This window comes from Lynx rufus, unplaced genomic scaffold, assembly GCF_022079265.1.
Source record: "Lynx rufus isolate CCGP_SWC_20201006 ecotype Redwood Valley unplaced genomic scaffold, mLynRuf1.p SCAF_5, whole genome shotgun sequence".
NCBI lineage: Eukaryota > Metazoa > Chordata > Mammalia > Carnivora > Felidae > Lynx > Lynx rufus.
This window is the reverse complement of record NW_025814867.1, coordinates 47,572,528-47,644,616: the sequence shown is the minus strand read 5'-3', so window position 1 is coordinate 47,644,616 and position 72,089 is coordinate 47,572,528. Positions and strand designations below refer to the sequence as shown.

At 38.8% G+C, this 72,089-nt stretch overlaps 1 protein-coding gene across 3 annotated transcripts; it reads right to left on the bottom strand.

Annotated features, from left to right (window-relative positions):
- Positions 1-22,549: 22,549 nt before the first annotated feature.
- RAP2B (RAP2B, member of RAS oncogene family) lies at positions 22,550-47,649 on the bottom strand. Of its 3 annotated transcripts, none has more exons than XM_047098999.1 (2): positions 46,750-47,649; positions 22,550-23,080 (listed from the first exon to the last, which is right to left on the bottom strand). In XM_047098999.1, the coding sequence occupies exon 1, from the start codon at positions 47,534-47,536 to the stop codon at positions 46,985-46,987; it is 552 nt and encodes a 183-aa protein (XP_046954955.1). In that variant the 5' UTR covers positions 47,537-47,649; the 3' UTR covers positions 22,550-23,080; positions 46,750-46,984. The 3 variants fall into 3 exon arrangements, with proteins under 3 accessions (XP_046954955.1, XP_046954954.1, XP_046954956.1); XM_047098998.1 differs by lacking the exon at positions 22,550-23,080 and adding an exon at positions 40,042-46,455; XM_047099000.1 differs by lacking the exon at positions 22,550-23,080 and adding an exon at positions 40,042-41,076.
- Between the last annotated feature and the right edge of the window lie 24,440 nt (positions 47,650-72,089).

Here is a 72,089-nt window from a genome sequence, read left to right as displayed (position 1 = left end):
ATAGTTTCCATTCTGTGTAGAATCATAGGCCTTTCAAGGTGAAAAGGCTTTCAGCAATCCTAAAGTTCACCTTCCTCCTTTCACAGGTGAGGAAACGGAGGCCACACACAGTTAACTGACTTGATTAAGTCAAACAGCTCTTAAATGACAGAACTGGTCCAAAAATTAAGTGTCACGAGCTCTAGGGCAATGTTTTCCTACTACATAGATAGATACATGGCCTAATACAGTAATAATAAGTCCAGATAATAAATTTGATTCTTCAGGACTTTAGGAAAAACTTAGAACCCTGTAGTTTCATATGATCAGAGAATGTCCATGGTATAAATAAATGTGCCTTCCTATCTTATGAAGGTTTATTACATAACTTGAATACAGACCTTACTATATTATTACATAAGAGTTACTTGATTAATAATTTTATGTGCTAAGGTAGTATACTTTACTCACGTTTGATTTAAAATTTCTAATGGAGACTTTGATGTTTCTTAGTTCCTCTGTTTTTTAGAGTAATGGGCTAATAGTAAGCATTCTATAAAAAATGGGTTGGCTAAAAAAAAAAATAATAAAATAAAATTAAAAAAAAATAAAATAAAAAATAAAAAAAAAAAAGGGGGCGCCTGGGTGGCGCAGTCGGTTAAGCGTCCGACTTCAGCCAGGTCACGATCTCGCGGTCCGTGAGTTCGAGCCCCGCGTCAGGCTCTGGGCTGATGGCTCGGAGCCTGGAGCCTGTTTCCGATTCTGTGTCTCCCTCTCTCTCTGCCCCTCCCCCGTTCATGCTCTGTCTCTCTCTGTCCCAAAAATAAATAAATGTTGAAAAAAAAAAAATGGGTTGGCTTATTGTTTCTCTTCTGTTTTCCTTTTAAGTTTGTGTTTGAAATCATTTCAAACTTACAGGAAAGTTGCAAAAACACTACAAAAATACCTGATTACTCATTACTGAGATTTACCAACTTTTAACATTTTCTTTATCTCTTTCACCCATCTACATTACATATTAAACCTTTAAAAAATATACATATTTTTTCTGACTCTTGTGAGAGTAGGTCACATGTCTTGCCCCTTTATTCTCAATATCCTATATACTTTTTTACATAATCACAGTACAATTATTATATTTAAGACTCTTGATATCGAGACAACATTTTAAAGCCCACATTTCAATTTTATCAATTGTTTCAATCTCCCTTATACATATTTTTTCGATTGAGGATATTGTCTAGGATAACATACAGTGTTTAGTTGTCATGTCTCTTTATTCTCATATAATTTAGCAATATTCCTCAGCCTCTTTTTGTCTTTCATGTCATTGGCACTTCTGATGAATACAGCCCAGTTATTTCATTTAATATACTGATTAAGGATTTGGTTTTCTGATGATTGAATTCAGATTAGCCATTTTTGGTTGGATTGCTACACGAGTGATGTGTCTTTCTCATGGTTTCACATTTGGAAACACTGGATGTAACTTCGCCTCCTGTTGGTGATGTTAATGTCAATCCACTTGATTAAGATGGCATCCTGTTTCCCCACTATACACTGTTTTATTCCTTTATAATTATTAAGTAATTTGTGAAGAGATATTTTGAGACTATGTAAATATCTCGTTCTTCATCAAACTTCCTTCCCTTAGATTTAATCTATTGATTATCCTAGCTTGAATCAATTTTACTGGGAAGGTTGCAAAATGGCAAGTTTTTAACTCCGTTTTATTTATTAGTCTTCTCTGTTTACCAGGTAGTAAGGAATAGCATTGTATTTTTCCTTATGTATTTATTATCAGTTTGGACCTATGAATTCTTGTTTTATTCAATTTAATGCACCTCTGCCTTTCTTTTTCTTTTTTTTTTTTTAATGTTTAGTTATTTTTGAGAGACAGAGACGGAGAGAAAGAGATAGAGCGAGAGTGGGGGAGGGGCAGAGAGAGAAAGGGAGACCCAGAATCTGAAGCAGGCTCCAGGCTCTGGGCTGTCAGCACAGAGCCCATTGCGGGGTTCAAACTCATGAACTGGGAGATCATGACCCCTTGAGCTGAAATCCAATATCAGACACTTAACTGACTGAGCCACCCAAGCACCCCTCTTTTTTTTAATGCCCAAATTGTCCTCGATGGGGCCTGTGGGAACTCATTCAAACTGTCTTTTTGTACCTTTGACATATTTCATCATTTTTTGAGAATTTCCCTATTTCTGGCAAAAAAAAATCTCCCGTTCATCTTGTACCTTTACTGCTGCTGCTGTCAAGGAATCAGCGATTCTCAAAAAGCCCTCATTTCTTTTAATGGGGAATGGTATTTGGCCTGATTGATTTTTGAAGTTGACATCATGGAGGTCAATCATGTCCTTTAACAACTCATCTCCTGGTTTAAGTAAAAAAAGCTAGAACTTAAAAAGTATTAGGTTTCATCCAGAATGGAAATACTCTGGGCTTGATTTTTAATTTTTTTTTCTTAGGCTTAGGAAGTAAATGTGAGAAATGAATCCATAGCAACAAAATGTACTGAAGTGTGTATCAAAGAAACATTTTAATTACCACATAAAATACTACAAAACAAATCAATTTGATTAGAAACCTAGCATTTTAAGTGAGTTGGAAATCACTGATTCCATTGAATACTGCAAATAAAAATATAAGCTGTATTTTGGAATTCTTCAAGAAAGTAAAAATTGCTCAGCTTGAAAATAGTACATAAGCACAAACTCAAAATATGATTTTAAATACAAAATATGAAAGTCAATAAGAAAAAAAAACAATTATGAGATATGAAATTTAAAACTCTAGTATCTGGCATATTATAGCTGCCAACATTTTTATTGAATGAATTTAAGAGATTTAAGAAAAAGCCACTCATAAGAATCCAAATAAAACCATGCATATGAAAAGTATAAAACTGCATAAGTATTTGTAGTAGAATGCTACATATGTCCTCCTTACCTGAATACTGTGTGGTCAATTTCCAACGTAAATACCATTTCTTTTAGATTTTGAGGTGTGTGTGTGTGTGTGTGTGTGTGTGTGTGTGTGTGTGTGTGTTTTAACAGGCAGTGGAGAAAGCAAAAAATACAGATGATAGCAAACATGGTATTACAAAAGCAGGCTGGACTTCACATTGTCTTTGCTCAAGAAAAGGAGGCCAGCCTAAACCAGAGCATCTGGGCAGTGGCTTTTCTTTGTGAAACCAGCCTGTGGCAATACCTATTCTCCAGCCGTGAGGCAATTAAATATCTAAGAATGGACCATCCTTCAATTGCTTCGCAAGTGTGAAATCAGCGCTGAGCATGTTCTAACTCACCATATGTGGTAATTAAATGTAGGAACTCACACTTCTGTGTGGCCATAAAACCTCTATTTGGGGAGGGAGGCCGCAAGATCTGCAGTTAGCCAGCCTGAGATCAGATAGCGATATGGGAGACATACCTGGCTTCACGCACTTACAAACACGTCCTCATACACTCCCTCGGTTTATTTCAGAGTCCCCAGGCTTCTCAGCTACTGCATGTAATAGTGAGAAAGAAATTTAGATCAAAAGAGACCGCAGGGCAAGACAGGAGTCCAAGAGCATGACTGGACTGGAGTTTCCAGGTCCTGCTATTTCCTTTCAAGTAATGAAATAAGTGAACATAAAAGAAGAGACCAGGTTAAAAAACAGAAAGGAGGCTGGGCAAGAAGCAGCAATAAGACACCAGCTAGGAAGGATCAAGGTTAGCTCTGCCAGACCTGCTGAGTCTTGCTCATTTAGAGGGAGGCTTCCTCCTATCGGTAAAACTACAGAGCTTTAAAAAAAGTTTTTTTTTTTCTGGTGCTCAAGGAGACCGTAGCATACGACAGGAAAATATTTCAGGATCCAATTGTAACTGATGGAAATATCCCTCAGACAAATGGTCTCAGCTGGAGGAGCTATTTATTAACTGGACTCACTGTGAGCAGCACCTCTCATCAGGCATTCAGCAGGAAATGAAGCCTTCCAGGAGGACTCAACCCAGCAGGAAGCTGCAGCTTGTGAGAAGAAATACCTGATTTACCTGCCCCCCAAAAGTGGTAATTCTGGCAACACAGCGGATAAACCCTAACTACATTTTGAAACGGAATGGGGAGGAATTAACCCAGAGCAAAGCGGGGCCCAGAAGCTGCAAGGCTGGCTCTCCCCTCTATACTTGGGGATCTAGTTGAGGCCCCTGGGTGGCTCAGTCGGTTGGGTGTCTGACTTCGGCTCAGGTCATGATATCACGGTCCGTGGGTTCGAGCCCTGAGTCAGGCTCTGTGCTGACAGCTCAGAGCCTGGAGCCTTTTTCAGATTCTGTGTCTCCCTCTCTCTCTGACCCTCCCCCATTCATGCTCTGTCTCTCTCTGTCTCAAAAATAAATAAACATTAAAAAAAATTATACTTGGGGATCTAGAGAAGGGAAACCTTGCCACACTGGCTCATTGCCTGCCACGTTCCCAAGAGAATCAGCGGGCCTGAAGGGAAGCTGGGGATGACTCAAGATGACCTGACACCTGCACCATAGCCCTGCAAAGTGTCTATCTTTGCATAGTCTAGCCGGCACGAAATTCCAAGGGAGGCAGGGAATCCTTGTGGGGTGGAAGGAAGTGACAAGAGAGATCAAGTTAACCGTCAAGTCATGACCTGGTGAGTAAGCTTGAGAGTCTTCCACTTATTGTTCGACTCGAACTCCCTAGGAAAGCAGAGAACAAGTTGGCATTGTCTCATCACAGAGACCATATAACACGACTCACTGTCACGCTTTCTGTCCCTGCCTCTGATTACATTTATGGTGGATACTTGTGGAGGCTGGCTCCTGTCGCTATTTCTTTTATACTTGTAATACATTTACAAAATAAAATCTACATCCCACACACCCATCGCCCTCAGATCATCATCTCCCAATTCCTCACTCCCCTATGTCTTCCCCTATATATGAGACAAGTAAATGAGTGAGAGAAGCGTTCCATTTTTCAAACAACTTGCGGAGTATTAAAGGACGAAGGCTGTTTCAGTCCATTTCCTATATTTTTTATAGCTACAACATAATTATCCTTGATGTTCATAATGGAGGTCTGCACAACTGCAAATTCTACATCATGAAGGACTAAATTATATTCATTGTAGATGTATTGCTATTCATTTTATTGCATTCAAATTTTTGACAATCCATGTGTAACATATTCGGTGGTAGTGATAATAGAGTGGAAAACCCCATTCTTCAAGTAAGCTTCCTGAATCAATTACTGAAGAAACAGGGGAGAACAATGATGGTCTGGAGTTCCTTTGGGAGGGCTATTTTACACATAGGATGAATACAGAGCAGCTCTTCTTGAGGTCTTTGTGTGGATGAGCAAGGCCAGAATTCTCATTCTTTACTTGAATCTTTAACTTTAGAAGAAAAGTAAAGAACGATCATTTTGAAAATGCTGTTCCAAGGGTCAGTACTCTCTATAATTATAAACCTCAATTCTTGCTGCCATTATTAACTTTTGTATATATTCTCATGAGACAGGGACGGGATGAGAGTCAACCGTAGCATTTGAAAATAATTGAGTAAACTGAGGGATCACCAAATATGCTTTTTCAAAGTAAGGGAAGAGAAGGCTAAACTTGTCTGGCTTGATTGCCTGGCTTGGAAGGGGAAGTGAAAACTGGATTTAATTACAAAAATAGTCAATATTGGCATCAGAAAGTAATGAAAATTTAACGTTAAGCCTAGTGCATAGAATTACAGACCTGCGCTTTTCTTAAATAGCTACCAATTGTATGAAAACTTTTAAGAGAACCTCCAAGCAAATTTTAAATCACAGAATTAGTGCAATAAAGGCTAATTACACTTTTACCTCTTCTTTGAGTCTTGTGTATACATAGGCACTTAACACCAACAACCATGCAAGCTGTTCTAGGAGTCAATATGTGAAGAGGTGCAAGTTTTTAGTTGATTCAACCAAGCAGACCTTACCAGGGTGGAACCAAATTTAGAATGTTAAAGGTACATATGTGTTGTTGAAAAGTCAAAGGCAAGATTTTCCTTCTCATAATTTACTATTGTTAGAAAAACTATAGGTGATATTTAAATTTTGACAACAGGATTTAAAAGAATGTTTACAAATGCTAGTGGAGAGGGCTGGAGTCACAGCTCAACCTCTCCTTGCCCTGGGAAGTCTTCATAAACTTTCAAAGCAATGCTCTCAAATTCAACCTATTATTGGCCACAGAGTTCCTTAGGGCAAACTTTTCACACATCTCTGAGACAGTTGGTGAATCCCAGTCACCTTTGAAGTGAGATGCCCGAAGTCAATAACCAGGTTGACCTGGTGTGGTCCTGTCTGTCTTCACATTCACAAGCAGGTGAAAGGAAGAGTGACACCACTTGTGTAGACAGAGATTTTGTGCTAAAAGCTGGGAGCCGAGCAAGTGAAGCTTTGCTGTCCTGTCCGTTGCCTTCTGTTTCTTTTCTATGGCAGAGGGATTCTAGACTTCAATTCAAGGTTAGGAATGATTGAAAACTGAAACCAGTCCTCCAGATAAATAGGCTCAAAGTATTAGGCAACTTCATAGTTCATAAAAATAATAATAGTTTAGTAAGTAGTGTTAATATGGACTTGAAGAAATTATAAATAAGATACTGTTAAATGTTACTGTTTATTAAAAACAATAGTCAATCCTTTGAAAACTTTGGGTTCTCAAGAATTCTCTTTGCTTAAAACTGCCCAAATTTCCATTTTGAATTTTCTGCTAAACTTCATTTTGTCTCACTAATGCTAAAACGTGAATTTCAAAATGTGGATTTAATGTAGCCAGCTCTCATATATTTGTCCCTAAAAGTAGTCATGTAGGGATATGATGTTAAACTTCAGGTCCTGATTTTGCTTAAAAATCATGTCTATGTTAAAGTAGTTACAACACTGAGAACTGTGACTGTAGATTATTTTTAAACTCTTATTTGTTCTTCCTTGTGTTTTATCATCATACATTTATAATTTGTATAGTCACATAAAAATATGTTAATAAAAAATGTCCAGTGCTGAGCCAAACCCTGAAAAGAGGCTTTACCCTGCCCATGAGCACATTTAGAGGTTCCCCGTGCAAAGAACAGCAGACATGGAATATACACATTATTTAGCAAGTATTTCCTAAGAGCCCTGTTGTATGTCAGATGCTGCGTGAAGTCCTAGGTAGTTATGGAGGCACCTTAACTACATCTCCTCTTTCGAAAACACTCTCTTTCCACAGCTTTTCCCCCTCAGAAGAGGAACAACATCAGTAATTATTACCTAGACCCAAACTTCAAATCTATGAAAGCCTCTACCAAAATATAAAATAAGATCTCCAAAGGAATTGAACGCTAGATCAAAACTAGGGCAAAGCAAAGTAAAAATAATCTAAAATAAGTATGTATCCAGAAGTGTTGTGTTTATTAGTGTTACTTTTTTAAGGAAGAACTAAAAAAAGGAGAACAGTTTTTATTAAGTATCAACTTTCTGCCAGGCATTAAGCATTGCAATTTATAAGTTGAAAATAATTTAATCCTCACGATAGTTGTGTAATATACATCATTACGTATTTTTCTAATGAAAAAACAGAGTCCCAGAAAGCTTAAGAAACTTGCCCACATCACCGAGCTGATGAAAACAGAGCTAGGATTATAATCTACTTGTTCTGATTTCAAAAGCAAACTGAATTGGTCAGTTTCTTATAACTAATAAAATGAGGAGTAAGAGGGGCATGATCTAAAGTACTAAATACTAGATAAGTAGAAACGATAATCATTAGGGAAAAGTTTCTGGTTTAAAATTTTTTCCTCAATCACTTCTTTTACCAAGGCAACCAAAGAAACAGAAACTAAGTGAGTAGTTTTGGCCTTTCTCTGTCCTTTGGTAAATAATGTCTTAGGGATCTTGAACCCACAATACTAGAGCAGAAAAGAGGCTGGAGTTTAAGCTCCCAGCTAACTAGCTAACTCACACACACACACACACACACACACAAAGATAGATTAAGAGTGTTGCATGATAAAATTGCACAAAATATTAACACCTCTTGCTTTAATTAATAATCCCTTCTGATAGTCACTTCAACTTAAAAAGCTGGGCTTTATAAGACACTGAAACTAAAAAACAACAGCAACAAAACTTGAGCTTCACTCATATAAGTTCTCAATTATTAAAAAGTATTATGTGACTCAAATGTTAAAATGCAGATAAGTTCCAAATATCTGGTCCAGCCATACTCTTTTAAACTCCAGTTGTTTGTTTTTATTGGGAGTCCATTTCATTTGGCCACTAAGTATGTGATTCCCTTTTTGGAATCTATTCCAAAGTCTATTCCCTTTCTGGAATATAAATTTCCTATTTTAAAACAATGTGGATTGTTTTAAGATAAATAAATAAGTAAATAAATAAATAAAATTCAATGAATCTGAAAACAGTAAACCTATCTCTTTTATTCTGATTTTCTATGTCAGTGTATGGAAAAAAAAATAAGAGTTTCATTTGTTCCATAACTTTGTTCATACTGCATTCTGTTGCATGATAAAGAAACATAAGTACAATATCTTTTGGAACATTTAATTCAGTTATATTATCACATATTTGAAAATGGACTTTATCATCTTGATATACTACCCAGAACTTGGGGTAGTGAAAGGCCTCAAGGAAGGCCTGGTGTTCTCACAAATGCCATCAATCTCGCCTCCTTCCATTCTCAACTCTTCTACCATCAAGGACAGAGAGCGAGCTCAGGCTCATCCATTTAGCACATATCCCTCTAGCAATATGTTGTCATTTCCCTTCTCCTTTGACACAACACTTACTGTTCCTTAAAATGTATCCCACCTGGAGGAGTAAGGCATTTGCCATTTGACTATAGAAAGCTACAGTGTTTCTCTCAAAGATGGTATCATCGTTATTGGCATTTGGGACTTATTTAAGCAGGACTCACTGGCTGGGAAGTTATTTAGCAACCCTGACCCTGGGGTACTGAATGCCAGCGATCCCCCTTCCCAACTGCAACAACAAATTCAGTAGAATAAAATGCCACAATATATATATTTGCACAACCCCTCAGGAGACAGTATTTCCCTAACTGCCAATCACTAATTTAAGCCAACTGCCTCACTAAGCCACAGATAAATGAGCAACTTGCTCAAGATCATAGAGATAATGAATATTTTTTAAAAATGTACTCTTCTTCAGGGGCACCTGGGTGGCGCAGTCAGTTAAGCGTCCGACTTCAGCCAGGTCACGATCTCGCGGTCCGTGAGTTCGAGCCCCGCGTCAGGCTCTGGGCTGATGGCTCAGAGCCTGGGGCCTGTTTCCGATTCTGTGTCTCCCTCTCTCTCTGCCCCTCCCCCGTTCATGCTCTGTCTCTCTCTGTCCCAAAAATAAATAAAAACGTTGAAAAAAAATTAAAAAAAAAATGTACTCTTCTTCATATCAAGAAAAGATTTTCAGTGCATAACTGGACAGTTATTGAAGTACTTCTTCCAGTTATGCATATGGTTTTGAAAGTAAATATTAACTTTTATGACAGTAAGTGAAAGGCAGAAAAGTAGGCACTGTTGTAACGTTTACTTAAAGGAATTAATATCAAATATCTGTGATGTGTATGATATAAACAATATTCCCTTAGAGCAATGATTCTCAAAGTGAGATCTTCAAAGCCTTCAGGTCTCTGAGACCCTTTCAGGGCCTCAATGAAGCCAAACTATTTTTATAATAATACTAAAACATTACTTGCCTTTTTACTATGTCAATATTTAAACCGAAGGTGCCAAAAATAAAAAAAAATAGTTGGGGAAAAATTTTGTGCTAGTGTCTTAACACAAATCAAGGCAATGACACCAAATTGGGCTTACTAGTAGTCATTGTATTTCATACTACCAGAGAGAAAGAAAGAGAGACAGAGGAAATTTGATAACATCTGTGTGATTCTTCAACAAAGTAAGAACCATGCTAGGAGAAATTTTCAAAGGCTTTTGTAAGATTTACTACCGTTGAGTCAATAAAAATAACTAAAATTAATTTTCATCTTGACTTTTAAAAAGACACAGTCATTGACAAATTTCTAAGGTTTTCACATTTTATGGGAAAATTTAGTCAAAACTTCACTACTTCCTGGCATCTCCTTCAAAGTTCATGGATTGGGGTCCTAGAAAAACGCTTCAGCTACCTCAACAGCTCTTTTACCACTCTGTGATATCACTGTAGGTGAACACTTTAACTCTTACAAAGGAGAGAGAAATTCTACTCTTCAGGTTACATAAGGCTTCGTGAGAGGTCATACAGTGTTGCACCCATAGCCAGAATGCCTTTACTTAAGACCTATGTGTTTGTCAACTTAACTTCCCTTGACTCAGCTTACTTATTTGTAAAATAGCGCCAACATCCAGGTAAATTGTTTGGAAGAATAGTGGCATATAGAAATACTCAGTAAGTACTAGCTCTTATTTTAAGAATAAATTAAGGAAAACACAACTTGCAAGAATGAATCCATATTTGAATTATAGAAATGTAGAGATCATCTATAAATATTATGTCCACTATGGGACATTTGCAAGGACAGATTGTGTAGAAGGGCCCAATGATTTGAAGATCTAGAAATTAATATGTAATGAGAAGTTTGTATCTAATCAATAGTTGCAAAAGCATTTTTACAAATTCTAAGTGTGAAGAATGTCTTCATTCTTAGGTAAATGAATACCAATATTATTTTTAGAGATTTTAGTCTCTGGACTACCTTTAATATATAATGAATTAAAGGTAAACTTTATGAGTTAAACTTAAAAGCCAAATTACTATGAACATCAATTTTTAAGAATATCAATCTATACATTTGATTGTGTATTTATCTGTAGCAGATATATTTTATCAGGTAATTTCAGCCTACATAAAAAATTAATATGATTCGTCATCTCAAAGTATTATACAGTGTCATATTATAAGTGTTTTCTACCTTGCTATGTTTCCACTCTTTGTCTTACCAAATGACTTCAATTTGTCAACACTAAAGAAAAACATAACAAAAACCTTTCCTAGGCAATATTCTTGTTAATATAGCACATTAAAATGCACGTTCTGTATCATAGGAACATGGCATGCTGCTATTACAGATCACATTAATTTTAATAGGTGAAAACAAAAAGAAGCACATATAAAACTTGGTATACAATATTTTTTACGTAACCAAATGTTTCAGTATCACTATAGATAAAATTTGATATAATCTTGACCTTATCACATTTTAGATTATAACATATATGCACTGCTCTCAGCAATGAACATAAATTCCATCTTTCTGCTCTGTACCTTGTATACACCATATAAATGATAAGCTGGTTCTGGGGGGGGGGGATTGTTATATTGCTTTCTCATCCTTCCTTCGGATGAGCATATTTTAGGCCTGAGTGTTACACCCTGTCACCTTGAATAAATGATTAATAATTTTCAGCGTTACTGAAACAACTTCCGTTATTGATGACCGCTCGTTTGGTTTGCAAACTTTAAAATTACGGTGGTGAACTGTTTAAAGTTATGGCTTATCTTTGCCAAAAACCGCTAACAAATTAAAAAGCAACATTCTTGGGAGCTGCTGAATATTCCCCCTTCCTAAAATTCAACAGAGACATGACTAGTGGAAGCACAAGATGTTCCAAAGAACTATCACATGGAACAGTAGGAGTCTCCATTTCAACTTTCACAAATAAGCATTTGAGCCAAAGCCTGACCTGCAGATATCAAAGGAGTATCTATATATTCCTTAAAAAATAAAGGCCTGATTCTTAAAATCATTTCTTTTTCTTTTTATAAATACTCTATTACTCTAGTACTTTAGTTACATAAATGAATTTTCAAAAAGAATGACATACATATTGCTATATCAACACCCTAGGGGCGCCTGGATGGCGCAGTCGGTTAAGCGTCCGACTTCAGCCAGGTCACGATCTCGCGGTCCGTGAGTTCGAGCCCCGCGTCAGGCTCTGGGCTGATGGCTCAGAGCCTGGAGCCTGTTTCCGATTCTGTGTCTCCCTCTCTCTCTGCCCCTCCCCCACTTCATGCTCTGTCTCTCTCTGTCCCAAAAATAAATAAACGTTGAAAAAAAAATTAAAAAAAAAAACACCCTAAACATGGTGTGAAAACAATGCAAGAACATTGACCTGAATGATGTTTAGAGAAAAGTTAAATATCATATTAAATCTATGTTGCAGACATGTTTTTTATAGCCTGGCATGTCTCCAGAGCTCCTCTCCCCTGCCATTCTGAATCTTTGTCCTTCTGGAGTGGTAACCTCAAACCTGAATCCAAAAGAGGCATGTGAGAATTCCAAATTCTAGTAGCAAAAGCCAGAATGATGCATTTAGCCAGAGCCAATCAGAATGAATCCCAATCACTGGCTGGGATTATGAAAAAATCTACAGTAGCAGGATAAATGACCCTGCCCAAGAATAAAGCCAATCAAGAAGCATGCAATGATGACCTCTGGAGAATGAGAAATTGAATCCTGAACCATTATTTGAGGACCTAGATTTATCACTGCTCAAATTCAAATCACCTCTGAACTTCTTTAGTCACATAAGAAAATAATTCTCTTTTGTGTTTTAAGGGACTTTAAGTTGGTTTCTACTGTTTGCAAGGCAAAGCACCCTCATTAACATGATCTATTACTCTAGCTATTTAAAGAAGAAAAAAAAGGGGCACCTGGGTGGCTCAGTCGGTTAAGCGGCCGACTTCGTCTCAGGTCATGATCTCGCGGTCCGTGAGTTCGAGCCCCACGTCGGGCTCTGGGCTGATGGCTCAGAGCCTGGAGCCTGTTTCAGATTCTGTGTCTCCCTCTCTCTGACCCTCCCCTGTTCATGCTCTGTTTCTCCCTGTCTCAAAAACAAATAAAACGTTAAAAAAGATTTTTATAAAAAAAAAATAAAGAAGAAAAAAAAAATCTCAGGGCACCTGAGTGGCTCAGTTGTTTAAGTGTCAGACTTTGGCTCAGGTCATGATCTTGTGGTTTGTGAGTTTGAGCCCCATGTGCCTTGTGCTGACAGCTAAGAGCCTGGAGTCTGCTCTGGATTCTGTGTCTCCCTCTCTCTCTGCCCCCTCCCCACATGTGCTCTCTCTCTCTCTCTCTCTCTCTCTCAAAAATAAATAAACATGAAAAAAAATTTTTTAAATAAAATATAAATAAATAAACATTAAAAAAATTAAAAAAAAATCTTTATACTCTATATAGATGAGTTTGTGATGAACCTGATTCCCCAAATACTCCAGGGGATTGTAAATCATTTTAAAGTTTTGGAAAGCAATATGAATATAATGACCTATATACATATTATGTTCTGGTATTTTGCTTAAGAATACAATATGGCAGGTGAATAATTATTAAATGCAGTGTAATATGCCTCAAAATATTAAATGCAACAATCTAAATCTTAACTATAGCACAATAAATAAACATATGATAGTATATTAATACCATATTATGCAAATCTTAAGTTATAAAGATTATGCAAAAAAAAGAAATATTTGTGATATAATATTAAGTAAAAAGGATAAAAAACATTGTACTTATTATAATAATTACAGCTATATAAAATGATATATGGATGGAGACAGTGATTCTCAACTGTGGTTCCATATTAGAACCTCCTGGGGAGTGTTGTTAAAAATGTAAAAAGTGTTGACGTCTTAGAAATTCTGATTTAATTGATTTGGGATGGTCATTGGTATTTTTCTAAAGCTCTCTAGGTGATTCTTATGTGCAACAATTAATAAAATTTTAGAATAAGAAAAAAAATGAATAGTAAGCCCCTCCCAGTAAGTCAAGACATGTTTCATTTTTATACATTCACTTATTCACAACTTGTCATATTCACATACTCATAAATTCTTCTTTGTGTTGGCATTTCTTATCCATGGTAAACCTGAAAACGGTTCAGGTTTTGATAGTTTCTCTAGTAGCTGAGGAAAAAAATGGCAGCTTAATTATGTCCTAGAGTAGAACAGGGGAAAAAAGGATGGTTGGAGAGCCTATTTTCAGGTATAAATTAATTGCTGGATACACCAAAACCTGACATATCCCAGTCTCTTGTGTTAATAATTTTAATGGTTTTCCTATGGTATTTGCTACTTGGACTTTTTTTTTATTTAAAAAAAATTTTTTTTTTCAACGTTTATTTATTTTTGGGACAGAGAGAGACAGAGCATGAACGGGGGAGGGGCAGAGAGAGAGGGAGACACAGAATCGGAAACAGGCTCCAGGCTCCGAGCCATCAGCCCAGAGCCTGACGCGGGGCTCGAACTCACGGACCGCGAGATCGTGACCTGGCTGAAGTTGGTCGCTTAACCGACTGCGCCACCCAGGCGCCCCGGACTTTTTTTTTAAAGCAGGTGACCTGCTGTGTGATTTGCATATGTGTACATGGATTTCCTCTTATCTCCTAGTGTCTCTGTCCTAAGTCTCTTTTGTTGGACCACTCTCCACTCAAGGTTAGAGAAACCCAAAGTTCAGGCCTCAGCTCTTCACACCCTCACCCAGCCTGGGTGGATGCACATATGACTCTCAACTATCTATCTCCAGGCCTGACCTCTTCCCTGAACTCCATACAGCCAGCTGCCTCCTCAGCATCTCCATTTGAATGTCTAATAAGCATCTTGACCTAAAGCAGAGCCAAACTCCTAGTTTCCCCCCCCCAGACTTAATTGTCCCTGAGTGTTCCCCATGTCACCATTCACCTATTTGAACCAACCGTCAGTCTCATCCTTGATTCTCGGTCTCAACACTTGTCCAGTTCAGCAGCAAATCCCTTTGGTTCTACCTTAAAAGTACATCTTGGGTTCAATTCACTTCCCATCAATTTCAATTTATTCCAAGCCATCAGGATCTAATAGCCAGCCTGCTTTTACTCCTGTCCCCCATTGTGTAAATTAGGTCAGATCATTTTTTTTTTTTCTAGCTCATAGCCCTCCAGTGGTTTTCTATCACAATCAAAATAAAATCAATATCTTCACCCTGCTGGCCAGGCTCTGCATGATCTGGACTTCGTCTCCCATGCTCTCCCATGACTCACAGAACTGCAGGCTTCATAAGCCTTCCATGCTGTTCCTCACAGACACCAAGCCTTTCCTAGCCTCAGGGTATTTTCTCTCCTGCCTAAATTTCTCTGTCCTCAGATTTCTGTGTGCCTCAGCATCTCATACTTCTCCCCAGTGTCTATCAAAGTTCACCTTCTCAGAGAGGCCTTCCCTGAACACCTATCGAAAAGATATCCAAAAGAGAAGATCCTTGAAAATCATCCAAAAGATTCCTTACCACCCACATCCCTTTCCATCCCTTTAAGACGCTTAATTTTTCTTGATGGTACTTACTGCTATCAGTGTCACATATGTATCTGCTATTGTCTGACTTCCTCATAATCTCCATGAAAATGGGGATTTGATGAGTTTTATTTGCTGCTTTATCCTCCAGTTTTAGAACAGTACCTGGCACATAGTAGGCAGTCAATAAATATTTGTGGAACTAATGAATCAATACAAAAACAATGAATCAGTGAGATACATATATATATATATATATATATATATGTATATATATGTATATGTATATATATACACACACACACACATATAAGTATATATATTTTTTAGGACAGTATAATTTTTTAGGACAGTTTTAGATTTACAGCAAAATTGATCATGTTTTTGAGTTACAGAGAGTTCCCATATATCCCCTGCCCTATATATCCCCACATATGCAGTCTCCCCCACTACGTACATTTGGTACCTAAGTGGTACTTTTTTTATTTTTGAAAACTTCCCAGCAGTTTTTTCTTTTAATTTTATTTTTTTAAATTTACACCCAAATTAGCATATAGTGCAACAATGATTTCAGGAGTAGATTACTTAATGCCCCTTACCCATTTAGCCCATCCCCCCTCCCACAACCCCTCCAGTAACCCTGTTTGTTCTCCACATTTAATCTCTTAGGTTTTGTCCCTCTCACTGTTTTTATATTATTTGTGTTTCCCTTCCCTTATGTTCATCTATTTTGTCCCTTAAAGTCCTCATATGAGCGAAGTCATGATATTTGGCTTTCTCTGAATGACTAATTTTGCTTAGCATAATGCCCTCCAGTTCGATCCACACAGTTGCAAATGGCAAGATTTCATTCTTTGTGTATATATATATACTACATCTTCTTTATCCATTCATCCATCAATGGACATTTGGGCTCTTTCCATACTTTGGCTATTGTTGATAGTGCTGCTATAAACATGGGGGTGCTTGTGTCCCTTCGAAACAGCACACCTGTATCCCTTGGATAAATGCCTAGTAGTGCAATTGCTGGGGCTAGGGTAGTTCTATTTTTAGCTTTTTGAGGAATTTCCATATTGTTTTCCAGAGTGGCTGCACCAGCTTGCATTCCCACCAGCAGTGCAAAAGAGATCCTCCTTCTCCTTATCCTCACCAACATCTGTTGTTGCCTGAGTTGTTAGGTTAGCCATTCTGACAGGGGTAAGTAAGGTGGTATCTCATTGTGGTTTTGATTTATATTTCCCTGATGATGAGTGATGTGGAGCATTTTTTCATGTGTCAGTTGGCCATCTGGAAGTCTTCTTTGGAGCAGTGTCTATTCATGTCTTTTGCCCATTTGTTCACTGGATTATTTCTTTTTTGGGTGTTGAGTTTGATAAGTTCTTTATAGATGTTGGATACTAACCCTTTATCTGATATGTCGTTTGCAAATATATTCCCCATTCTGTTGGTTGCCTTTTGTTTTTGCTGATTGTTTCCTTTGCTGTGCAGAAGATTTTATTTTGATGAGGTCCCAGTAGTTCATTTTTGCTTTTGTTTCCCTTGCCTCCAGAGATGTGTTGAGTAAGAAGTTGCTCCGGCCAAGATCAAAGAGGTTTTTGCCTGCTTTCTCCTCGAGGATTTTGATGGCTTCATGTCTTACATTTGGGTCTTTCATCCATTTTGAGTTTATTTTTGTGTATGGTGTAAGAAAGTGGTCCAAGTTCTACTTCTGCATGTTGCTGTCCAGTTTTCCCAGCACCACTTGCTGAAGGGACTGTCTTTATTCCATTGGATATTCTTTCCTGCTTTGTCAAAGATCAGTTGGCCATATGTTTGTGGGTCTATTTCTGGGATCTCTATTCTGTTCCGTTGATCTGAGTGTCTGTTCTTGTGCCAGTCCCATACTGTCTTGATGATTACAGCTTTGTAGTATAGCTTGAAGTCTGGGATTGTGATGTCTCCTGCTTTGGTTTTCTTTTTCAAGATTACTTTGGCTATTTGGGGTCTTTTCTGGTTGCATACAAATTTTAGAATTGTTTGTTCTAGCTCTGTGAAGAATGCTGGTATTATGTTGATAGGGATTGCATTAAATATGTAGATTGCTTTGAGTACTATCGACATTTTAACAACATTCATTCTTCCTATCCAGGAATATGGAATCTTTCCTTTTTTTGTGTGTCTTCTTCAATTTCTTTCATAAGCTTTCTACAGTTTTCAGTGTATAGATTTTTCACCCCTTTGGTTAGGTTTATTCCTAGGTATTTTATGGTTTTTGGTGCAATTGTAAATGGGATTGATTCCTTGATTTCTCTTTCTGTTGCTTCATTGTTGGTGAATAGGAATGTGACCGATTTCTGTGCATTGATTTTATATCCTGCAACTTTGCTGAATTCATTAATCAGTTCTAGCAGTTTTTTGGTGGAGTCTTTTGGGTTTTTCATATAGAGTATCACGTCATCTGCAGAGTGAAAGTTTGACCTCCTCTTGGCCCATTTGGATGCCTTTTATTTCATTGTGTTGTCTGATTGCAGAGGCTAAGACTTCCAATACTATGTTGAATAACAGTGGTGAGAGTGGACATCCCTGTCTTGTTCCTGACCTTAGGGGGAAAGCTCTCAGTTTTTCCCCATTGAGGATGATATTAGCACTGGGTCATTCATACATGGCTTTTATTATCTGGAGGTGTGATCCTTTGATTCCTACTTTCTTGAGGGTTTTTATCAAGAAAGGATGCTGTATTTTGTCAAATGCTTTCTCTGCATCTATTGAGAGGATCATATATGGTTCTTGTCCTTTCTTTTATTGATGTGATGAATCACATTAATTGTTTTGCAGATATTGAACCGACCCTGCATCCCAGGTATAAATCCCACTTGGTCATGGTGAATAATTTTTTTAATGTATTCTTGGATCCGGTTGGCTAATATCTTGTTGAGGATTTTTGCATCCATGTTCATCAGGGAAATTGGTCTATAGTTCTCCTTTTTAGTGGGGTCTCTGTCTGGTTTTGGAATTAAGGTAATGCTGGCCTCATAGAAAGAGTTTGTAAGTTTTCCTTCCATTTCTATTTTTAGGAACACCTTCAAGAGAATAGGTGTTACCTCTTCCTTAAATGTTTGGTAGAATTCCCCTGGAAAGCCATCTGGCCCTGGACTCTTGTTTTTTGATTACAATTTGATTTCTTTGCTGGTATGGGTCTGGTCAACTTTTCTATTTCTTCCTGTTTCAGTTTTGGTAGTGTATATGTTTCTAGGAATTTGTCCATTTCTTCCAGATTGCCCATTTTATTGGCATATAATTGCTCATAATATTCTCTTATTGTTGTTTTTATTTCTGCTATGTTGGTTGTGATCCCTTCTCTTTCATTCTTGATTTTATTTATTTGGGTCCTTTCCTTTTTATTTTTGATCAAACTGGCTAGTGGTTTATCAATTTTGTTAATTCTTTCAAAGAACCAGCTTTGGGTTTCATTGGTCTGTTCTACTGTTTTTTTGTTTTTTTTTTTTTTTATTTCTATAGCATTAATTTCTGCTCTAAACTTTATCATTTCCTGTCTTCTGCTGGTTTTGGGTTTTATTTGCCGTTCTTCTTCCAGCTCTTTAAGGCATAAGGTTAGGTTGTGTATTTGAGATCTTTCTTACTTCTTTAGGAAGGCCTGAATTGCTGTATGCTTTCCTCTTATGACCGCCTTTGCTGCTTCCCAGAGGTTTTGGGTTGTGGTGTTATCATTTTCATTGGCTTCCATATACTTTTTAATTTCCTCTTTAACTTCTTGGTTGGCCTGTTGATTCTATAGAAGGAAGTTTTTTAGTCTCCAAGTATTTGTTACCTTTCCAAATTTCTTCTTGTGGTTGATTTCGAGTTTCATAGTGTTGTGTTCTGAAAATATGCATGATATGATCTCAGTCTTTTTGTATTTGCTGAGGGCTGATTTGTGTCCCAGTATGTGGTCTATTCTGGAGAATGTTCCATGTGCACTGGAGAAGAATGTATATTTTGCTGCTTTAGGATGAAATGTTCTGAATATATCTGTTAAGTCCATCTGGTCCAATGTGTCATTCAAAGCCATTGTTTCCTTGTTGAGTTTTTGATAGATGATCTGTCCATTGCTGTGAGTGTGGTGTTGAAGTCTCCTACTATTATGGTATTACTATCAATGGGTGCTCTCATATTTGGTGCATCAATGTTTACAATTGTTAGGTCTTCTTGGTGGATAGACACCTTGATTATGATATAATGCCCTTCTGCATCTCATGATACAGTCTTTATTTTAAAGTCTAGATTGTCTGATATAAGTATGGCTACTCTGGCTTTCTTTTGTTGACCATTAGCATGATAGATGGTTCTCCATCCCTTTATTTTCAATCTGAAGGTGTGTTTAGGTCTAAAGTGGGTCTCTTGTAAACAGCATATAGATGGGTCTTGTTTTCTTTTTTTTAAAAATTTTTTTTTTTCAACGTTTATTTATTTTTGGGACAGAGAGAGACAGAGCATGAACGGGGGAGGGGCAGAGAGAGAGGGAGACACAGAATCGGAAACAGGCTCCAGGCTCTGAGCCATCAGCCCAGAGCCTGACGCGGGGCTCGAACTCACGGACCGCGAGATCGTGACCTGGCTGAAGTCGGACGCTTAACCGACTGCGCCACCCAGGCGCCCCAGATGGGTCTTGTTTTCTTATCCATTCTGTTACCCTATGTCTTTTGATTGGAGCATTGAGTCCATTGATGTTTACAGTGAGTATTGAAAGATATGAATTTATTGCCATTATGTTGCTTGTAGAGTTGGAGTTTCTGGTAGTGTTTTCTGGTCCTTCCTAATCTTTGTTGCTTTCGGTATTTATTTATTTATTTATTTACTTACTTATTTATTTATTTTTTCATCTTTTCTCCCCTCAGAGAATCCCCCTTAAAATTTCTTGCAGGGCTGGGGTGCCTGGGTGGCTCAGTTGGTTAAGTGTCTGACTTCAGCTCAGGACATGATCTCACGGCTTGTGATTTCAAGCCCCATGTCAGGCTCTGTGCTGACAGCTCAGAACCTGGAGCCTGCTTCAGATTCTGTGTCTCCCTCTCTCTCTGTCCCTCCCCCTCTTGTGCTCTATCTCTCTCAAAAATAAATAAACATTAAAAAAATTTTAAGAAAATTCTTGCAGGGGTGGTTTAGTGGTCACAAACTCCTTTAGTTTGTCTGGGAAACTTTTTATCTCTCCTTCTATTTTGAATGACAGGCTTGTAGGATAAAGAATTCTTGGCTGCATATTTTTCTGATTCAGCACATTGAATATATCCTGCCACTCCTTTCTGGCCTGCCAAGTTTCTGTGGATAGGTCTGCTGCAAACCTTATCTGTCTTCCCTTGTAGGTTAAGGACTTTTTTCTCTTGCAGATTTCATGATTCTCTCCTTGCCTGAGTATTTTGTGAATTTGAGTATGATAGGCTTTGTTGATGGTCGATTTTTGTTGAATCTAATGGGGGTCCTCTGTGCTTCCTGGATTTTGATGTCTGTGTCTTTCCCCACGTGAAGAAAGTTTTCCGCTATGATTTGCTCACATAACCCTTCTACCCATTTCCTCTCTTCCTCTTCTGGGACCCCAATGATTCTGATGTTGTTCCTTTTTAATGAGTCACTGATTTCTCTAATTCTTAAATTGTGCTCTTTTGCCTTAATCTCTCCCCTTTTTTCTGTTTCATTATTCTCCAAAAGTTTGTCCTCTATATTACTGATTCTCTGTTCTGCCTCATGCATCCTTGCCGCCATGGCATCCAATCTATATTGCAGCTCAGTTATAGCATTTTTTATTTCTTTTATCTAGCTTTTATTTCTTTTATCTCTGCAGAAAGGGATTCTAATCTATTTTTGACCCCAGCTAGTATTCTTATCGTGATTCTAAATTCTGGTTCAGACATCTTGCTTGAATCTGTGTTGCTTAACTACCTAGCTGTCATTTCTTCCCACTCTTTCTTTTGTAGTGAATTCCTTTGTTTCATCATTTTGAAGGGAGAAAAAGAATTAGGAGGTAGAAAAATTAAAATTGAAAAAAATTAAAAAGAAAAATGTATTAAAATTAAAAAATTAAAAACAAACACACACACACAAAAACATCAAATAAATGATGTTAGATCCTAGGTGTGTTTGGTCTAGGTGTTGAAAGTGGCTTCATAGATTAGTGAAAAAAAGGGAGAAAAAAAAAAAGGAAATTATTTGAAAACTTGAAAAAATACACTGAAGTAGACTAAAATGAAATGATAGAAGTAAAATAGAATTGAAAAGAAATTACACAAAAGTAAAAAATATAGTAGAAAAAAATTAAAGAAGAATATTTTTAATAAAAAATTGAAAATAAAAATGAATATTTTCTCTTCCTGCTGAAATCTGTGGTTCAGGTTGTGCAGATTGCTGTGTTAATCCTCAGATCAGTTTTCTAGGTGTGCAGGATGGTTTAGTGTTGGTCTGGCTGTATTTCATGGACGTGAGACACACAAAAAACTTCCATGCTGTTCTGCCATCTTGGCTCCTCCTGCCCAGTGGTCCATTTTTTATAATCTATGAATGTACATTGACCCCTCATTATCATCCAGAGTCCATAATTTACATTAGGGTTCGCTCTTGATTCTGTACATTTCATGGTGGGGCTGGGAAGGATTAAATCACTGCTTTTCTCTGGCCAGCTTGAAAGCCATCTTCAGCAACTCTCAGCATCACTGCTTCTAGTTTTGGTGACTCAGTCACTAGTTCAGGCCACATGTAACAATTTGTGATTCACCTCCCTACCTTAGTGTGACCTTCTCAAACTTAGCCACACTGAGAAATAAGTAGGACTGTATTATCCTTAAATGAAACCTTTCCCAAGGACCCCGGTAGCACAGGACACTGTTACTTGCCCCACCCCTCACTTACACCATTCCTTGGGGGATGCAGGCTCGCTAGTCTTCTCTGACAGAAGGGCATATACAGCTACAGTTCAGGTGTCCTCCTCTGCAGTTGCTTTGTCTCTGTCATGGCACTTCATCACAGCTTGCAGAGACTACTACAAGAGGAACCAACAGAAACACAAGACACTGAACGGAGCATTGATCCTGGAACTAGATTATTTGGGTTCAAATCCTTTTGCCCTTTAGTACTTGTATGGCCTTGGTGAGTCACTTACCCTTTTTGGGCTTCAGTTTCCTCATCTGTAAAATGAAGATAACTGTAATATGTAGGTCTCATAGACTTGTGATGGTTACAAGACCTGATACATGTGAACTATTCAGAAAAGTACATGGCACATGGCAACACATGATGATACACATTAGTGATTATTTTATTATCACTACATCAGTCTCTGATTTCAACTTCTATGTGTGTTTTGACTGGGTTACACTGTACATTTTCAGCAAGTTCGTATTCTTCCTCAATGCTTCTTACACAAATCTGGGTTTCAAATTATTTGACTCTCACATTGGATGGTTATGCAGGTAACAGCAACAAACAAGGAAATGATGTTGTTTAAACTTTGTAATCCCAGTTCTCATTGTGACTCATCTTTTATTTTTTGTTCTTAAAGATGGTCTTAAAATTTTGTATTAATTCGCTCAGTCTCCCACAACAAAGTACCATGGGTTAGGTGACTTAAGCAACAGAAATTTCTCTTCTCATAGTTCCAGACGCTAGAAGTCTCAGATCAAGGGGTCTGCAACATTGGTTTCTTCTGAGACCTCTCTTCTTGGCTTGTCAAGGTTCATCTCTCGGTGTCTTCACATCTCTGTGTCCTAATTTCCTCTTTTCATAAGGACACCAGTCAAATTATGTTAAGGCCCATCCTAATGACCTAATTTAAAAAAAAAAAATTAACATTTATTTATTTTTGAGAGAGAGAGAGCACAAGCAGGGGAGGGGCAGAAAGAGAGGGAGACACAGAATCTGAAGCAGGCTTCAGGCTCCGAGCTGTCAGCACAGAGCCCGAAGCGGGGCTCGAACTCACAAGCTGTGAGATCATGACCTGAGCTGAAGTCGGACGCTCAACTGACTGAGCCACCCAGGCGCCCCAAATTTTTAACTTAATTTCCTTTCTAAAGACTTTATCTCCAAATACAGTCACATTCTGAGGTACTGGGAGTTAGGACTTCAATATAACGAATTTTGGAGGGTACAATTCAACTCAGAACAATGCCACATCACTTATTTCAAGCCACTTTTCTGCAGAGCTGACATAAATTATTGATACTTAAATATATGAACTCTATCATAAGTCACAGTCCAATGAATTAAAAATTTTGGAAAAACACAGTTATTAATACTTAAATCCATGTGAAAAAAGGTATTTTTAAAATTAAATATAATAGAATGCCAAGTCACAGCTTAAATGTTAAGGGAAAAAAATAGTATAGATAAATGAGTCATCCATAATTGCTTCTTTATTCAATATTGATAAAATTATATATTTTAAAAAAGAGAGGTCATTTGCAAACTGTCAGCAATGCTATGGTCAAGGCCAAACAAATAAACCAACAAAATTATGAGGTTAAATTATTTTCTCAAGGCTACTTTAAAAAGCAGTGACCTAAAAATTAATAAAACTTGAAAACGCAATACGTAAACTTGATGGCACCACAGACACTAATTTAATTTTAAAAATTATGTTAGCTTAATAAATATTTCAGTTTTTTTAAATTAACATCATGACTTTATAAGCCCTAAATCAACTTTTTTTTTCTTGCTGCTATCATCTGCCAATTTGCAGATGGGTTGGTCCCTGAATCTGTGTCTATGTCAATGCAGACCTGGGAAATAATACAAGTAATTAATAAAATGTTAAGGGTTATATATCTCAGTCCTAGATTCCAACCAGATTTATTCTTGTATTATTTAAAATTTTGAAAAGGAATATTTGGAGGAAAAAAAGTGAATCAAAGTAGGTATTATAAACTTTAGGGTAGGGTTTATCTGGTGTTAAATAAATTTGCTTAGGAGCTCTGCTCAAATAAGTTATTAGGTAGGAAATCATTTTAAAACAAAGACAGACTGTAGTACCACCTGCGCTCCTAATACATCATTTGTTTTGTAACATTGAAGGACAAAGATCATGTTATGTGTTTTCTTGCTTTTAGTGACGAATACAAGATATGGATAATAAATCAGGTTTCTAAACCCTTTACCCTCTGCCACCACAAAAATAAAACATATTGATAAAATTCCGTAATTTGTAAAGTACAAATGACTTTGCTATGAAGTGAACCTTCAAGAATTTTTGAATGAAAATTTTAAATGCTGTAGGAGTTATTGGTGTAGGGTTTAATATATTTGCAACTAACCTTCAAGAATTTTTGAATGAAAATTTTAAATGCTGTAGGAGTTATTGGTGTAGGGTTTAATATATTTGCAACTAATAGCCAAAGAGATGAATTCTGAAGTGCCAGGCCTGAGGTATTCACCATAAAATGCCTTGTTTAATGTTTCCTTAATGAAATCAAATCGTTAAGATAATGAAAATAAAGAGAAAGGTCAAGTCACTGCGGATAAGCCACTTAACCTTATATCTTATTGCACATAACAGCACCGAGTAAGAAACCAATCTTCATAAATTGAATTTATTTCATATTCCTAATGCTTATGAATAAATCATCTTCTGTAATTAAATAATGTGTGCTTCTTTTCTGAAAACCCTGCTACCAGCTGTTAGGATAGGTTTGGGTTTTCCTGATTTGAAATACGTCTGCTGGGGCCCTTCCTATGGAGTCAAAGTGAGGGCTATACCCTTCTGCACCTACTGAATCTGAGTATTTCAGAAACGATAGAAGGAGAAGCTTATTAATAAAGATTCCAGCAGTAAAACAGCTCAAGATAATGCTCTAAATTCCCTAAGTTAGCCTGGAATTACATGTCATTTCTCATAAAAGAAAGCAACAGGTCATGTCACTGTACTGTTATAACGGCCTCCTACACATTCCATTTTTTCCAGAAATCTAATTCAGATGCTGTAGTTGTGGGTTCATGGACACATACCCTCATAAGCACACAATAAAAAGCCCCATTCCTTTGTCTTTCACTCCAGATAATTTTTCCTATGTCTGTAATACAATTCTCCCCCAATTTTTAAATTCTAAAATATATTCAAAAGTAAAGAATTCAGAGCTAAGGATAATATTTCTTGTTATCTTTAGCAGCATGCGTAAGGCACATCTAAAAATCCTCTTCATCCTTCTGAAATTTTGTTGATTTTCACCCAAAGTATATAAAAATTTGAGGCGTTTCTTTTATTCAAGGCCCATTCTTTATTCTGAGCCAAATGGGGATGGTTCAAGCCTATTTTTGGTAATTAAATCAAAAGGAAAGGTAAGCATTTATTTTTACCATGTAAAATTTATCCCACTTCCCATTGTTTTCTGCACAATAGGACATTTTGATTTAAAAAGCAACTTTTTGGGGCGCCTGGGTGGCTCAAGTCGGTTAAGTGTCTGACTTCAGCTCAGGTCATGATCTCACAGTTGGTGGGTTCGAGCCCCACATCGACAGCTCAGAGCCTGGAGCCTGCTTCGGATTCTGTGTGTGTCTCTCTCTGTTTCTCCCCCACTCACATTCTGTCTCTCTCTCTCTCAAAAATAAATAAAGCTTAAAAAGCAACTTTCACTGTGACCATAGTTCTCTGCCGAAACTCTGAGGAGTAATGATGCTCCCACAGCAGATACACTCCTAAGTTAAGTTCCTGGAATGCTCATTCTAACTCTATTCCTATTTTTTCCTCTCAAGAGAGTCCATCAGAATGCAAATGAGTGAGAATAAGAATTGCCAGCCTTGAATATCACCCCCCCCAACACCCCCATCCTCGCTTTGTAGCTTTGTAAGGAAAACAAAGTAACCATTCCTCAAACTGTTATAATTGCAACCACTAATGGTAAATAATTAGGTAGGATACACTGATGTATTACAACCCTTCAGGGGAGAATCATATTTTAGATTTTGTAAAATAAGATTTTCCTGTGAATATTCAATTCCAAAAGCTAGACCCCACTCTTCCTGTTAAATATACCTGCATTTCAGACTTCTATTTTAAAGCTATTAGAAACAATTTCTCCATGCAGACTAAGAAAATGCATTTGGTTGTACTTCCTAGTATTTGGAACTGCAGTATTCATCTTACTGTGTTATTTCAGGTTATGTCTGCCATTTGCACAGCAATCTTTCAGAATTATCTGACTTTGACAGCAATTATTTAAAAATCGGAAATGCTTGAATGGGTTGAGTTCTTAAAATTAATATTTTATAAGCTACTTCCTGTTACTCTTTTAAACCTAAAGTATAACTGATGCTATGCTCTAATTAAAATATACACATTACAGTTTGATTCGACAGAAGAATAAATGAAAAGCTTCCTGTAATAAAATTAAAAATCCCAATCACATTTACAAATCTCTACCAATGTATTTATTAAAAAATTGGACTTCTATCTTTTAACTCTGGCCAAGGAAGCACTTTTGTTAAAGATGGTTAGGCACCCACAAGTTCATTTTTATTTTTGAGAGACAGAGCATGACTAGGGAAGGGGTGGGGGGGGGGTGGACAGAATCCGAAGCAGGCTCCAGGCTCTGAGCTGTCAGCACAGAGCCCCACGCGGAGCTCGAACGCACAAACCGCGAGATCATGACCTGGGTCGAAGTTGGACGTCCAACCGACTGAGCCACCCAGATGACCCCCTCAATTTCATTTTTAGAAAGGGTTTGTGCTTGAAGCATTAACAGTTGGACACTTCTGTTGCATTGAAATAATTATTGGAAACTAACAGTGACTCCATTGATGATATAGGTCAGAAAATTCTAGGGGCACCTGGGTGGTTCAGTCGGTTAAGCATCTGACTTCAGCTCAGGTCATGATCTCACGGTTTGTGGGTTCGAGCCCCGCGTCGGGCTCTGTGCTAAGAGCCTGGAACCTGCTTCAGATTCTGTGTCTCCCTCTCTTTCTGTCCCTTCCCTGCTCACACTCTCTCTCTCTCTCTCTCTCTCAAATAAACATTAAAACAATTTAAAAAAATAAAAGTTAAAAAAGTAAAAAGCCCCACTAATAAATGCAAAAGAAATCCCTAAGCAGTGAAGTAAATTTAAACTAAGAGCCAGAATTGGGGCATCTTGCCTAAGTGAACGTAGGACAAACATTATTTTCCTTCAATCAGGATGATGACACCAATTGTCTAACAAACTAATGGGGGAATAAAGAATAAAAGCATATCAGATTAATGTGTTTGATAGTCAGTAAACAAAGTAATTTGCTGAACAATGTTTACTAGATTGCATTCCCCTTTTTCTCCTTCACAGCCATATGATGCTAGGTGATTGTTTTACTTCTGCAAAGCAGACATAACGCCTGGGTAAATATTCTAGCTATGCTTTAAGCCACGATTACTTGAATAAGAGTTGTAGAAGTATGTGGAAAACTTCCTTAGGAAAAAAAAAATTATAGAGATGCCTTTCTGGACAAGTGATTTGTTTGCTTCAAAAAAATCTATGTTGGGGCGCCTGGGTGGCTCAGTCGGTTAAGCGGCCGACTTCGGCTCAGGTCATGATCTCGCGGTCCGTGAGTTCGAGCCCCGCGTCGGGCTCTGTGCTGACAGCTCAGAGCCTGGACCCTGTTTCGGATCCTGTGTCTCCCTCTCTCTGACCCTTCCTCATTCATGCTCTGTCTCTCTCTGTCTCAAAAATAAATAAACGTTAAAAAAAAAATTTAAAAAAAAAACAAAAAAATCTATGTTAGAGTAGAAACTCATTTATTTAGAAATTAATTCATAGGTAAATTAATTCATTCACCATTTCTCAACTGTTACCCAAACATGGTGGCAGGGTTTTACAAAAGGCCTTGTTCACTGGAGTATATTGTGTAACAAGTTAGAGTTAGATTTTAAATGGAGATGAACAGAGTGGAGGAATCAACAGGAAAATAGAAGCAGCTTCATCAGCTATAATCTGTATTCTTTCTCCTTGCCACTCTGTGCTCACCCTTGGTTATATAAATAAACAAGATAAAAAAAACTCTATCCTTAGAAAGTATTGAAGAGGAGGGGTGTCCGAGTAGCTCAGTTGGTTAGGTGTTGTATTCTAGATTTCAGCTAGGGTCATGATATCAGGATCGGGGAGTTTGAGCCCCACATCAGGCTGGTAGCTCAAAGCCTGCTTGCAAATCTCTCTCTCTCTCTCTCTCTCTCTCCCTCTCACTGCCTCTCTCCCACTCATGCTATGTCTCTCTCTCTTTCTCTCTCAAAATAAATAAACTTAAAAAAAAAAGAAAGTATTGAAGAGGAAACTGCAGAAACAATTATAAAAAAGTTAGTTGTAACATAGTGGTTTCATTTGAGAAATTATACTTCAAATGAACCTATTTACTTATAAATTAATGTTGGAATTATTTTTATAATGAACATTCTTTGCTCTTACAATAAAAAAAACTAAAAAATAAAATCATGAAGAAATGCTAGTAACTATATCCAAGGCAGAGACTCAGAGGCAGTATTCATGTTGCCTCTAATGAACTACCACCATTGGATTAGAATTTTTAAAACAATTATTATGAGGATTGCATAATGATAAAAAAAATAAAAATAAGTATCTTTCATTAACAGAATAAAACAATAGAATGGGAAAATCAAAACTACACAACATACCAATGATCTGATATTAGAATGTAATATAACTTTTTTTTTCCTGCAATAGTAGTGACACGAATCACATTTGTATTCTTTGTAGGTAAATATTTAAAATTAGTTGGCATTTCAGGAGCATCAGTATGGGAGGCACCTGAGAGTAAGAACATAATCTTGGAAGACAGAGAACAGATATATTAGAAAACCAACTAAGTGTCTTTTTATCTGGACAGCCTCATAAATTACTTAACTTCTCTGGGTTTGAAAAAGAAGAATGTTACCTACAAGTAGAATTATTCTGATACTTACAGGAGATTATATATGTCAACTATTTGGCACGTAGTGGGTGCTAAATAAACCATTGCAACTGATCGTTGCAGTTGATAAATAAATATGTCTGTAAATCAGCCAGAAATCCAATAGAAGACCACTTAAATGTTAGCAAAGGCAGCACAGGAGCCACCCAAAGTTTAAATGACATACAAAATAACTTCTCATTCAATAAAAAGCTGAGACATGTATATAGGGAGAAATGAATATTTTCATAACTCATTGAAAATATAAATATATATCTATATTAAGAGAGATTTAATTCAGTCATGAATATTCAAATAGGCCCCAAATAAAACAATTAAAATCTTTTAAAATGTGTCTTTCAATTGTATGCAAAACCTATGTTATGCAGCAATGAGATTTTTTTTAGTTTTCTATTACAATGTAAACATCTTTCAATGAGAATATAAGGAGCAGTGTATCACTTATGTATTACCATGCGAGACTGAACTATTATGGAAACTAGTTATTTTTAAATTTAACTTCCTTAATTACAAAGCATTTTAAATTTAGATTCAAAACTTAAAGTTTATGTAAATTATTAATGAAAAATAACCATAGCTCTACTGGCTTAAATTGTGTTATATCAGTAATGCTCAAAATTCTATCTGTAATTCTAAAAGAACTGTAAAATTTCATTGATGCTTATTACCTTTACGTAAATCACCGTGTAGATATGAACAGCATAACCTAAATGACTTACTCTCATCTGTAAGGTTTTGGCCAACAATTTTATTATAAATTAGATGCTAAATATGCCATTCCTTCACTGGTGTGCCAAATCTCCTGAGCGCCTAATATTTCTTCAAATTGATTTAAAAAAATTTTTTTAAACATTAAAAAAAATGTAATGTTTATTTTTAAGAGAGAGTGTGTGAGCAGGGGAGGCACAGTGAGAGAGGGAGACAGAATCTGAAGCAGGCTCCAGGCTCTGAGCTGTCAGCACAGAGCCCGATGTGGGGCTTGAACTCAGGAACCATGAGATCATGACCTGAGCCCAAGTCAGACACTCAGCCGACTGAGCCACCCAGGTGCCTCTCAAGTGGATGTTTTATTAAGAGGAAAAAAAAAAGAATATTATAACAATTAAGCTGGCATTGAATTGTGGCATATTTGGTTGATATCCCGACACTTAAAACATAACATTCTAAAATTCAATTTAGTCTGAAAATCACTCACTAATATTCATAAAATGGAACCTGCTTTTGAGTGACACTAAATTTCTAAGTACTGACATTTATTTCTCAATGAGAACTGAAGAATTCAGGATAGTCAAAATGAATCATTAGGAATTAGACACATTTTCAAACTTCTTAATTTAAGAGATGCCAGGCTTTTAGTATCTTGCTCGCATTATTGAAAAGAATTGTATCACCTAAGTCCAAATTTTTTACTGGGAAAAACAATTCTCTTTCAAGCTTTTTCTCATAATCCTTTTTACTACAATGCAACCTGTGAACTCCAGAGACATTATTTTATCTTGAGAAATTGTGTGCATGTAAATCAAAACAGATAGGAAAAAGAGCAAGATGCCTAGTTATAAAAGTCACTCGTGTGTTGCTCTGTACATACTCTGAGATGCTCAGTGGGATCCATGGCCAGAGCATTAGCATCATCATAGAACTTGTCCGACTCACAGAATCTCAGACCTACTCACTCTGAACCTGCTTGTTTGTAAGATCCGAGGGTGGTAAGAGTGATTTATGTGCATAGTAAAGATTGAGCCATGACAGTAAAACAACTTGGTACACTGATATTAGAAACATCTGATTCTTAGGATTATCAATAATGAAATTAAGTTTGTCCAGTGATGAAGTTACTCTATCTACTTAAGTGCTAGGAAATCGAGCTTGAAAAGCACTTTAAAACTGTAATTTCCCCTAAACCTCCACCCTTAGAAGAAATAGGAAGAAGAAAATAAATCCTATTAGAGATCTGTTACAGCTTTAGTTTAAACTATCTCTTCTCTCCACTCTACCTTCTCTTTTCTCTTCTTCTCTTTTTTTCTTTTTCTTTTGTTTTGTTTTGTTTTGTTTTGTTTTGGAGCCCAAGAAGCCAATTTCAGGAAACTGAGTCAACTGCACTAGAAAACAGCTAGCTTTCTACCAAGTAGGCTTACTGAAGGCATTAACACTTTATTTCAAGAAAGAGATACCACAATTATTTAGCTTTATTCCACAGAGGGAGAAACAACTTTGTGCTATTTCTGAGCACATGGTATCTACACTGAACCAACTCTTCCAGGTAAATCTAAGAATGCAGTATTTAGGGACAAAAGAAACCAGTTGTTCTCCTCAGCATGAAAGCAGTAAATGGTCATCCAAATTACTCAAGAAAGTAATACTGAGTTTTTGTCTTCTTTTAAAGAGTGGATGATTACTCGAAGTTTTAGAGAATCAGAAATAGTTCAAACGGAACTCCACAGGAAGTAGGAAATAAGGCTCATCATGTCCTACCCATGAGAGTCAGAACAGCTGTTCTTTAATTTGGGGGACTGGATGATGACTGTGACAAGTGAAAGTGCCTAAGATTTAACTGCATTGGAGTCTGAATATTTTCTATACCCGACTTGACAAAATGGGAGAAAGGAGATATTAACTACAGGGAAGAAGAGACTTGGAGACAGAGATATTTCCTCTGTCCTTTGTGTGTAACATTGATTCAGTAGTAGGAAATTAGTGTGTGTGTGTATGTATATGTGAAACAAGTGTCTAAAACATGCTCTCATCTGTTGATAGGCCATTAATCACAATGGGATTAAGCAAATCATCCCTCTAATATCCACAAGGATTCATCCACTGAGGCTGCCCTACCATCTGGCTGCCCTTCCTCTTCCTCATTTCTAGTCCTTCCTCAGTGCTAACCTTCAGGTAATCAAAAGAGTTTTCCTACAAGACTTCATTTAAAGTGAATACAATTAAAAATAGATTTTGAAGTTTTCAGAGGAAGCCGTATTACAATTCAAAATAGATTATCTTCATCCAGGCTCAATTTTTCCACATTATCACTTAAAATGCAATTACATGATTTGTGCTGAGGGGTCTGAGTTTTTCTTGTAATCATTCAAGAATGCACAGTAGATTAATTAAATTTGGGGGAGACCTATCCTTATCACCACTCAAAAGGAGATTAATATATTTTCTCTAATTTACAGAATTAGAGAACTTAATCGTGGATTTATGGATAAAGCACTCATGCTTCTGAAATAGAAGTGAATTATCGGCAGTCCAAGAACTCACAGCCGGTGATCTCCATTAATTGTCTCCCAGTACATATTTTAATCCTTTACTCTTAGCCAACATGGTAAGTTTTGTTAGCTCCATAATTGGTCATCTATTAAAGAGGTACTATTTACAGAGTAAAGTGCTATTGTAATAGAAGACCTTTGTTCTGGGGAACCTCCTATTATCAGGAAGATAATATTAGTAAGTTTTAGAATTGCCTTTTAAAAATGATACTGTGTCTGAAATGTTGATTTTATATACAGATCAAATCTTTATACACAAAGTAGAATGCTTGGTGGTTCAAAATTGGGATTGTAGGTGTAAATAACATGGCTGATTTTGGATAAGGAGTCAAAATATAGTATAAACAAGAGCTGGATGAAATATCACCAAATTATCAGTTCTCTACTCCTGTAGTTTTTCTTAAAATCACTGCAAGGTCATGCAGGCATCCTCTTTCAGGGCGTTGGTAGAGACAGTCTGCATTGGAGGTTATGATGAATTGAGACTTGATAACCTGGTTTTATTTCCGTTTTAGCCATTGGCTAACTTTGCTGGTCAAATGATACTTCAGGGCATTAGTATTACCATCTTTAACTTGAAGGGATCGATTCCATCAGTTATTTGCAAGTTGAGAACCTGGACAAACAGCAACAGAATGTCCTGGGAATTTGTTAGAAATGCTATTTCCAAGGCCTTCTATCCTGACTATATTAGAAAGTCTGGATGTGGGCTTTAGCAATATGCCCGCCAAATGATTCTGATGTACTCAAATTGGAGAGTGTTGGATTCTGTGATTTCAAAAGTTTTTCTAGCTGTGAATTAGTAAGTAGAATAACCTATTAAGTCAAAGACTTAATGAGTTAGGTCGAAGACTTTGTCTTTCTTAGCCCCAGAATCTAGAATGCTTCAATGAGTGGATGAATGATTGGGGATATCCTCTCCATAATAAAGTAATCTGTTTTCCCCGGAAATCCCAATTACACCTATGACTATTTTATGGCAAAAGTCATCCTTTTATTATTGCTGCCTTGTTATTACTTTCACTTGTGTATATGTCTTTTCTAAAAAATTTTTTTAATGTTTATTCATTTTTGAGAGAGAGAGAGAGAGAGAGACAGAGCACTAGCGGGGGAGGGGCAGAGAGAGAGGGAGACACAGAATCTGAAGCAGGCTCCAGGCTCTGAGTGTCAGCACAAAGCCCAACGTGGGGCTTGAACCCATGAACTGTGAGATCATGACCTGAACTGAAATCGAACACTTAACTGACTGAGCCACCCAAGCACCCTAATGTCTTATCTTTTCTATAAAGCAGGCACAATTCATAGCAGATTTTCCTTCCCATAGAGCAGTGGTTCTGGAATTTCACCAGGAATAAAAACATATGGAGGGTACACTAAAACACAGATTGTTGAGTCCCAACCTTAGAGTTTGTGACGGAGTAGGCCTGAGGTCGGACCTGCATTTTTAGGAAGGGAATGCTGAAGCTGCTGGTCTGGGGATCTCACTTTGAGAATCAGTGGCACAGAGCAAAGCCTACCGGGCACATGGATGACCTCTTGTGGAGCTAACAGAAAGCTGATAGTATTTGCTGGGAGTAAGGAATTAAATCAGTTAAGTTATATGATATTTTTAAAATTTAACAAGAAGCCTAAAACAAGTATAAAGTAGATATACCTGTATGTTTATAATATTTACAATATTTAGATGTAACCTATTTTCCTAAATGAGAACACTTACTACTAACAGTCTTTGGTAGACACAACATAGCATATCCTTCTTATTACTCTTTTTCTAAATGGCATATTTTTCCCACAGAGAAATATTTTTGGGTGGGAGGGGAATCAAACCATTTTACTGAGGGGCTTCAGGGGGGGCAAATGGCTGGTAGAACAATGAGATTTGAAGTCCTCAACCTGGCTCGGATCTCCCCAGCTTCACAGACACACACAAAGAAACAAAGAAACATCTTAAAAATCTTAAAGGGTAATAAATAAAATTATTTTTAGCATGTTATAGTATGAAAATTCAATTTGCTTCTATTAGTTTGCATATTTCTAGATTCTCTCTCAAATGAATTACTCTTGAAAAGTTTTGAAACTATTGCTTAGAAAGCAATTCCACTCAGTATCGGTATTCAAAAATAAGTCCAAATAGACCTGATTTTCAGCAAACTTCTTAGCCTTAGGAAGACACAGAGATGATTAGAGAAAATCCAGGCAAACATGACTGGGGTGAACTCTACTAAGTTTAGTAATAAGAGTCTGCCATTCTGAAAAATAAAATTCCAGGTATTCAAATAAAAAGATAAAGTAATTTAAGAAACAAATGTCTAACATAAGAAAAATCCAGTATGTGATAATAGAAATTCAAATTTTTAGGGCGCCTGGGTGGCACAGTCGGTTAAGCGTCCGACTTCAGCCAGGTCACGATCTCGCGGTCCGTGAGTTCGAGCCCCGCGTCGGGCTCTGGGCTGATGGCTCAGAGCCTGGAGCCTGTTTCCGATTCTGTGTCTCCCTCTCTCTCTGCCCCTCCCCCATTCATGCTCTGTCTCTCTCTGTCCCAAAAATAAATAAACGTTGGAAAAAAAAAAAAAGAAATTCAAATTTTTAGCTAGTGGTTATCTGTATTCTAGAATAATTTATCTGTTTTCAAATGATTCAGAGGTGGGTCCACTAAAAAGTAAGTTTCTTAATTTTACCTTAAATATGATTAAATTTATATATAGTTCGTTGATAATCATATCCACTGCACAAACCAAGGCATACCTGCATTTGGAAACGAATGCAAAGCAGGGCACAGGTTTATAACAAAATAAACTAATTTCCCAAAAGTTCTGTCTGGAACTCTTTTGACTTTGCTCCTGACAACTTTACAGACAATTTGAGTCCCATTAACACTATAATAGCATTCTTATTCCAAGCTATAAGTTTTCAGGGTTAATGAATAAAAGAACAGGCCACACGTTTTCATTCTATAATATATGTCCACAGTTGATGCAGAATTTTTAAGTATTCTACCTTTTCTGGTAATTGTAACCTATTTTTAGCGTTCTAGTCAAACTTACTTCCTTTCCCCTTGTGACTAATTCTTCCTTTCTTCCTTCCTTCCTCCTAACTTCCTTCCTCCCTTCCTCCCTCCCTCCCTCCCTCCCTTCCTCCCTTCCTTCCTCCCTCCCTCCCTCCCTCCCTTCCTTCCTTCCTTCAACTAATACTGAGTGTTGAATGCCAGCATCTCTTCTAGGCAGTGGCGATAAAAGAATGAGTCTTTGCCTTTATAGACTTAACTTCTAGTGAAGGAAATCAATGAAATTTAGTATATAAACATATTACATGTATTGAAGGCATAGATGGAATCTTATTCTTGGAACAGTGCTTATTTGGTGCTCCATATGTAATTGACTACATGAATGCATTCTTCATGGTTTACAGGTAGCGAAAATAAAATAACTACTTAAATATATATTTCACTTCATCATCTTATATAATACAGTATTATAACTATGTTTTCTGATAATTATTTTTTGAGACGCTACATTCAAGATCTATAATATCAGTTAAGAAACTTCATTCATGCGCACTACACATCATGAATTTAAATGTGCATTTTAATATAATTTCTTTTCACGATTCAAAATGTAAAATATTATGGTTGAAATCCTAAGTAAATCCTCCTTCTATTACTTAGCAATCTTCCTGTTCTCAATCTGCAGATTCTACAAACACAGCATCAATCTCCACCTTCCTCCACCTTCTATTTCTGGAAACCACACACTTAATCTAAAGAAAGATGAAAGTTAATTAGAGTTATATTGCATATATTAACCATGGCATGAATCAGGGAGTTATATAAGAGAGTAAATTATGGTTGCTATAGGAACTATGATTTAGTATTTTGGGCAAAAGCTTTAGCTCTAATCAGGTCAACTATATTTTAAAGAATAATACCAAGAGAAAAATACTCTGAAAGATCAATTTTTAAAATAGCAAGCTTACAGATAGTTTATTTTTGTTCTAAAATGCATATAAAGAATAGCCAAGAAAATACCTGTTTCACAAATTGAATAAGGAAATGAAATTTCAGTGGCACTGGTATGGACAATAATCATAAAATTCGCTCACTTTCTCTACTATATTCCTTATTTGATTATTTTGATAGAATGTCCTACTGCTTAGTGAAGCCAGACTCTATACAAAGTTTGTATGCTGATAGTAGAAATGTAAAAATCAGGTTCCGGGTATGTAATACTTTAAATGACATTTTGAATTAATTGCAGACAACAAAATCTGTTCAGATTCTCTGGCAAATGAAAGACTGTGTGTTTAATAGTCAAAATGAGCCACACTTGGGAAGTAAGGGGAAAAAAAGAATTTGGATGGTCGGAAAATTTTTGTAACGTAAAAACTGGCAATTCTCACTGTTTGGCACTATGATATCATGCTGAAAAATTTTCATCATAGAGTTTTTAAATTGCATTTTAAAATGACTAAACAGAAATACTTTCTAGGAAGCCAACATTTTGTTTATTTATTTCTAGTGTGCTATTACTCTATACAGCATCCAAAATTGTTAACAGCAAAATGGCACTATAGTCCCACTGTGCATGCATTTTTTGATGCTTCCCTATAGGCTAGTACAAATCAGTTATGTTACTTGTAATTAAGAGGGCAAATATTTTGCCAAAATCACCACCGCCATGATAAATCCAAACAACTACTGTATGACTTTTGGGTAATTCCATTCATGCTTTTTTTTTCCTCTTCATAAATGATACTTCTTTGAGGAAAAGGTTAAAAAGAAAAGTTGTTAGTAATTTGCTACAAAATGTAAACTAGAGAGCCTTCATGATAGTACTTTAATAATTACTACTTTTTTTTTCAAACAGTAGTCAAATGGTAATTAATCAAAGAAAAGGGAGAATTTCCTTTCCATGGAAAGCATCGCATTGGAAAATCATTCTAAGCGATAAAAGGTAAACACAAATAATGACATTGCAAAAAGATCCTATACAATTAATTTATGTGTTTAAATTTATGAACACATATATTTTCTTGGCTACTGGCTATAATGATTCATAACTGAATATTTCTATCATTATAAACTTTTTAATTAGACAGAAAACATAACACTCCGCAAAGCCAATAAAAGCTGGAGATAAGAAAAAAAAATGTTGCAGAACAGCACAGATGATTATAAAAGAGGAAAACCAAGTATAAGAAAAACAGGAAATTTAGATAAACCAAATCTGTTCTATCTAAATTGTGATCACATTGCCAATTAAATCTGATGTTTCCGTTTTCGACTTAATACAAAGATACTACAGAGAATGAAGGATTTCTGTTAACACCATTCGTTCTGATACAAGATTATTCCTAAATTTGGGAAGCAAGTTTGTAAAGCATCCAAATCACTCATCCACTCTCACCAAACAGTACTTTATTGTACAGAATTATTTCATTTACTGCCTACCTTTCTTACAGAGCCCCTTCTGGCTGCTTGGAGCCTTTTGATGGGCTTGGAGATTGTTCTCTCTCAGTGACAAAACTGTTATGTCTCCTACTTACTAGGAATGTTAGGTTTCCAAGTGTGCCCGCTATGAAATGGAGAATCACAGTTGTCCCACCAGGTAGGGTGTCTAATTGGCTGGCTGCTTAAAGTTTTTAGGGGTATATTGCACAGGTTTGAAAATACCTATTTCACTTAAAACTTAAGAACAAAAACAACCATGTCTGGTTCAGAGTTAATCAAATATCCGTGGTCACTGAGTTAATTCCACATTAATGAACTTGCTGACAGGATACTTAACGCTGTGTTTCAGGGTTTGGCAGCCAAAGCACATGTGCTGGCTTGAGACTCCAGATTCCAGAGGCACTTCATTACAAAGCAATCACCACTGCCTTTGCTGTCTCCTTCCTGACAGCCCGGCTAAGGGGTTTGGACACAAGTAGGTGTGTGCAGTTAACCACCAGGAGTCCACCCCGGACACACGGTCATTTATTCTGAAGGTAGCTAAGAAAAAGGAAGGAAGGAAAGGGAGGGGGGGGGGGAGGGAAGGAGGGAGGGAGGAATAGTAAGGCAAAATAAAGAGGGACAGGATGCATAAAACACATCCTTTCTCCCCCAAAGTGAGGAGTCCAGATGTTGAATAGGGGCCTGGATAAACAGGGAAGAGATTGTGAGGTGAAGTGGAGGAAGCTGAGTAAGGCTGAAAACCTCCCAGATGTCTCCCGATGGAGGTTTAAGGGACCCCAAACAAAACTAAAACACTGTTGTCCTTGATCTCCCTTTCAGGATTCCTCCTATACATCCAGGTTCCTCTACTTAGTTGTCAGCATGCCCTGAGGTGCTCTCTGACCATCCAAGTTTATCACCCCATCCAGAGCAAACCTTTCTTCCAGGTAAGTAAAATGCCCGATAAATCTTAATCCCCGAATACTGTGTTTGTCTCTTTCACATGGATTTAATGAGCTGATCAAAGTGATTATTCCCTCCCGCCTTTTTTTTAATCTTGGATTTCACAATAGTTTCTTGGAGAAAGGAAAGTCTTCTAAGTTTACTATAGGTCCAACCTTTCTCTCCTCTGATTTATGCCTGCCTCCTCCATTTTTACGTGGACAAATTCAGAGCAATGGTTCTCAACCAGGGGCTTTTATGCCCCTGGCCCCAACGAATGATTTGGCGATGTTTGCAGATTATTTTTGATTGTCACAGCTGGGTTGCGGGGGTTATACTGGCATCTAGTGGGTAGAGGCCGGGATGCTGCTAAACATTCTAACATGCACAGGACAGCAGCCCTCCACAGAAAGAGTTATCGAGCCCAAAGCGTTAATAGTCCTGAGGTTGAGAAACCCTGAGTTAGAGTCAAATTTATTACAGTAGCATTACCACGCCATCCCATAGACTTCTTCACCCTTGGCTAGTAGCAGAACTAAGCCTCAGTAAATCCTGAGTCACAATGAATCACAAATTTGAACAGGAGGAAATGCTCTGCACTGGAGGCAGGCAGGAGTGCGGGTGTGATGTGGAACACTTCCATATCAGCCTGCCCTGCGGTTGATTCCCCTCTCAGCTCCATCACACTCTCCTGCCTTAACGTCAAGGGTACCAAACCACCTGCTGAAGGCTACCAAAATGACTGAGGAAAATATTTTATCACCCTTCCCACTATTTATGCTTCCTCAATAATAAAATAAGTGCTGGTTTATACAAAAATGTAGGAAAAAGTCTTGTTCTTTGGGTTAGGTTTTTGTTTATTGTTGTCCCTGCCTTTCAAGGTAAAAGATTCCCTTTAAATAAGAGAATGCATTTGGGTTCTCATCTTTTGACCTCTGCCCAACAGTGACGAAGAAGAGATAGTCTGGAAATTTTTTAGGCAGTCCCAAGTACCTTAAAATGAACATTCCCATGACTGAGTGCATTTTTTAAAAAACTTCCTTCATTAGTTTTTAAAACGAAACACAGGCTCTATACCCAAACCTGAAGGTAATGTCTGTTTAGTGGGCAGTTTTTTCTAACTTGTTGGATCTGTTTCAGTCTGGACTACACAGTGTGAAAAAGACTTCTCTCTTTACACTATTACACAGAAAACACATTTATATAGTCATTAGGTAATCAGTTCTTAGATTTTTTATATCAATTGATACAGATTACATTTGTGACAGAGAAAACCATTTGCACGAATCACACGTGGATGAATGGAATGGTATACACAAAGAAAAACAGCAAGTACTATGATGAAGTAAAGCTAAGATAGCCAAATTCAGAGTGAAGAACTCCAAACTCAAGCCTTTTTCTACTAGAGGATAGACGATGTTGAAATCAAACTTAGAAATATACTTCTGCAGTTCCCTTACCCGCTTACAATGGATGTAGAATGAAAAACTGTCTAAAATATATTTTAAAACATATTTTGTTGACATGTATGTTCATATAGAATTATGCTAGTACAGATTTCCTTGGAGGCTCTTTTCTTGAATGAGATATAATTCAATATAAGGTTAGTCTTTGAAGAGAATGTTTAAAAATATTATATTAAAATGTATAATATTAAGGAACATTAAAATATTCTGAGTTCATGACTAAAACCAAATTTTGAAACTTTTTACAAATGGTCAGATGTAAAATATTAAGACCTTTGCTTTAGCTATAAAACTATAAGTAATAAATTTGCATCTCGTAAGTGGTCCTATAATCAGATTAAAAAAATACGCAGTGAAGTACCTTCAGATGAACTATTCTGCTCTCTGTAATTCTCTAAATTTCCACATTTGAAAAAGTATCTTGTTAATTCAGGAGATAGTCTACATAAAACAGTCACTAGAAATCATCTTGCAAACTGCAGGAGGTTAATAGTTACAACTCCCTTCAATTTATATGATTTTACAATAATTGCTATTATTGTCACCTCTTACAGCTTGTTGCCCAACACTTCCTTCTCAGAGTTGATTGCCTTCTTCCAATAAGTACCAAAGACGTGAGAACAAGAGCTTTTGTAGAAAATCACTATACGCTTAGCAAACTTAAAGCATCAGCTTAATTCTTTGGCACACATTTTTAGATTATCTCCTACAAAAGAGATACCCTACCCTGAATCTTCTTCTCATGAAGAACACCAAAAGACTGTGTGCCAACAATTTCTTCTTTCTGTAAAGAAAATAATTTCAATTGTATTTTCTGTTTTTGTGTGCTCATTTCATTTTTTTTTTTGACAAACAGTAACAACGAACCTCATGTCTTTTGTTCCATTTTTCTTTCTTCCCTTTGACATGAAAATATGGAAGCAAACTGATCTCCTATTTCTAAATGTTCAAATTTAGCTAACCTCAAAACGGAAGTTGGAAACGATGCACAAAATTACAGAGTTCCACATGCAACAAAACAACTATTAGTTACTCAAACCTCATGGGATTCATTTTTATTTGCAATATCCATATATCCTTTAAAGGAAAGTTCCAATTCTCAACAAATTTGCCTATTCTCTTGCCTGCCAGACAGACTCACAGTATTATAATTGATGGCATGTGGAGCTGAACTTCTGCATATACTCCTATTGTTTAATATATGCTATTTTCACAGCTGGCCGTGATAAAAGGACTATGTTGCTCTTTTGCCTGGCTCCCTCCTATTTAAGCATTAGTCCTTACACCACAGCTAATGGTATGTGCTCAATAAATACTTGTTGAATAATGAATAAATCAGTTGCAGCTATGTTTACAAACTTCCACTGCAAAGATATTTTTAACAATCAAGAAATAATGTCAGGCCTTTTTTGGTCACTGGTATTCTGAAGGCATCACTAATCTTTCTCTTTTCTGTTAAAAAAAGCAATGTTTTTGTTACATTTGCGCCATTGCCACAAATAAACCAACTAAACATATTCAAACCCCTGATAAACATAGCCACATATAATTTTGTCAGATGATTTACTTCAAAAATGTTGAGTTTAGTCAGTGGGACGAAAAAGCACATACTTTCTAATCTCCTATTCTGAGAAAATATTTCCTCAAAGGTGTCTGTTTAAAACCAAAGGAAGTCTACAAATAACGCCCCCCCTCCAATTTACAAACCAGATTAACAGGTCACGGTTCCAAAAGATTAGGATGCATAAGAAAACAAGATGCATGGCAGTTTATGGTATATGCTGTCCCAGAATGAGTAACTGCAACTATAGGACAATGAACCAACAGATTCCTGGAAAGTCCATCTAAGAAACTGAGTGCACGTATTTACGTACAAGCATACAGACACATGCATGTGCTCACCACGACACGAAGACTTAAATTCTCTAGTATTTCTTTCACTTTTTCTTTTTAGAATCCTTGCTAGGATATGTGGAAAGTTAAAAGCCTTGGTTTTTAATCTTGAAACAAAGAGACAACAAATACTAAGACATTCTTTTCAGTATTTTCGAGGGGAAGAAAAGTTGATCCTGATTACTGAGGCCATGCCCCTATTCTTATTACCTTCTTGTTTTAGGCGTTAGGCAACTTCTGAGGTCAGCACTGAAAACCACAGCCAAACTGTTTACGTAATAACATGAAAATGGTCACACACTCTATCTGCATTGTGGTTATACCATTCCACACTCCACAGTTTAACAGTCTGACTGTAAATGGTCTATGCCCTCTTCAGCTATAAGTTGCAGTCAAGATTGTTCTGTGACTTTATGGTAGGCAGCACTCTAAAATGTATGACCTGGGTCTCTGTCCCTAAATGTCTACATGGCTCTTGATGTAGCACTCATTTGGAATTTGGACTAGTTTGTTGGTTTTCAAAGTGTGGTCCCTGGAACAGCAATATTAGCATCACCTAGAAACTTGTTAGAAATGAAAATTATGAGATTATATTGAAACATACTAAATAAGAAACTAGAAGAAAGACCCAACAATACCTGTTTTAACCTCCGGGTGATTCTGATATGCAGTCAAGTTTAAAAACCTCTGGACTGGATGGATAGTCCTGAAGCCTTCTCAAACCATCATAATCCATTGTTATTAAATATATTTTCTGGAACTAGTACCATGTTCAATCAAATGCACTCAATTATTCCTAGCAGTCTGAGTAAAATAGTGTAATAAAAAATACCACATTCTACTAGTAGTATTTAAAATTTTGCTACATTTTCACAAGGACATTTGTATTAGCAAGTTTTTCCCAATTAACTGACAGTGGTGATCTCTAAATTAAGTCTTTGTTTATTTTATAAGTACATGGTTCATTCCAGCTATTGTAAAAATGAATACACACTTTGTGATAGTGGAGGTCCAGGCATTTTGCAACTATTTCTCAAGACCAGCTGCTACAAGCAGTGTTCTCTCACTTTCCCATCCTACTGGGAGGAATACTGAACTATAACTCAAAAGGCACACTAATATGTTGGTGAAAACACTTTTGAAACTACCAGAAAAGGCCAAAAAAATGAAGCATTTTAGGGTCCCCTCCTACAGAAAGGTTAAAAGTGCACAGTCTCACAGATTTAAAGAATTCTAACCCCAAAGTGATCTGATCCTAAAACGTTGATTCAATGAAGTCTATTTCTACAGTTAACAACATGGAAAATTGTTTTACTTAGGAACCGTAACTCCCAAACATGACAATGTTAGACTTCTGATGATACCTTCAACTTTTCTAAGACTATTACCAAGGAAGGACAGAAATAATACTTTGAAATGACATAAAGCTTGGATGACAGGGACCAAAAGGAAAAGCTGTTAAAAAGCAGCAGGGGTCAAGTTTAAAAAGTTAACTTTTGCTCTCCAAGATAAAGGTTCCTTTCTCACCCAGTTTCTCTTGGGCAGGTGATGGCCTCACAGCAAGCTCCCTCATTTCCTTGAACACTCTCAAGGCTGCCCAACTTTTCCATGGAAACAAATGCTCTTATCTTTTCACACCATACTACTACAAGGGGTTCTTGGTAGCCAAATAAACCGACATATTCTTTAAAACAATGCCCCCAATGTCTCCCGATTTTGTCAAGAAAATAATGGAAGAAGCTACAAAACTCAGAACTACTACTTTTCTGCTCCAGGCACACACAAAATTGCTTTCATTGAGAATCCAAAAAGCATTTATTTTACAGTACTCAGTAAAAGCATATTAAAATCTTCTGCCCTGGCATCTTAGACCTATAAAGAATTTAGTCATGCAAGTGACTAAATCCTGTGTGAAGATGATTAATGCACCCAGCAAGCTAATTCATTCCCCAACTTCCATGTTCAAATATTCCCTTTCAGGACTATATACATGTCTTAAGTTAGTTAGATAGTTGGCAGCACTTTATGTCAAAAGGCTTCTAAAAAACAAAACAAAACAAAACAAAACAAAAAGAAACAGTCACCAAATGCCTTTAAAAAATTCCTTCACATAGTGTTTGGTATATGTCTTCAGAAATCTCAACACTTTAGACCTATCGAAGAACTAAATTTACTCAAATGCAAGACTTAGTATTTGCAATACATAAATTTGAGTTGTTTCCCTTTTCTATTTACAGTATACATACTGCCTTCCAACTGAGTCTGATTCTAAACTTATGGGAGATCATAAGAATGAAAAAAAAAATGGCCATAGGACCATCACAGGCAAACTCTCTATTCCTCTTCCACTCTGGAAGAGTGAGTGAGAGGTCACCTGGTCAAGGGCACATTTTAAGGCAAGATGTTAGTACAGCTTTATAAATGCCTGTGGCTTCCCCAACAGTATAAATCTGTCAAAAGACCCTTCAGAAGACTTCAGCTACACTTCACACAGCAAAGATGTATAATGTGCTCTTGATATATAGTTCTATATCTTTCATTCTTTAGAAGTTATATTAGTAAAGCGGCCTTTAAGTAAAACAAAACTCGAGTCAGAAACTCACACTGCCTCCTACTGTTAGAAAATGTCACCAGGTCAAAATGGTACACAAATTGCAGTTTAATGAGTAAGGGGTTTGTCTTAGTTTTTCTTTCTCTTCTTTTTTAATCTAATGATCTATTTTCAAATCAAAACCTTAAGTGTTGAGATACCGTCTACAACCCATACAAATGTACTGCAGAAAACACTACTGGGTGCGACTTCAGAATGGGAAGTCCTCTTCCTCAAACGTGTTTTTGACTTGGTATGTGATGTAATCAAACAAAACATTAAAGAAGAAGAGAAGAAAAGGAGAAAAAGGAAAGAAAAGTTAAAAGCGCTAAAGAAGAAAAGGAGAAGAAAGAAAAGTTAAAGGTGCTACCCTGCCTGGTCAGGTGGATGGTGACTTCACCAAATCTAAGGCAGTATTAGCAGCCGGTTTCTCCCCTTCCCTACTATAGTGAGGTAAACTGCACCATGTCAGCAGAACAGACGCAATATCCTGCTTATATTATAGTAAATGGTAATGGCCATACCCCCAGGGCTTCCTAGACCTTTATGATTTTTCCCATATTTAAGGAGTTGGGAATAATGTCACCCAACTTGTCACTGAGATACTTCCATGGGGTGGGGGTGGGGGACATCATGCACCTGCCCCTATCCACCTCGGCCACGATCCTCTATTAAATCACTGAATGTGAAACACAGAAACACAAACAATAGTTTTGGGTTTGTTTCTTTAGAAATGACATTTGTATTAAAAGTCTTAAAACGAAGAGACAATGATTAAACGCCGTGTCTGGAATTAAAAATTACAATTACTTGGAATTCTCTTGGTACATCACAACAGTAAATTTTGCTCTTTGCTTCTGGAGGAACACTCTAGAACAGATAACCAAAATTTTTTTTAAAAAAATAATATAAAAGGGGAGCTAAATACCTGAACATTTGAACAAAATGAAGCAAAATTAAAACAAAAAAAAAAAAAGGAAAAAAAAAAACATTGCAAGACATGGAAATTACATTTTAAAGGCTGGAAATACTAAAATTCACCAAACAACAGGCCCTATTGTCCTGGCTCCTTCAGGAAGATTACAGAAAGGAAACTGGGAAGTGGTTTGGGGAATAGCAGATTCTGGGACATGGTGGGGAGTTCACAGGTTGGCACCGGCTGGAACAGCTGAGTTTTGAAGGCACTCTGCAGACACAGGGGTGCTGGGGGCCCTGAATCACATTTTTGAAGTCTTTGTACTGTATTTTAAAGAGCTAGTCATCAAAACCTGTCACTGCCAACCAAAAAGAACAAAAGGCTAAACTTAAACACACACACACACACACACACACACACAGACACACACACACAATAGTACACACAAAAAATGTGCAGATCTGTAACATTTTTTTCACAGCTGATTAAAAAAAAAATACTACCGTTCTCCCCCAGACTCCCCTTTGATACAGTAGGTAAACAAAATAGATTTTTTTTTCCACAAATATCAGCAGACACTTTCTGGCACCCCACACTGTATTGGCATCAGTGTTTACAGTCCCAGTTCAGATGTGCATACTTCAGATTGGATACACTGTAACAAGAATCCAACTTTGCATAGACATCCTTAGAATCACAATCAGTCACAGGGTTGCCCTTCCAAGCTGGCAGAAAAGGAACCCGATCTTAATTTCCAGCTACTCCTGGAAAACAAGGAAAAAAAACAAAAGTTTCTTCCCTTCCTCCTGCTCCTTCATTTGGTTCTCCCGGACTTCCTTCCATGTATTTAAAACTTGGAACTAGAAAAGGGCTGTTGGAAGAAAAAAAAAAAAAATCCCCCCTCCCTTTCCACCTTCTCCCCGTCCTCTTCCTCCCCACCCCATTTTTTTCCAGGCTGAAACTTTCGCTTGCCGGTGTCAAGCTGCCAATAATACAGAGCCCTAACGGCTATTTAAACGGGGGAAATATGCGTCAACCAAAATCAATGAGAAACGTACATGCTGCCAAGAGCCACATTTCCACCGGGTCTCGGATGGTGAGGACGGGACACCCCTTCGGACACAGGGCGGAGGCAGGGGACGCCGGCCGTAGAGGCCAGCCGGGCTCCCGGGACACCCCGGCCAATGCAAAGTCGTCTCCAATCTCAAAGCAAGAAGAGGAATCACATTTAGAGTCGGGTGCGTTTGGCTTTTGTGCGCAGAGCGCGGCCGGCGCGCGGCAGCCGCGGGCGCCTCAGAGGATCACGCAGGCCGAGCAGCAGCCCTCGTCGCCGTTGGGCTGCGCCGCGTAATTCATCTGCCGCACGATCTCGGCGAACAGCTCGTCCACAGAGGCTTTGTTTTTGGCCGACGTCTCCATGAAGGGGCAGCTCCACTCCTCGGCCAGGGCCTTGCCCTCGCCGTACGAGACCTCTCGCTCGCCCTCCAGGTCCACCTTGTTGCCCACTAGGATCATGGGCACACGCTCGTACCGCTTCACGCGGATGATCTGGTCCCGCATGGGCTTGATGTCCTGGAAGCTCTGCTGGTTGACGAGGCTGTAGACGAGGATGAAGCCCTGGCCGTTCTTGATGTACAGGTCCCGCATGGACGCGAACTGCTCCGTGCCCGCCGTGTCCAGGATCTCCAGCACCGACGGCGACGAGTCCACCTCAATCTCCTTGCGGTAGAAGTCCTCGATGGTGGGGTCGTACTTCTCGATGAAGGAGCCCGTCACGAACTGCACGGTGAGCGCGGACTTGCCCACGCCGCCCGAGCCCAGCACCACCACTTTGTACTCTCTCATGGCTCCGTCGGCGCTCTCGCCGCGCCTGCCGCGGCCCCGTCGGGGCTGCGCGCGGGGGAAAGCCTGGGCTCGGCTGCTGGACTTCTCCTCTTCCTCGGCTCTGCAGGAAAAAGCTACGAGAGCGTGGCTTGGGAGCGCCAGGCTCAGAATTCACCAAACGGGGGGCCGGGAGCCGGCCGGCGAAGGCGGCGGCGCGTCCCTGGGGCGCGGGTCCGGGGCCCCGCAGCAGCCCGCGGCGGCGGCGGCAGCCTTGGCGGCGGACCGGGAGGACAATGCCGACAGCCCGTGCGAGGCGATGGTTGCAGTTCCTCGCCGCGGCCGCCCGGGAGGGCCAAGAAGCGGTGGCGGCGGGCTGCGGAGGTGGCTGCTAATTGCGCGCCGGACCGGGACGCGCGTGGCATGAGTCCCCGTAGAGCGTGCGCCCACCGCCGCGGCCCATCGCGCTCTCTCCCGCAGCCTCCGCGGGGCGAGGGCTTCCTACTCGCCGCGCGCAGCCCGGCCCTCCCCGCCCCGGCGAGCATGCCCAGTGCGCCTGCGGCCGCGCCAGCCGGATCCGCCTCTCCGGGTTTTCCTGCGGGCCCGGCGGGGGCGGAGTTGTGGGTGGGGCTAGCGATTTGAGTCTGTCGGAGCGGACGGCGAGGCTCCGGTCCAGGAGCTGGCTGAGAGATGTGTGGGAGTGTGTAGGTGTTGCGGGGTGAGGTGCTGGGAAGGCTCAGGTGAGAAGACGAAAGTGTGGGAGGATAGGTGCGTGCATAAGGGCGGCGCGAGAGGCGTGTGGGCGCGGTGGGCCGCCTCGGGAATGGGGTGCGCTGTGCTCTTGCCCACTCCCGTTCTCAAAAGCTCATGGACTGCGCTCTCCGAGGCCTCAGAGGCTGTGCGTCTCAGGGCCGGAAAGCCAAAGGGCATTTGGGTAGGAGAGTGAAGGGCGGAGCATTTTCCTCCACCCAAGGCACAGCTTGTCCTAAACCCTTCGCCTCTGAAGCACTACTCGGCCTTCCTCTGGCCACTCCTCTTTGCGCTTCATCTCCCGGACAAAGAAGACGGGAACTCTAGGCTGGAAATGCTGTCCCAACAGGGAAAGGATACGCCTCTCGCGACCGGAGCCCTAGCGGGCTGGGACTTGGCGGGTCCCACCCACGTTCCCACTCGGCTGGGGCGGAAACCCGGAGGTCGGACCGAAACCCGATCCCAAAAGTGGCGGCGCCCGAAGCTAGTCAGGGCATGCTCAGTGGGCAGAACAGGTTTTCGGGCTTAGAAATAGGAAGCTTTTGCACCACACACCCACACTCCAGCTCAAATTACCTCTCCGAGACTCGGGACCCATTGGTTCCGGGGCGCAAATCTCACACCCCTAGCTGTTCCTCCATTGGCTGCCGCCAAGGTTTTACCAGTTTGGGTTGCTTCATTGGCTAAAAAGTAGTCTAGGCTGGTGATTGGTTATTTATAGAGATTGAGTTGAGAGGCGGAGGCACAGCTGTTCTTTCTCTGCTGCTCCTCCGCCCTCTTCCTCCCACTTCCCCAACCTAGTCGTTTTGAAGCTCTGAGTGAAAAAATAAGAGGAATTTAGGCGGAGAGCTCAGAGCTAAATATAGTTCTTTGTTGGTGTTTTCGAGAGAGTCTGACTTCTCGATGTCCAGTCACGACCGTCCCTTAAGGGAGGAGAAAGGTCTGGTCACAGTTCTTGGTCCACAAGCAAAGGCAAAGTTTGCAAGTGTTTTGCAGGCAGGGAAGTGGGGGGACTAGGTGTGGAAATGGGCTTCTTTGAGTTGCTGTCACCGGGAGGGGTGGGGCAATGCCCGGGCTTGCCCTTATAAAACATCTTCGTTTTGGGCGGGCGGTCTGCAAATCTGGCTGGGCTCGCACTCACGGGAGGTGCGCGGGAGATGTCTCGACTTGCTCTGAGTCTCCCTCTTTGCTCGCGGAGGAGAGATGTCAAGACCTGTCAGAAGACTCAGCGAAGTTTGCGTGAGCGCCAAAGTGAAGCGGGTAGGAGGGGGCTGAGCTGCGTCAACCCCTGCTCCGTGCCCTGCTTTTTTTTTTTTTTTTTTTTTAACCCGGTGCCACTTCCCACTGGTGTAACCCTGCGCATCAGACGGACGAAGCAGGCTGTGTGCTAAGGCTTGGTTTCAGTTCCTTAGTCTCGCAGTGACTCACGGCCACGTTTTCGAGTTAACGTTACCCGAGCTCCTTGGCTGTAGCTCACAACGTGCAGCGTCTGCTGCCTTAAGTCCCCTGCCTCCGGATCCGGCGGGACGTGGGCGGCAGCCTAAGAAGCGTTGGGTGGGTGGGTGGTGCCCGCTCTGCCCCTGGCCCCCACTGTTTAGTGGAGAGCACGGTTTAACCTTGATAATCGGAGAGCCTGGATGTAAGTATGCTTATGTAATTCTCCAGAAAAAACTCTCAGAGGCACATTCACCTAATGCAGCTGAAGAGAACCGCCCTCCCCCCCGCCCCGCAACATGTACCCAACATTTAACGTCTGCCAGAGGTTTTACAGGTCTCGTATACTCTACATAATAATTATTATTATGTCTATTGTAAAGGTAAGGACACCGAGGTCCTAGGATGTTCAGTAACTTGACTGCAATGTCACAGCTCGTGAGTGGCCAAGCTAGGATCCCAACCCAGGTGTGCAGCTGCAGAACTTGGTTTGTAACTACTAGGCCATACGACCTTCTCACAAGAAAGATCTCGGAGTTTACACTTTCTTAGGTTCAATCTTAAGGTAGTGTGATCAGACTGTCTTGTAGACCCAAGCAAGAGGGACCTCTGCCCACAGCCCTGTGGTTCTCTGGTAATGCCCCCTCCCACGGGGTCAAGGAGCTTGCACCCTCTTCTAGACCATGCTCCAGGGAGTCAGAATTCTGGAATCCCTTGGCCAAATAGTACCAAACCCTCCTCCAGGATTTGTTTGGGCCTTTGAACTCTGTCTTGTGTCCAGGAATGGCTCTTTGTTTGGGTGTGGACAGTGCTTGGACCTGGGGCTGACGTGTGCACTCCCAGGCACTTTGGGCCCCTACCGGGTGCAGGAAGGGGGCTCAGTGGAGTCAGCTTTCGTACCCTGTCACTTTCCAGCCTCTTCCTTGGAAGAGTTCAGGAATTCATGAGTCACACCTGGCCATCCAGGTCCCTGTAAAGAAGTGTTTGTCAGGGTGAGAGCAGAGATTACATTTTGTTAACAGTTCATTATCTTGATTTATAACTTAAATACATAGATTAAATGCTATGTGGGCCTCTCTTTGTCCTCTTGCCCACAGATATGATATAGTAGAGCATGATATAGTAGAAAATACTTTGTCTACAGGTCTGAGGTCTAATCTCAAGAATTGGTTATCAATTATTACCTGGGACCTTGGGCAGATCCCTTGAGCTCTACTGGCTTAAGTTTCCCTGTCTATAAAATGATGATAAAATATGCCCTACCCGCCTAGCTACACATGGAACCTTGGAGACAAACAAATGACCAGACCTCTCGTTTTGCATCAGAGAGAACTGAGCAGAATTAGAACCCTGGTGTCCTGGCTGCCCTTTACATGGTGCCAGACTGTCATCAGGGATAATAATTAACAGATAATGGATGGAAACATGCTTTTAAAGCTGCAGTGTCCCATAAATACATGGCAATTACTACCCTGCCCTGGGTAGCCTGACAGCCCCATCTAGAAGAATCTGGAAAACCACATCCTCAGGACTTTAGGTAGCCTTGTGGACGGGTATTATTGAATCTTGGCCGCCCCTCCAGTACCAGAAAGGTGCCATAATTCAAATAATTTCTATTAGAGATTCTTCAATAGTGATTTTTATTACATTCAGATGATCTCCACAGAAAGATTTGCACTAGGGTTTTAGGATTCAAAATGAAGTAAGGATATTGCTGATGCACACATTTTTAAGGCTGGTCACTTCCTCCTGTGAAATCTTAGATGTCTTGACCTCACAGCATGAATCATTATCTATCTTGTACCATAATTGTTTACATGTTTGTGTCTTGTCACCCAGCACCATGTGAATTCCTTGAGGGCAGAGTCCATATCAGGCTTAACTTTGGAGCCACCTGTGTCTATATAGGCACCCGATACAGTGCCTATATAGGAGTCCCTCAATAAGTATTGATGAATATATGAATTACATTTTATTCCTTTTCCAGACTCCACTTGTAGTAAAAGATTATTTTAATCTTTGGTGAGATGTAATGCTTCCTAGAGCCTTAGAAAAATGTATACTAATGTTTCAGTCTCTCTGAGTCATAACAATGACTTTTTAAAAATAGTTTTTAAAATGTTTATTTCTGAGAGAGAGAGACAGAGTGTGAGTGGGGGAGGGGCAGAGAAAGAGGGAGACACAGAATCTTAAGCAGGCTCCAGGCTTTGAACTGTCAGCACAGCGTCCAATGCAGGGCTCAAACTCAACATTACAAGATCACGACCTGAGCCAAAGTCGGATGCTCAACTGACTAAGCCACCCAGGTGCCCCTAACAGTGACTTTCAAGATGAGCAGAGTCTACCTTTATTTGGATGGAAGAGCTAAAACAGTGCTATCTTGGAGAGAGATACCAAAGTGTCCAAGGATAAGCCCTTTCTCTGAAGAAGACTTAATTTTGCACATAATGTGAAAAGGCATCTCTAGAAAACAATCTAATGTAAAAGTTACCAGGTAGGGACTGCCTAACCATTGACACTGTATGTTGCATAAACAAGGATACCATTCATTGGCCTTTGCTCACACAGTGGGACTGCTGAGCTTCTGTGACACTGAGGTTGGGCCTTCAAAGAATTAGATGGTTTGTTAGAATATGAACCTTCTAAGTCCTCAAGAACATAAGTACCTACCTGTCCTCTAATATAGAAAGTAGAGATTCATTTCATCATGTTTGTAGTTATAGCCGATGCCATCTATAGGTAAGCATTTTAACTAGTGTTTTTTTTTTTTTCCTAGAGTTTTTAAGGTTTCATTTTTTATGGTCACCTTTCAGTTTTTAATTGGAAAGGAAGCATCAGTAAAGATGGAGAGATTGAAATCTAAGCAATAGGATGTCCACTGAATGGAAGTTTCTGAGGAGAGGACAGAGGAGGAGTCTGAGGACCCTTGTGGGAATGCTGGACACATCCTTTCTCTCCAACAGGCAAGAAAAACCAAGAGACCTGAACTGGGGTTGAGAGGGTAAACAGTTGAGAAAGTTCAAGTTACAAACAACCTTTGCTCCTTGAATAAAAATGGCAAGGCACCTGCTGAAAGGAGGGAGGTCAGGTGTAGGTTTGGGAATCAGGGTAGAAATGAAACTGTTTTTAACAGTGACTGTGCAGCTACACAGCATGAATTCGCTAGGCTGCTAAATTTGGGTTACATGAATTTGTGAAGATGCCAGTTTGGCTTTTTTTTTTTCTTTCTTTTTTAAGAAGGATCGTAATAACTCTTCTTAAGTCTGTCCGATCAGGTTCTGTTAAGATTCCTGAGGGCTTTGTATCAATACATACAAATAAACAATTATAAAATCACCAAGTATCTCCCATATGCCAACCTTAGTGAAAATACACACAAAAACCACTGACTTATGTGATTAAAAGTTTCATTACTAATGGGAAATTAAATGAACTCAATAAAACTGCCTTACCTACGTAGTCTCTTGAGTTTTTCTTTCTATTGTGTCCTAAATTAAAATCAAACCTTGAGTACCTAAGCTCAGAAAATGATTCATTTTGAGTAGTGGAATATTTGTCTAGAAAATGTTATACTTGTATAGGGTGTTCTGTTACAATAAGAAAAACAGTTATTATTTTCATTAGATAAGCGGTGTATATATATATATATATATATATATATATATATTCTTATATACATCCTAATACATGTTCTTATATAGCTATATCTCTATATCTATATATTCGTATGTAATGAATTTGGAATGTATAAAAGAGCAGAAGGAGTAAAGTAAAAATAACAAATTGCTGCCCCCCCAAGCCCCTCATGTTTTATTACAGTTTTCTTGTCTTTATTATAGAATTATTTACAATGTGGAAAACGAGTTCTAGTTTTCTCGTGGCTCCTTTAACTTAAAGCTCAATGTAGGCTTCTGGTGTTCTATAGATAAGAAATGAAAAGTTGAATGAGACAAATATCTTAAGTATTTATTCCTCAAAGAATTCTTTTTACTTAGTGGGTTTTGATGGGAATTTTTGTTTCTCATGTATGAAGTCCCTTTCTTGACAAAGTCCCTGAGGACAGCCTGGATTGGGGTTATTTGCCTGTTTGTCCAGAAGGTGGGATGAAGCATGTTCAGGTTCATGACCTCTGGGCGGCAGAACACAGCAGCCTGTGTGCACAATTAACTAGTGAATCAAGGGCTTCGGCTGTATTCTCCCAAATGGTTTTGTCCCTATCCAGAAATGATCTTCCTCTTTGTGGCAAACAGTGCCCTTTGATGTGTCAGCACCATTCAAAGCCTGCAGTGACTTCTGCATCATTAACACATTTGTGCTGTCTTTGTCACTTTGCACCCAGGCTTCCGTCTCTTTTGCCCTAAGATTCCCCTGGGGCTTATAAGAGATCTGCCCCTGACTCTTTCCATGTCTCCTACTGTGTTTGGGAAAGGAATTATTCTCAAGGCTGCAAACTCTTATCAGGAAAAAAAAAAAAAAGATACTTTTGCTGACATGGTTTTAGGCTAAAATTTTCTCTAAACTCTTCTCAGCATTTGATTGAATAGAATACCAGGCATAAGCAACATTTAAAATTGTATATTCATTGTAATAATGGAATAGGAATTTCTGAAAATTACATGTCTGATAAATCGACTTTCTCATTAAACCTCATATGGAGTAAAAGGCCCTATCTTGAATAACACGTTTTGTATAGGCTGACCCAGGGGCTTAATATTGGGTGGCTGGAAGATAGAAATAATGTCCACAGATACCACTGTATTTCCTCTGGGTAAGCTGAATAATTTTGTAAAACAGAATAGTTTTGTTATCCTTGGTGAGCCTGTGGTTCTGGAAAGATCCTTCATTAAATGTAAATTAAAATGGAGTGAAGAGGTTGGGTTGGACAAGCAAGATTATCTTTGACTTTCCATGTGTTACTTGTGCTCTGTAAGCAACAGGTGACCTCTAGGATGCTTTGGGACTGTGCTATGTACTTTCCCAAATATTAAATAGCCTATTTTTATTATGTTTAATTCAGATACACTTTACTAGTGTATAAAGCTACAAGTTAAATCAGGCCAACTTTATGTGACTTTTATTCTTCTTTTTTTCAAGAATTATAGCTTGAACCTAAGGTGTGTGCAAGCCAGGAGAGGAAGGTCCAGGACAGTAAATCAGGCCAGTGAATGCACTACTCTGAAGTAAGAGAAGAGATGGTTGAGCCTCATAAATATGATTCAAGGACAGCAGAAATCATCAGAAAGGGAGATGTCTGGCCAATAGAATGTCTACCTCTCAGGTTGCCTTTTGGGATTGCCCTGATGAGACTCCCTAGGGGAAAGTGACTGCAAAAGAATAGCAAAGTCTCTGGACCACTAAGATGGTAAGGTGCCAGCAGCATTTGGCCCACAGCTTCTGCAACATTTGACGCCAGGGCTTGCAGTTTTGGTGGCTACGGCAGCTGCAGAGGGTCCTGGGATGGACCTCTATGGCAGCGCATATCCTCAGTGGATACCAGCAGAAAAAAGCAGTCACTTTGGGCATCGGCAGCTGCAGCTGCAGCAAAGACTTCAATATAGTGAGCTGACACAGAAGCAAAGGAAATGGTCCAACCCACAGAGCAGTCAGGGAAAGGGCATGAGAGATACCCCTAGAAGTTTACAGCACTATCTGCAAAGAATTAACTTCCCACACTGTTGTTAGAATCTAAGGAAAAATAATAATTATAAGATACATCACTGTGGTTGTCCTACCCCTCGGCTGGTATAATGTAGGAATTTAGGTTACATGGCAAATTGTTTAGAACTAAGTTTTCTTAACAAACCACAAAACTTTTCTAACCCCCCCCTCCTTCCCTCAGGATTTGCTGATTTTATTTTTAATGTCTTCTAAAGTTGCCTCACACTGAAAGAATTAGAAATACTTATGGCTGCACTTAACTGGAAACCCAACTAAGGGATGAAGAGGCTAAACAAATAAAAGTTTATTTCTCACATAACAAGAAGTCTGGAATTGGAGTTCTTCCAGATTTGGTTCAATAGTTCAGTAAGGAGAAATGAGACACAGAGATCAAGTCTGCTTTTGTGGCAGGAAGAAGGTGGAGCTGGGAGGGCGGGGCCAAGGATGTACAAGGAGGACCTTCTGTTTTATTAAGAAACAAAAGCATCAAGAGACTTCCATTTAAATTTCCTTGGCCAGTACTGCGTTGAATGCTCTCTTAGCTGCAAAGGAGCCTGGAAAATTTCTCATTTAACTTTTCCACCTTTTACAGTGATGGAGACAAGAGAGAAATAAATAGAGAATGGTGTTGGGTAAGTCAGCCTACAGCGTTTACCCCCAACATCAGATCGGTCTTCAGAAACTGAGGATTTTTCAGGCAATTGAATTTGTGCATCATTTTTTCATGCCTGTTCAATAAATACTTGGTGAGAGATAAGTACAATCCCTTATCTTTTCAGTGAAAATCACATTTACAAAGCCTATTGGTTTTCAAGTCTGGTTGTGTACATGATACAACATTTTGGGTAACCCAACTTTACACAAAAATCTGCAAAAACAAAACAAAACAAAACAATTAGATTCCTGGTGTTCAACAACTCCTATAAAATAGAAAGAGCATTAGAATTTTAGTCTGACATATGTATTTTCACAATCTGGTTCAGTCACTTTCTAGATGTGAAACTGGATAATTAATTTCTGTGGTGGCTGGTCTCCAGAATGGTTCCCACTATTCCCACCTTCTGGCATTCATACCCTTGAATAGTCACTCCCCTTGCCCAGTGTTTCAGTGTTGATCTGTATGACCAATAGACCATGATAGAAGTTCAAAGGTTAAGTTATCTTCTAAGATTAAGTTATAAAAGACTGCAGTTTCTGGCTTGGGTTCTCTTTTGGGTTTCTCAATCTAGAAGAAGTCAGCTGCCACATCTTCGGGACATCCAGACAACCCTATGGAGAGGCCTGTGGGACTAGGAACTGAGCTCCTCACTCCAACTGCTGTGAGTAACTGAGGCCTGCCAGTAACTCAGAAAGTGAACTTGGAAGTTAACATCCTCTTCCAGCATTCAGATGACCGCTACCCCCGCCAACAGCTTGACTGCAACCTCAGGATGGACCGTGAGCCAGAACCATTCAGCTAAACTGCTCCCAGAGTCCAGACCCTCAGAAACTGTGAGATCGTGAAAGTTCCTTATTTTAAGCTGGTAAATTTGGGGATAATCTGTGGCATAGCGAAAGGTAACTAATACAACTTCTTTAGACTTTAATGGCATCATCTGTAAACTGGGGATATATCTGCCCAGTGCAGTTCCCGCAGCATAAGAACATAGGAAACTCAACAAATATTATTTGTTTGTAGCCATTTTCACATGGTCACCCTTCTCAGAACTCCTTTTTATTTTTAGATGAGCACAATTTTTTAAAATGCTTCTGCCTTTTGTTTCTCCCTCGTGCCAGCATGGAATACATGTTGTGGAACACAGCAGTGCCCTAGCACTCTACTGCACCGGGGATGGTTTTGTTAGTTAAGTGTTTAATAATGAATGTCTTTTCCAGAATGCTAACCTGTAGTGTCTGATATATCTTCAGTGGGCTACCGACTAACTAAAATATTGCCGTAAATAGATCCTGTCTTCCACTAGCAGCCTTCTGGTGATTTTAACATCACTCAGAGAACATACCCTCAACCATGGATATAAGGGGTACATGATAAAAGTGCCCACTCACCACACACTCTGCAGAGTCATCCGGCCTTACTTTGCTTTGTCCCCAGTCCTCGCCCCTTTGCCCTCCTCCATCCATTTCTAATCACGGACGCCAGGATCACAGCACAGCTGCTGCCAACTTTGCCACACAGCCTCAGGTCATCTCTGCTGTTTTTCCTCTTCCTTTTAAAAAATTACTTTCTTGGGGCGCCTGAGTATCTCCGTTGCTTAAGCTGAAGACTCTTGATTTTGGCTCAGGTCATGGTCTCCCAGTTTGTGAGATGGAGCTCCACAGAGGGCTTCGTGCTGATAGTGCAGAGCCTGGTTCTGATTCTCTCTCCCTCGCTCTCTCTGCCCCTCCATCGCTTGGGCTTACTCTCTCTCAAAATAAATAAATAAACTTAAAAAAATTCTAAAAAATTGCTTTCTTATTTTTTGTCTATGCTACATCTATACCTTAGTTTGTTTATGCCATAAAAAGTATATATGGGAATTATAAAAATGTATATATCACCCATATATGTGTATACATATAAATTGTGTGTGTGTGTGTGTGTGTGTGTGTGTGTGTGTGCGTGTGTGTCTGCGTATAATTAGAATACTCTATTTTTTGGCCAACATAGCATGCTGGCAATAATTTTTGGTTTGTCGAACTAACTTCACTGTCATCTGTTGCTAGATGCTCAGGACCTGCTTCTTTGCCCCAAAGCAGGGTTTTATTGTTGCTGTTGCTTTGGATTGAAGTTTGCTCTGCCTCTGCAGTAGTTCTGAAAGTCTGAGGGTTCTGGGATGCCTGGGTGGCTCCATTGGTTAAGCATCTGACTTCAGCTCAGGTCCCGATCTCATGGCTCATGAGTTCAAACCCTGTGTTGGGCTCTATGCGACAGCTCAGAGCCTGGAACCTGATTCGAATTTTGTCTCTCTCTCTCTCTCTGCCCCTCCCCTGCTCATGCTCTGTCTCTCTCTCAAAAATAAAGTAAAACCATTTTTAAAAATTTGTGAAAAAATAAAAAAAATAAAAGTCTGAGGGTTCTGAAATACTGGTTTCTAGAGAGCAGAGATTTTCCTGTGGTATTATTTATAGGTCCCAGTCTCTCACCCTGTAATTACCAATACACCCAGCCTCTCATTTGCTGGTCTCTTTGTTCCCTGTCTTGCTCTTCCCCTCATGCCAAACAATCTTGTGTAATCTAGTAGATAGAGCTCAGTAGAAATGTAACTGAGAAAATGAATGAATCACAATATGACGATTCTTTACCACAAAATGTTGAGTGAAAAAAAGCCAGACACAACCAAATACCCAACTATTTACAAAATGTTCATAAAAAATTATTTTGTTCATTCTTGTGTAAACAGGAAATAAACTATATAAAGAAAATAAAAACTAATGGTTAGCCCTGGGGGGTGGGGGGGCGGGAAACCATACATTTGAATGTGTTGCCAAATGAGGGGTTGGGGACAGGAAAGGCTACTTAAGTTGTGGGACCAAGTGCAAATGTAGACATGGGGTATTTTGTTCAAAATTATTAAGAATTTCAAGGTGCAACAGTAGAATGTTCAGACAAGTGAGGGACCCTGCTCAGTGCCAAGCCTGATGCCACCACTCATTCATGTTGTACCCCCATGAAGCCAGCCCTGACTCCGGAATTTCAGGATTCTGCACTAATGCTTTATTTTTTTCCCCTTGGTAGGAGAAGAGTCACTTATATAAGAATTTGTTTCAGAAAAAGCCAGATGCCAAACATTTATAAGGTATGTACTTTTCTGTAAGTTTATTCCATTTTACAACTTTTTAAGACCGTGAAAAACAAAAACAAATCCGAACTGATCGGAGCACTTCCTGCCCCAAAACCTATAGGTGGTTTCCCGTGGATGAGAATGGCTGTGACCGGATGCTTTCCCCTGTATCCTCATTGTTGCCAGCCCAGCTCACATGCCAGCTCATCTATGAAACATCCTCGATTTCTTTCTTCAAAATTAACCATTTCCTTCCTTCTGCTCCCTGTACACTTTCTCCCTTTAGTATAGCATTTAACTTCTCTGCTTCAAGGTTGAGCTCTTTGAGACTGTTTTTTCTAATGGACCTGAAATCTCGGGAAAATATTTCATTCTTCCTCATCTTCATATTTCGGACCCTATGGGGAGTAAGACAAGTGATTGTTGAATTTAATTAAAATTATATCTAAAGATTGTCATAATCCATTGTAAAACCTAAAACACTCAAATTCCCACACAGTGCCACATCCTTAACTATTCAATGATACAGGTTAACAAAGGTAAAGGTTCTGCAAACTAAGATATGTTTATTCACCTGGTGAAAATTTGAAACAGGTACCAAGTGTTTAATGATCTCATCCAACATTTTTCTATTTCACATCTGAGATGAATCTCTTAGCCATCTTTTTTAGCACTGTTTTAACATCATAAATTTGATATTGTGAAGTACTTTGTATGTAACAGACACCCTAGATACCATTTTCACCAGAAATACATTTTAAAAACTGCCCACTAATTTCTTTGATATTTGATGTTGTTGTTCTTGGCATGTTTTAGCTCTCACTAACACTTTGGGCTCTCTTGATAAACATGTGACTTGGAAATTTTCTTACAACAGACAGATGGGTGTGTTCACTGGGTATTATTTCTAAAATGAAGAAAATGTTCCCCTTTACCAGCATCTGGGTAAGATTTGGAGTTCTGTCACGGATTTAAAATATAGACAGAAATAATCATCTCTCTTCCACATAAGGTGTCTCTGCAAGTAATTTTTTCTTTCTTTTCTTTTTCTATGCCAGCTTTGAAATCACAAATGAAATATGGGTTCAGAAAAAAAAAACACTATATAAAACAGTATTTGGACATTTCTTTTCATCATTCACTTTTATGGATGTTCTCCAATCGTACTATCCAGATGGCCAGGTTACAAGTCTGCGGTAACATAAAAGCCTTTTATATATACGTAAAACACTGATGAATAGACTTCTAAATGCATATACAACTAACTATATTTTATTCATCTTTGTACATAATCTCATTGTACAAAGCCTACCCAAGTGAATTATAACATTTGGCTGGCAAACATATGGTTATGAACTCAATGACATAGACGTACAGTAAAAACATTCAATGAAAAATGTCTACCATTTCTACAGGATAATTCAATTTAATTGACATGCAGATTTTGAATGATTCTCCTTTTACTCTGCCAAGTAATCATAAACAAAAGAAAAAAAAATCAACTCGTCATTCTTTGCCAGAGATGATCACAGAGAATGTGAAATTTCATTAAATTTCATGGTTATTTATGCCATCCCTTTGACAACATTTATCAACAAATGACTGGAGATCAATACCACAGGTGCAATAAGACGTCTATTTTTAGGTTGTTGTGGTTTTTTTTTGCTTAAATGTTTCATTCCTTAATAAACCCCAAAGTGCAACATGGGGATTCTGGGCTTTCACTGCTTGGGGTTTTTCATTTGCTATTTCCTCTGCCCAGGATACTCTCCTTCCAGCTCTTCCCACAGCTGGTTTCCTCTCATCCACTGAGATGTCACCTTTTCAGAGAAGCTATACCGAGCTCTACCTAAGTTAATTGTTTCCCTTCTCCCTGAATCACATAGTCAGGAGTTTACACAAAGGGCATGCCAATCCATTTAGGCTACTCTAACAAAGTACCACAGGCTGGGTGGCTTCTAAAAACCAGAAACTTATCTCTCACATTCTGGAGGCTGGAAGTCCAAGATCAGGGTGCTAACAGGGTTGGGTTCTGGAGAAGACCCTCTTCCAGCTTGTACACTGCTGACTTCTCTCTGTGTCTGCACATGTTGGAATGGGCTAGGGAGATCTGTGTGGGCTAGGGAGCTGTCTTTAATGAGGCACTAATCCCATTCATGAGGGTGGACCTAAGCACCCCCTAAAGACCCTACTTCCGAATACCATCACATTAGGCATTAGGATTTCAATGCATGAGTTTTGGGTGGAAACAAAACATTCAGACCATAGCAAGGTATGTTTACAGGCCAAATCTGACCCTCCACTTGACGTTGTATACTTCACCAAGCTAAGAAAGGTTTTAACCCTTTTTAAATAGTTCATAGTTAAATAAGTGCTATTTATCATATGTGAAAATTATAAGAAATTCACATTTTAGTGTCTATTAATAAAGTTTTATCGGAACACCGCCAAGCTGTCCATATATAGGGTATATGGCTATGTTTACGTTATAAGGGAAGAGTAGAATAGATGCTACAGAGACCATACAGTTCACCCACTGTCTACGTGGCTCTTCACAGGAATAGTTTGTCACCTTTTCAGGTAGGCCGTTTCAACATCCAGCATGTTAATTTAATCAGCCTGTTTATTCAATCTGTAATTATGATTTTTAATTTATTAATTCACTTATTTATTTATAAGCCTATTGAGGACAAAGACATTGTCTATCTCCATTATGCCCAGATCACTAAGCAAGTATACTAAGAGAAGTATAATAAATATTTGTTGACTATAAATCAAAGGGACTACAGCCTCTAGGACAAAGCGCCTTATTTTATTTCCATATTGCTCTATATAGGTGAGGCAGAATGGGAGGGGCATTTCTTATTATAATCAAAAGAAGCCATTTATAATATTTTAAACGCCTTACAAAGGTATCTTCATAGAACAGGAACAGCACTATTTATGGACATTAAATTTTACTTTGAGTTCTCTAATTTCTGGAAGGCTTCCAGAGTATGATGCATGCTAGAACCATATAGAAGGTGGGTGATTCCACTGTGGTTTCAGTTGTGGATCGAATGCAAGCTCCCAGAGAATAGAGATCTTCTCAGTTTCCATGTCCAAGAAAATTCCTTCCCGGCTAGCAGTGCCTTTCACTGAGTATACTCTTTTTGCTCATTTGGAGGCCTGACTCCCACACCTTCCCTATTATTTGGAGCTGATCTGTTTCCTAGCAATGTCAGAGGTCTTGAGTTCTTACTCATTAGCAATTTAACCTTAGAAATTAGCCAGAGTCAGTAGCACAGACATGTGTCTTTTAATCTGGATTAAGAGTCAAGAGATTTCCTGCATAGACCTAAGTTTCCAGAGGCCCTTTTTTCCAACGTTAAGTGGGGAATATACTGTCCCATGTGCTAATGAGACTATGCTCAGATGTCTTTCCATTACCCACACTCAGGCTCCACTCTGCCCTGCCCTTTATGAAACCCATAGAGTCTAGGGAGTACAGTGACCTTGATGCCAAGGAAACATTGCTATTTAGGATCACAAAATAGTGTCTCAGCATCATAGTTGGGAGTCACTATTTTGGGAGGCAATTTCATGAAGAGGAAAACTATACTCTCACTTAAATAATGGCATGAATATGGACTTGATCCTGTTCCTGTGAAATCTGACTAATGGGTTGTACTCTGTTGTGGAGCTGTGTTGGGAAGCAGGTCATGCTAAAGGAAGGCTAGAGCCGCATCTACCTAGGTGATTTTTATTTATATTCACTTAAACATATGGAATATTAGCTGCTCTACCTGGTGCTGTTAGGTGACTCACCGGCCATGGTTTAATAAAATGTATCCCTACGGCTTCTGTTGAGCTTTGCTGCATGTTCATAAAACCATGGGTTGTTTTGTCTGTGCCTAGCCCCTTTTTAATGCAAAGAGCATGTCTATCTCTAGTGTTCAGTGGGGAAGCAGTGGGGGAAGCTTCACCCAGAGCCTTTGCAAGAAGGTGACTGGCTATAAATTTGAACAATTCTTAGGACCCCTAAAGTGAATTTCATGTATGCATATAATAGAAACCAGACCATCCCACATATACTCTCCAAGTTTCATAAAAGCAATCTGGCCAGTCATTTTTGAATGATGGGTAACTGAGAAAAATCTTTGATTTGTTTACACATATTTCATGGCCTTAGAATTTTATAAGCTAAAATGCATAAGAAAGACATATATGTACACTCAGGGGTAGGGTGATTGCCTGTACCCTCACTTCAGATGTTCACACTTCAGCTGAGTGTACAACTTGTGAGATGTACAGTACTGAGAAGTCTGGGTTTGATTTTAGGGAGGAGAGGAGGGTTGGTGACATTGTACACGGTAACTTCTTGAGCAATTGGTACCTTTTCTCCTTGTGGACAGTGTGAATCATGTTTCCCCTTTTTCTTTGGCCTCAAGGAGATAAATTCAAAACTCAACTTTAATTCTGAATTCTTAAATTGCTTAAAACCTGAGGGGCTGTCTCTCTGGGCTCTGACTTTTCCACTTGAATATCCTGGAGAGTGAGCGTATCACTCAGCCTTACTAGATCTCACAGTTCTCCTTTAGTAAAATAAAAGCATCAGGAAACATTAGTGGTTTTCAAGTCATTTTGGAAAAGTGTTCTTCCCATGGCCTCCTCCAAAAGGAGAAGCTTTGGGAGCAAGGATGGAACTCGGGTTCTTCCTTTTCAGTTTGAAAGCATTGCCAATGTTGCTAGTTTACACTCTCAGTTTTAAAGACTTTCTTGGAACAAAATATAAGTAGAATTTGAGAAGTCTTGTGCCCCGTAAGTTTTGAGTCCTCTTTCAGCGTTAAAAACTTTGAGTCTGAGATTAGGAATCAAAAGACTGGAATTCTAATTCAGGATCTTCCACTAACTCCCTGTGTCATTTAGGCAAGTTACTCTTCCTCTTTGGGACCTTGATGTTTCTCATCTAGAAATGTAGTGAACCGAATACAGTGATTTTGAAGGTTGCTTCAGCTTTAAGGTGCTTTAACTATTCTCTCTTATCTGATTGCTCCAAGTAACTGCTCCTGTGGAAAGTGGTCTAGTGCGTGGGCTAGAGGGGCGCGTGGTGGCTCAATCAGTTGAGCGTCCCACTTCAGCTCAGGTCACACTCTCGCGGTTTGTGAGTTCTGGCCCCGCGTCAGGCTCTGTGCTGGCAGCTCACAGCCTGGAACCTGCTTCAGATTCTGTGTCTCCCTCTCTCTCTTCCCCTCCCCTGCTCATGCTCTGTTGCTCTCTCTCTCAAAAATAAATAAACATTAAAAAAAAATTAAAAAAAAAAGAAAGTGGTCTCAGGTAGAGGGATGGGTGGACGTCAATAGAGGAAGACTACACAGTTTCCTCCCTTGTTTTCTTTTCTGTCACTTTGTATTATAACTGGATCCATTTCAAGGAAAGTAAATAAAGGAAAGGATAAGAAGAGGATTAGATGAGCAGAGACGTAACATTTAAATATGGCATTATTGTGAAACTATTTTATTTGCTCAATGGGAGATTAATGAAAACGGCCTGTGAGGTTCTGATAGAAGTGAGTCAGACCAGGATTACCTCACAACATTGCAATCTTACTTGTTTATAGCCAAACTGACTGCTGACCTGATGGAACACGTTGGGGTTTTCCTCCCTGCTGGCTTCTGCCTTGGTAAGGCTTGGTCATGGTTTCCCTAACCATCCTGGGTTTCTGTCACACACCACACTGTGTGTCACGGGGAGTGGGCAGGGCAGTTTCACCTGAGCTCTTTGCAAGAATTTCCTTTAACAAGCTTCATACACTGTATCCTTGGGGCAACATTCTAGTAAGTTATGAATGACATGGTACCAGAAGGTTATCCTAAATTATATGTATCCCTTCCCTCACTTGCCCCTGTGTCAACGGAGGAAGGAGGGAAATATTTTGGCCTGAATGTAGAACTTATGAAGGAAAAGCTATTGCCTCAGGGGATCTCAAGAGAGCTCTAAAAGTGACCCCAAAATAGGTACTGACTCAGGAAAGGCAGGAAGACCTTTACAGTTGTTCTTATTTATTATGACATAATCTGCTCACGTGCCCACACCCACTGACTATTGGGGTTAGATTTCAGGACTTCTGAGGTTCTTTCTAAAGGTGTCTAACTCCGACTTTCTCTAATCACTTCCTTTTTGCATCAGGATATGTCCCTTAAAGATTTTTCTCTGACGAAGAGTTAGCTTTATCTACATTTCCTCTCTCTCCTTTAGTACCTTCTGTGCTTTCTCTTTTGCCTAGGACTTTGACCTCCATCTCCTTGCCCCCTATGAGATATCAGATCTCGCCACTTTTTCGTTAGTTCTGTGATCATACAAGAGAATCCCTTCCTGATATTGACGAAAGTTAGACTACTACAGTCAGATTCATCCCATGGCAAATGGGGAGGGGGTGCTTTTCATAAACATCAGGTATTTACAGGCTGGGCAGTAATTACAGAGGCAAGCATTGGAAGAGAAGTAGTTCAATAGAGCTTGTAAACATTAATCACTAAGTCAAAGAAATAGAATAATTTCTTCTCCTTCTACACATGTACAGGCTCTGAATGATCATGTTAAGTTTTTGTGACATTTTCTTTCCTTCCAAGTTGTTCTTGAAGATGTTCACTTCACCTATTGTTCGACCAAGTTCAACCTAGCTATTTAACTAAGATGTTCATTGAACCTAACTTTAATTTAAAAAGAGGAAACTATCAGATTGATTTACTTGCAAACCCTTACTTCATTACATTAGCTTGGGATACTCATGATTTATTAAAAAATCTAGATTTGGTATTGCATCTACTTTATGGCATCAATTTGACCTGCACTATTTCTAGCCCATCCCAAGAATAAATTTGGAAGTTAGAGAGTTCTGTGTAAAACAATTACAAAGAATCAAGTCTGCTTTAATTTTGTTTTAATAGGGGCAAGTTTTCTACTGAAAAAGTAGAATTTAGAAGAAATGTTATCATTATAAAGAAGAAGCAGTCCAAAGGAGAAACAAAAAATACTTTGTGCTTTTATTTACAAAATATTTTCCCTTAACTGTTTATACAATATGCTAATAGTCTGCTGAAATACTCTATTTTTTTAAATGTTTATTTATTTTGAAAGAGAGAGAGAGAGAGAGAGAGCGTGCACATGTGTGTGATTGGGGGAGGAACAGCGAGAGAAGGAGAGAGAATCCCAAGCAGGCTCTGTGCAGTCAGCACAAAGCCTGATGCAGGGCTTAATCTCACAAACCGTGAGATCATGATCTGAGCTGAAATCAAGAGTCAGACGCTTAAGCAGCGGAGCCACCCAGGTGCCCTGATAGCTGGAATACTCTAATCCATATATATTCAATATGAAAACCACTTAAACCATTATTTTGAAATGGGCCATTGTATTTTTCTATTAGCTTACAAGAAGGGGGCCCTAAAGTTTCCTTATTAGGATATCTTTGTCCATAGTAGACCAATCGACATTAACCAGACCTGCTTTAGCTAGCAGGTTAGCCAGAAAACAGTTTCTAGTAGTACTCCCAAATAGTATGTTTCAGATTGAAAGGCAAAGCTTGCTTAGACAACACACATGGAAGACAGTTCAGAGAAGACAAGATGCTACATCAACACAATACTATAGCGCTTAAGCAATCCTATGATGCGGTCAACAAAAATTTATTAAGCAGATATTGACCAATATATGAACTGGCTGGCTCACTGGGACTGGTGCGCTCTATGGATCCTTGAATCATTAAATTCTGCCCACAATAGTTCCCTTTTTACTAATTTGTCTCTCCAATAGATCTTCAACTCCTCTGCCTCCCTAATCCATATTATCACCAATTACTTTCCTAAACAGGTTTCTCTCCCTCATTTCTCTCAACTGTTCTTGATTTTTATCTCTCTCTAGATGTACCCACCAGCCCAATTCTTCCCTCCTCAGATTTTATTATAGCTACAAGGTAAGGGGGTGGGCAAGCAGGTCAGTGGGCATTAAAACCAGGGAGAGATACAGCATTAAAAAGTTGTAAAGGCAGTTTTTAAACATATTAATTTTTTCTACTTAGATAGACTCCACATAGTCTGGTCAGGGTTATCTTTTACAGGAAAATTTCCTGAAATTAATTTATTATTCAATAAAATTGGTATTTAAATGAGACTAAAACACTTTTGTAGATGAGATCAAGACAAACCAACTAAAATATGATCATCTCAACTATGGGAATAGAGTTCAGGCTAGAAGTTCACGTTTGGGGATAGGATTGCCTGAGAGGGGCTCAAGGAAATTTTCTGAGTGCTGGATGTGTCCTGTATCTTGATCTGGGGGTGATAGTTACATGTGTATATACCTATGTAAAACCCACCACACTTTACATTTAAGACCAGGGGCTTTGCCATAAAAAAGCTATATCACAATAAAAAATGTACAAGAATATAATCAATGTAAAATGAGCTATGAAACAGAATCCTAACCCATTGTGACTGTCGTCTGACAGAGCAATGATTGGTATAATAATGGCACCAATAACAGGGGGGAGGTATACACCCTAGAATCTTGGAAAAACAGCCTGAGACCCATAATTTGGTAGCATGTCCCAGGCCATTTCTAAGATGGAGAAATGGTCTCTGAGGGTCCCCAATATCCAGGAGTAGAAAAGAGAGTCAGTCTACCAAGCTCTGTTCAGAGATCTTTTTTTTTTTTAATTGCACACCCAACATTTTAGCCCCTATTCTAAACTGATAAGTTACTTTCCTAGCAGATATGCCTCTTTTGAGTCTGAATGGCTTCACGAGCAGATTTTTCTGACTCTGCTTCTTACTTCATGTACAACCTTCATAGATGTGGTGTTACCAGGATAAGTATATTTCCTGGACTCAGAATGGCCCCACCAACTTGAGGGCTCCATTGTCCTATTAGTTTTCCTATCTTAAATGTTACAGGTAGAAATCCTCCAGCTGAGGATTTGGGCAGAATCGGAAGGGGAAGTAGACTATATGGAATGCCGTGTCTTCTAATCTTACAAGGGGGCAAAAAGGATGAAGCTAATTAAATTGGTGTTAAAAATGCAATTCTCTAAATTCACCTTTTTCCCTTGTAAAGTAATATTGCTAAAGACACTAAATATGTTCCAAAACACTTATTGTACAACAGTTGGTAGGTTGATATTGCCCATTAAAAGGAATATAAAGAAAAGCCTCTGGAAACATGTAAGGATGGACTTCATTTCAAATATGTTTAAAATACAATGGTTACCAGATGTCAGTTTTAAGGGAATTTTGAAAGTAGTATCTTTTATAGGACTGTGAGTTCATTCAATATTTTCTTTTCTAAAATTTTTTCTGATCAATTTTCTGCAATTATTTCATTTATGGAGTTAATGAAGAAACATATTTTAAGCATATATCTAATGCCAAAAAATAATACAAAACCTCCTACAACAAAACAAAACAAAACAAAAATAAAATAAGAAGCCTCCAATAAGAGGCCTCCAAAAATAAAGTACAGAATTAGAGGCATCTGGGTGGCTCAGTCAGGCGTCCAACTCTTGATTTTGGCTCAGGTCATGATCTCACTGGTTTGTGAGTTCCAGCCTGTCCCTGTTGCATTCTGTGCACTGACCAGCTGGGAGCCTGCTATGGATTCTCTCTCTCTCTCTCTCTCTCTCTCTCTCTCCCTCTCTCTCTTCCTCCCCTGCTCACACTCTCTGCCTCTCTCAAAATAAATAAATAAACTTAAAAGTAAATAAAAGTACAGATTTACATTTACTCCAAATCCCAGTAGACCAAACCTAAACAGAAAGAGAGTAGAAATTACCCAAGGTCCTTCTGCTTAAACATCCCTATATTTTAATTTATTCAATGTGGTAAAATCAATGCAAAATTACACTCTCTCCTGCTGACATGTTTTGTTCATTGCCAGACATGCTTCTTTATTAGCAATGACAATATTTTAGACCTCTTCCGTCTGTGTCTCATAAAATCGCCCCAATTTCATTCATTTTGTTGGTCAATACAAACCTGTAACATTTTTAAGAAAATGTCAAGAGAAAAGTGTTCTAGTCATTTACTTCCTAGGAAATAGTTTATGTATAGATACTCCTTACACATTTGCTGACTGGCTGAAAGGGAAATTCATTTCTGAATGATATGCTGACATGCCCAGGAAATGGAAAACACTCAGCCATACGTGGTCTAGGCAGTCATTTATGTGTAAGGAGGTGAAAGGGATTTGGGAGAATAATTCTCTCAAATTTCATAGCCTCTAGAGAAGGCCATATGCCACAACTGTGAACAACAGATACTTGTCATTTAAACTGTCTTCTTTGCTATTCTCTTTTGGGAAAAAATAATGCTGAAAAATATATGAGAAGCTAATAAAAACTGAGCAAAAAGAAAATAATTTATATTTTATAACTTGCATCTTAAATGTAAAAAAGAAACAAAAGTTATAAAATATTCTTTCTAGCACATTTCAATAACTTTGTTAAATTGTAATAATGCAGATGTCTTTGTTATCATGCAATCTCAGGAAATTATATGTGAGACAGAAAAAATAGTAAAGAACTTTTCAGTGCTGCCTGCAATCACAGGAAAGCTAGAGCTCGGGTACAACTGAAATAAAATGGTTTGCTCCGTTTTAACTATGTTACAGCTTTATCTCTGCTAAAATTCACCAGTGATGTCACAGGACAAACACAGGCTGGTCCAGCCCTGAGGCTCTATTTCTGGACTGTGATTGGGCCTGGAGGTCTCTCTTGGCTCCTTCCCTTATCATTCTAGGGAACCAAATGAATTTTTCAAGCATTTATTAGCTACAGTTTGGTGCCCCCAGGACTATGCAATGGGAACTGCTGAAAAGGAAGTCAAAGCAATGTAAGTCACAACCGCCAGAAGCTTACAGGCAAGGCAAAGACCCCAGGTGCGGAACTAGAAACTTGGCTTCTTGTAACTTCCTTGTAATTGAGGTTTGGGGGAAGCCTCCAAAAAATTTGGTGGGTACTCATTTTGAGGTACACAGCTGTTCCTTATCAAAGAGGCAGAATATACTGTGCCCCCATTTACAGCATACTCCCATTGAAGGTACTAATAGAGAGCTAGGTCATAAGAAGATTGTGAAATCCTGGACTGACGCCCATGGTCTAACAAGAGGAGAGCAAACCTTGTCATTCCCAAAGCTTTTTTAACAAAACATTTTTTTTTTAAATTTTTTTTTTTCAACGTTTATTTATTTTTGGGACAGAGAGAGACAGAGCATGAACGGGGGAGGGGCAGAGAGAGAGGGAGACACAGAATCGGAAACAGGCTCCAGGCTCTGAGCCATCAGCCCAGAGCCTGATGCGGGGCTCGAACTCCCGGACCGCGAGATCGTGACCTGGCTGAAGTCGGACGCTTAACTGACTGCGCCACCCAGGCGCCCCAACAAAACATTTTTTTGCATGTGTCGAAAGAGTCCAAACTTTTCTTCAGAAAACAAAAAATCTAGAGGTCTTCAAAATAAATTGACTATGTTTCAGTTGGGCTTGAGGAAGTATTCATTTTAAGACTTTAAGAACAGGCGAGCTTGTTAGAGTTGTTTCCACCCAAACTTCCCAGTGGGAAAATAAAATCGAATCAAGAGCTCCTTATAAACAGGCATTTAACTTTATATAAATGTTTTAAAGGAAGTTTATGACCTAAACTAAATTTTTAGCCCAGACATTTCAATAACTTGTTAAAAAATTTTCCATCGTTCAACAGCACATCATTTCTTGACACTGAACCCTTGAAAGAATGCTATGTTGGCTGGGTGATCTTATTGTTTTTATACAAACACATGAATATTCTACTTGTGTATGATCTATACATGAGATTTATATAATAAACAGTACATTGATATGATAAATATTTTATCTACAAAAGAAATATATTTGTATATTACATAAGCATATATATTTATAACATAACTATAAGTTTTAGAAAGTTCCACAGAGACTGAAGCTCAACACTCAGAAGGTTGAAGTGACTTGGTGAGGCTTTTTTGATTCAAATTTTTTAGATTCTCTTTTGGAATTGAGCACACCATCTCCTAACTAGTGGGTAATTTCAGCTGGAATCTTGTCTACTGTATTTCTAAGATTAGAAAGAAAGCTGTCTCATTCACAGGAATTCAATGATTGAAGACCATACCAAATAAATACTGTGAAAATAGAAATGGTATTCTGGTTCAGGAAGTAAGAAGATAGTAAGTTCTTTGACTAAATACAGAGTAATGGAGCTTCACCTACCGTGCTGGTGGTTTGTTACTCTGAACTAGGGTGTGACCAGATAGTCTTGCTAACGAAAAGTCAATATTTGACCAACATTTTGGCTCAATGCCCTGGTAAATTAGCGTGAGTCGCACTTCAGGGAAGGAACATGGCAGAAGACAGGCTGCTGAAAACGTTTCCTCCAGCTCCTTTTCTTTATCCACTTCCAGCGTCACTCTATACCACTCCTTAATTATCCATTTTAGGCTCACCAACTACATGCCCTTTATTTCCTCTGGACATGTTTTCTAGCCATTGATTTTCAAATAGGGCAACTGATTATAATAGTCAAGAAGCTAATCCATTTAATGTAAAAACCCTGGCTGAAACTGGAAACAACAGCAAAGGAAGAAAGCTGATGAACTGAGTAATTACTCATATCCTGTGGTTAAAAAGTTACACACAGCTCTTGGAAATGACAGCATCGTATCAATACATATTACAACATCATGGTGTGTTGTGAGGGAGTCAAGGTGCATAGTAAATTGATTTCAGATTGGTGTGGACAAATGAGATATAATACACACCCTATCTCCCATTGGGTTTGATTAAAACTACCCATATTATTTATACTCAAAGTCTGTGGTCTTTTCTGGGCATTTCTTTAACTGCTTTTCATGTTTCCTGGGCTGAAGTAAAGTACATTAAACACTAAGACAGGCCATGTTGCCTAGAGAAAAGAATCTGAGCCAGATTCCTG

Bases quoted from the DNA above. Each gene is read 5' to 3' on its own strand.
- RAP2B (XM_047098999.1), bottom strand. From the start codon at position 47,536: ATGAGAGAGTACAAAGTGGTGGTGCTGGGCTCGGGCGGCGTGGGCAAG.